The sequence below is a fragment of the Gavia stellata genome, chromosome 1, assembly GCF_030936135.1.
Source record: "Gavia stellata isolate bGavSte3 chromosome 1, bGavSte3.hap2, whole genome shotgun sequence".
Taxonomy (NCBI): domain Eukaryota; kingdom Metazoa; phylum Chordata; class Aves; order Gaviiformes; family Gaviidae; genus Gavia; species Gavia stellata.
This window is the reverse complement of record NC_082594.1, coordinates 16,893,921-16,966,009: the sequence shown is the minus strand read 5'-3', so window position 1 is coordinate 16,966,009 and position 72,089 is coordinate 16,893,921.

Below are 72,089 nucleotides of genomic sequence, written 5' to 3'. Positions count from 1 at the left end.
AATCTTGGCGTGTCATCCCACAGCAAGCCTGATATTATTCCCCTCACCCCCTGCCTTCCTCTCCTCTTGTGGTATTCCACAGGTCTATGCAATAGCTCTTCCTATACACACATATATACCCCATTTTTTTTTTTACCATGTCCTACCTACAGATACACTCAAATTATACATCAGCTTTATGATCAGTAGAGTAATAGAATAGGAGAAAAAGAAAGGCACCATTTGACCTATTGACTGAGAGACAAGATGTCACCTTTTCCGAAAGAGCACTTTCTGGTGTGTTTGGGTATGCCAAATTTAAAGGGCTAATGGCCTCTGAATGCAAGCTGGGAAAAAAGAAGAGTGTAGCCCCATGCCAGAAGGAGATAAGGGAGACTGTAAAATGTTAGACAAGAAAGAAACAAATTTTAGCTAAGAGTATGTCACTCTTCTTTCATAAAGAAATGGCTATTATTAATTTTCTGCAGCTTACACTTCTTTCCTTCTCTGCATAGTATTTATCTCTCCAGGTTACTGTTGTATAATAGTAAATTCTTAAGGTTTGCTTTTCTATTAGGTCACACAGTGACAGATAGCTGTTTGTGTATGTGGCCCTCAGGGCTAACACAGGAAAACTTGAGCCTTTATTATTTTTTTCTAAAATGTGTGTTTGCTGAGGTGTGAGTGGTGGAAGGTGTAAATTTTTAAACAGTGGCACTCTTAGCAGTTATGCAGACTTCTGTAAATACAGTTCGTCTCAGAGGACTGCAACATTTGAACAGTATTCTCCATTTGAACAGCGCAAGAGACTCTTCTATTAATTTGTTGTGCTTAGGAGTGTTCAGTACCTGCTCACACCTTCCATAAGAAACCAAGAAGCAAGCCTAGCATCAACCATCTATCACACTGTGGATGATCCCTGGAGATGGAGTTATCTCTGAAGTGAAAAATATCTTATCTAGCCAGTATACCCCTTTGGCTTCTCCTCCCCATTCCTCCCCCCACCCCCGCTCCCAAGTCTATGAAGGAGAGGAAAGAGTTAAGTCTAAGAAGCTGAGCAAGACTGAGTGGATTGAAATCGACTATCTGAATACTATTACTGGATGGAAACCAACAAGCATTTTTAGTACTTCAGTGCTTTAGGGATTCTAAGTCCTGTTGAATGCATTCCTGGGCTGACCCCCCTGCTACGTTAGGTAGGGAGTGGGGAAAAGTTGATCTGAACAATTCATATGTGAAAATCACCTTGAAAATACTGCATGGGTTACACTTTTCAGCAAGTACAGAAGTATATGATACCAGCATTCTCCAGATCTTAGAGAGTGCATGAGTTTAATTTATGGGCAATACCTCTGCTGTAAACTCTGGGTGCTCAATATATCCCTGGCACTCTGAGTCAGCAGCAAGAAGTGGAAAAATCATGTAAATGATAGACAAGTTTCTTTTGGCTGCAAATCCAAGGAAGCACTGTTTATTCCACCATGTGCTGTTGCAGTTGTTCCTGGTCTTTTTATAGCAGAATATACATGCTAGAAGCTGTAATAATGTTCTACAGAAGAAAAAACAAATAAAGAGGAAAAGTATGAAGGTAGAAAAAGTAGGGGTGTGATGTGATAAGGACAGGGAAGGGATACAGTGAATCTAATAAGTCTCAATGCTAATTGAATGGCTGGTTGCAGTTTTTAATTGCAATGGTGATGCTGCCTACATGCTGTGGGAAATGAGGTAAAGCAGTAGAAATGGAAATCATTGTAACTGAGATTGGCACTGCATTCAACAAGATAAATAAAGTTGTCTTGGGGGTGGATAATTCTGAAAAAAATGACACTTTAAGTCATGGATCTGGTGGTAAGGATTTGGGAGATCAGTACAACTAGAAAGATAAAGGCAGAGGTAGAGTTGGAGGGGGCAGGAGAAAAATATTGTGCTGGCAGTAAGTGAATATCTATTAGGACTGCAGATAGGTGACTTAGACTGATTTGGACAACTGGAAGCTTTGTAGCAAAAAATGAGAAAAACATGAAATGGGATAATAAGTAACAGGTTTACAAAAAGTAGATTAGGCTAGACTGAAATGACATCTTTCTTTCATAAGATAATTGGGTTTTGGAACAGAGAGATCTTAGAAGATTTAATCGATCTGGATCATTACATAACTCACCTTTTAATAAAGCACACAATAATTCCACATGGAGATTTGCTAGGAGAAACTGAGATAAACATAAAAAGCTTAAAGTGAGTACAGCTAACAGGAAGAAAAGAAATGGATAGTGCTGAACTGAGAAGTCTTAAGCTAAGTGTTAGGAGTGAAAGCATTAAAGAGTCATTTTCAAGATGCAAGTCATTTGATGTTTTGATTAATAAACTTCACTCAAAAAGTAGAAATGTTCTAATGAAATATGTTGATTATTTGAAAATGACAGGTACTGTTAATATGGAGTAGTAAAAGGATGTTACTCAGAGAGTTAGTTGGCATTAGCATTAATACAATGTAAATAGAATAACGTATAAAATTATAAAGTACAAAGGTCTTTAATTATTAGGGACTAATAAATGAAATCAAACAAGGCCCTTCTAATAAACTTAGAGCTTATCAATGGGGTGCTGATGGGAAGGAAGTGTATCTGAACGCATTCATCAATCACAGGATAATTTGTGTGCTATCATTGTAATGTGACAGTGAAAAACACTAGTAAAAGACTGGGATGTGTCAGGGGAAACATTTCCAGTGGAGGGAGGAAGAATATTAATGACACTGTAGCAGGCTTGGATGAGACCTCATCTGGGATATTGTGTTCAATTCCTCATTCATAGTCAGGAGAGATGAATTTGAAAAAGTGCAAGAGATGCGCTTTTATGATTCTCAGGGGAAGGAAGAGTCTATTTCATGAAAGGACGCTGAAAGAGCTTAGAATTTTAGCAGAACAAAAGCAGAGAGGAATAAGATTGCTGTCTTTAAATACATTAGGATGGTAAAGCCAGAGACAGGAAGGAACTGTTTAAGCTAAAGAATAGTGTTGGCTCAGGAACAAGGGGGAACAAACTGTCCAGGAATAAATTTAGGCTGGAAAGGAAATGAGGGTAAAATACTCTGGTTTTCAGGAAAACAATTTTAGGAAATAGATTATATTATATTATCTTACATTATAGCATATTATACGATATGGTTACCTACTATAAGGATGTCATAGGAATTCTGTTCCAGTTCTCTGTTCATCTGTTATTTGCTGTGAATGTGCAAATGCCTGCATGTATAAATATTTAATTTGCAGTAAAACTGTAGCTCACTTGGGATTTGTTAAACACAGATGCAGAAGGCAGGCCAACTCTATGTATTTACACAATAGTTAGAGTCCAGGATTTTGATGAGTAAATATGCCTATCTTCCTGAAATGAGGTAAATTGTGCTTTAGGAAAAATATGTCTATGCATCGTATTTATAATATTTAGATAAAGTTGCGGGTGGAGCTGTTCACTTTCTGTTCCCATGCTCAAGCCAATTTTGTTGGCTTAGCCAAAGCACATAAAAAGAGATTAAAACTGACAAAAAGTGAGGCTGGAAATGCACCTCTGTAGTTCCATAATTTGGTTTTTGTTCTATGAAGGAAAGAAAAAAACTCTTTGTCTCTGACTTGTTGGTTTTTTTTTTCTTTTTCTCCATAGGAGAAACTTTTTCTGAGAAAATGAATGTGAGTGCCAAGATGGTAGAGGAGTCTGTTATTCCAGTCTAGAAATTATACAACCTACATAGAAGATAGTGTGGGAGAGCACATGGTCAGTTTTTGGGAGAAATGGATGAAAGAACAGTGTGATGGTATTGAGCGCTCTCAAAAGAATATCCAGATTATGGCATAGGAATAGGAAGAGTGTGAGTTATAGGGACCTTGATGACAAAGGGGAAAACTTAGTAGATAGAACAGAAAACTAACTGATGGAAGAAAAACATGTGCAGAGCATTCAGGGTCTCAGAAGCTGGTCTTGTACATGCAGTTTGGAAAGGACTTGGGAGGGCATGAAATGTTGAGGGAAGTTCTTCATGTTTCCACTGAAAAAGCAGTGAAGTTCACAGGAATATGTGTTCAGAGATGGGTCAGTTCTTTGTATTCTGTGACATCACAGGGGTTGGATTTTTGAGAAAATGTTCCAGAAAGGTTGGCTAAGTTTGTGATCCCCTTTAAGATAAAAACTTTCTGTGATGCCATAACTACTTATATACTCTACTGTTCCTTGGACATGTGTGTTACATGGAAAGAGCATCCTCAGGAGGATGCAAACAGTTGTGCCGTCTACCACCTGGTGAGCTGACCTGCTTTTTCTGAGTGCTGTTGCTCAGAAACACAGCAGAAGTGCAGATCAGTGCTTGTGTTCTTCCTCTGCCCTTGAATTACTTTCTGGTCTCCTGCTGTTTATTCATGTCTCCTTTCCTCACTGTTTTGCTATAGTCAAACATTATATTAGTTTGTCCTTTCAAAATGGTCATACCTCGATTTACAATACATTTTTAACCAGAACAGTTTATTCTGCAACTAGTTTTTAATAGCATTAGCTTTTACCACTTATAGTGTAATACTTAAGTCCTTTTTTCTGTAAAATGCAGCTGAGATTTACCATTTTTTGAGATAGTGTCATTTTTCTGGGTATTTTGTTACTACATTGTTTATGATTGCTCTCAGGCTGCCAGAATTACTATCAGTAATGGATGGAGAAGCTACAATTATGGTTCTTAGGAAAAAAGTGTTAGGACAGATGATGTTGTTTTACTCTTTCCAAGAGAAATTCACCATTTGCTGAAAAACTTCTTGCACAGATATGAATAGAGACCCTTTCTATACATGTTCTTTGACAACCAGACGTGAACATCTCAGACATCCCTCCCCAAGCCTTAGTTTTACCTTTTCTGTTCATTGGGTTTGAAAATGGATGTCAGTAAGAAGAAGGGATGGGAAGTGGCTGGCCCCTTCAGTACAGAGTCACACAGAATTTTCACCATGTTCCAGCCTGCTCATGGTTCATGCTATCATCATCATTTTGTCCCAGTGATTTTATTGAGGGTCCAGAATGGAATTCTATCAGTATGACACAAATTTTATTTTGCAAGTTTGATTAAGAATTGCATCCTAAAAAAAATACTTTGGGTTTAGGTATATGATTTTGTCTTGTTTGCTTTTAACATGTCTTACAGGGTGTGAGTTCAAGGGTCTTGTATTCCTTGTATTCCTTTCTTCCTAACAAAACTCATGAGTGCAAAACAAAAATAATCCTCAAACTACAACTTGAATTTGAACCAATGTGGTAGTTTTTTTATATGAGTCTGCCAATAGTTTATATTAACAGTAGGAAAGCTGTGACCTTCAATGAGATGGCAATTGAGACATTTCTAAGAAGTGCCCTTTCAGTACTGAATTGACTAAATATTTCGCTGCTGCTGAGCTACAAAGCTGATCTACTATTATGGGGTGTACTGTAGGGACCAAGTGCAGAGTAGCAGGTACCACTTGTCAAATGACTTTGAAATTAAAATAAGCTAGTTTATTTTTGGAATTGCAAGTCTCTCTCTGCTTTCTTTTCCTCTTGAGCAAAGAAATCTTTCAGGCATGGATGCCAGAGAGATCATGATTGTTCTCTGACATTGGTTTAATTTGAATCTCTGAATGGAGAGGTAAGGACCTGTCGTGGTTTAAGCCCAGCCGGACTAATCACCACACAGCTGCTCACTCACTCCCCTTCCTCAGCTGGACAGGAGAGAGAAAATATGAAGAAAAGGCTCGTAGGTCGAGATAAGGACATAGGGAGATCACTCACCAATTACCATCATGGGCAAAACAGACTTGACTTGGGGAAATTAGTTTAATTTATTACCAATCAAAATCAGAGTAGGATAATGAGAAGTAAAACCAAATCTTAAAAAACCAACACCTTCCCCCCACCCCTCCCTTCTTCCTGGGCTCAACTTCACTCCCGAACCTCTTCCCCCCCCGAGCGGCACAGGGGGACGGGGAATGGGGGTTGCGGTCAGTTCATCACACGTTGTTTCTGCCGCTCCTTCCTCCTCACACTCTTCCCCTGCTCCAGCGTGGGGTCCCTCCCACAGGAGACAGTTCTCCACGAACTTCTCCAACGGGGGTTCTTCCCACGGCCTGCAGTTCTTCACGAACTGCTCCAGCATGGGTCCGTTCCACGGGGTGCAGTCCTTCAGGAACAGACTGCTCCAATGTGGGTCCCCCTCGGGATCGCAAGTCCTGCCAGCAAACCTGCTCCAGCGTGGGCTCCTCTCTCCACGGCTCCACAGGTCCTGCCAGGAGCCTGCTCCAGCATGGGCTTCCCACGGGGTCACAGCCTCCTTCGGGCATCCACCTGCTCTGGCGTGGGGTCCTCCACGGGCTGCAGGTGGATATCTGCTCCACCGTGGACCTCCATGGGCTGCAGGGGCACAGCCTGCTTCACCATGGTCTTCACCAGGGGCTGCAGGGGAATCTCTGCTCCGGCGCCTGGAGCCTCTCCTCCCCCTCCTTCTTCACTGACCTTGGTGTCTGCAGAGTTGTTTCTCTCACATATTCGCACTCCTCTCTTCTCCGGCTGCCGCTTCCCGGTTTTTCCCCCCTTCTTAAATATGTTATCACAGAGGCGCTACCACTGTTGCTGATTAGCTCAGCCTTAGCCAGTGGCAGATCCGTCTTGGAGTCAGCTGGCATTGGCTCTATAAGACATAGGAGAAGCTTCTAGCAGCTTCTCGCAGAAGCCACCCCTGTAGCCCCCCCTACTACCAAAGCGCTGCCACGCAAACCCAATACAGGACCTGTCATACAGGAAATCTGTCTAGGTGGTCGACTCCTCTCTGTGGCAACTAATGTGCATGGAGGTAGGAAACTCTCCCCATGTCTCATTGCCTACTCAGATTCTTCAGAGCAAGATGTCCAATTCTTTCTCATCCAGTATTCTCGCATCCTGGATTTTTCTTAGCATTATTTTGGTTTTAAATACAAAGGCGTGAGCAGAGCAGGGGAAATCGTCATGGCAGTAGCTGAATGCAACATGAAAATAACTCAAGAGATTGTACTGAAGCAGTGTATTTATTTATAGACCAGATATTTGTCTCTTTTCATATAAGTTTTTATTTATTCTCTGCAATGTCCTAAGCAATATAATACAGAAAAAGGTACAGTAATTTTGAATCTGGATAGGTTCTTACTTAACTAATTTAATCACAGATATTCGCCTTGATTTTATGTTCTTTTCTTAATTAATTCTTACAAAGAGTAGTTAATAAGCATTTGTACAATACGTTAGGGGCCCATTACCTTGACAAAATTCATCAGTTTTAAATTAACCTGAATGTAGAATTCCACATGGGAAAATTAATATACTGTTAATGTCTCTGAAAGTTGTAAAGCACTTGGAAAAACAAAAAATCATATGAAATATCATGTTGGTTCAAGAGGTTTTATTTTCTCTTCTGGTTTATGAGCCAGAGCTCCCATTGCTGTATTTGTTTTAAGGCCTGTTCCTGGGCTTTGTCACAAAGCTGCTCAAATAAGTTATAGGACAACGCTGAAAGACTCTTTTTGGCACTGATTTATTAGTAAACCTGTTTTGTGTAGAGAAGTGGGAGACTGTATTCTCCTTTGAACAGCAAACCTGACCAGTTCTTTGGTTGTGTGAGTAGAGGAAACCAGATAAACTTCCACATGTTCAATTTTTACCATAGTGCTTTCATCAAACTAACTACTGCCCAAGGCGGGATTCATTTCTGCTACTTCTAGATTTCTACATATTAGATGTTCAGAATGCATCTAAACTAGGTAACCTTTGCTCCCTTAGAGTACTGGAGAGAAACAGGTACTTAAAGGACAGTTCATGTGAACTAATTTAGTTGTTTACTTTTGGATGAGGTGAATCAGAGTATACATTTCATCAGTCATACTAACACCTAAAGAGAATGCGTCTCCTTTAGGTAATTGTACATGCCTATGTGTTTCCTCTGCAAATGACATTTTAGAATAATAATTTTAAGAGATGGAAAGGACTGAGTGTTTACTTGGAAAGAATCAGGTACCTCTTGTCAGCAATCTCTGAGGCTTCAAAACCACACTGTGATACCTCAGTACTTGCTTCTACTCTTTACCAGTTAAGACTACTGAAATGATGTTCAGCCAGCAGAACATCTGGGCACCAGTGGAAGTCATCTGGAGAGAGTAATGGGAGCTGCACACAGAAGCACACAAAGGAGAAGGGTTCCCCTGTATTGGTGGTACAATTACAGACACAGACACCAGTCACCCACCCACCATCAGCTACAGCGCACTTCCCGGTGCCCAGTGCCCACAAGAAGTAGGCCAAAAGCCACAGGAATTATTAGAAATCATGTGGCATTGAAGAAAGCAAGGGAATCAAAGGGTACCACCACTGTTCTGCCTATAACAAGTAATTTAGTAGGTAAAGATTCCCGGATGATTTTAGAGATGGAGCCATGCCTCATGTTAAAAAGAGAGGTTAGAAAAAGAGTACCTGCTGCATCCTTGCCCCCTGTATCCCTCCCTATGTGACCCAGGGGAACTCAAATATCAATCCCAAATCTGATGATCAGTTTAATCCTCAGCATGCAAGCAAAAACAAGGCACACCACAGAAGCAGGCTAGAGGTGTTTCAGTACCACTGGTGGTTTAAACATTAGAAGCAGGGGAAGGTGCATGAAATAAGCCAGAGAGCAAAACCACTCTACCTGCAGTGTATCTTTCATTCATTTTTACCTTGAATTAGTTCACTGTTCTTTAGAAATGGTGCTCTTGAACTTAACTTTCAGAGTCTCTGGCCCAAACTTCATCAGAACATACTAAATTTCTGTCTCTGAATCTTTTATTCTGCTTTTGTTCTGTGGATTAGGACAGTATTGGCTGAATTCAGGAAATCATGAGAAGCAGTCACTGAATGTCTTAGTCACCGCTGTCTTGAATATACTGTACTTGGTCTGCTAACAGTTCTGTATGACTCCCTGGTGTCCAGAAACGTTTCCCTGGGATACTGCTGGTGACCACATGTTGTCTTTTCAGTGCTGGGGGGGGGCAGGCTGCATGTCCCAGAGACAGTTGGACCCATCAGGTACTATTCAAGGTAGGGAAAAGCATGTTACAGTCCTCACAACAACTTACCGGGGAACATGTCTCTGTTCTTGATAGTCCTGAGCCTATATCTTTTGTATAAAAAGCAGTAAAACTTGCCAAGGAGGTAAAAAATACCATTGATGCTGAGATGAAACTTATCATAGATAAAGAAAATACTTTTTTTTTTAGTTTTTGCACTAGCTTATACATTGTGTTATTTTAACTGGGGTCATATCTTCTGTGATTTTCAAAAAGTTGATTTAGGGGTTGACATAATTACTATGTCTCTAATTTTTGCTATCGTTATATTCCATCCACGGTTCCTGGGTGTTTCATATATATTGTAAGCACAGAAATTACAAATGTGGTGTGTCAACATCCTTTGAAAGGGCACCCAGGTGAGACTGGTGAACTGACATAACAGTTCTCAGATAACAGAAAGGAAAGGTTTCTTCCCACCCTCCCCATCCATCCATCCCTGCCCCGTCTATGTACTCGCTCCCTGGGAGTATCTGGGTAGTCTTGCTCATGTTTTCCTCAGTGAGAAAATGCAACTCACCAATCCAGCACAAATCTCTCTCTTTGTTTCCTTTTTCTGCTAGATTAGGGGATGGAATTTGCTCACTGAGGGGCAGGATGAGCATGAGAACTGGCTCAGAGGAGTGGCCTTTCAGAGGCAGCAAGCTATTAGACTGGTTCAATCTGTCTTGTCTGGCTGCACCCTGCATCAGACCAAGCACCTCATGGTAAACTTCTGCACTGTGAAAAAGCTAAGTTAAACCTTTTCTGTGGGATTTCTTTACCTCAATCCCTCTTTATTCCTGTGATGCTGGCAAAGAGCTCTGCATTATCTATGGCTGAGCCCCTGAACTTCTTTTTTCACAGTCCAATTGTGATGCTGCAAAGCAAGAAATAACTCTTGCAGATTTTCAACTCTGGCAATACTTACAATGTGGATTGGTTATTCTGCTGCTTTTAGCTCTTTATGCCTGTTATATTTGCCTGTTAAATTTTGAAATACAGCATAAATTTTAGGGTCCCAAATTGGCATAAATCTGGCACTCAGAGAGGTAGAATGCCCATTTGTTGAAGATACACATATCTTCTTTAGCCAGACTGGGGTGGGGGAAGAAGGTCAGAAAGGAATAAGAAGGGTGAGGGAAGCATGACTGCATTTAATTTGTGTGCAGGTGAGCTTGAAATCAAAGAAACCTGCAGGAGGTCACCATTGCTGAAAATTTTATCTTGGGCTTATCAAACTGGTTTACCAAAAATAAGATAACAAAAGTGAAAGTATTTTTCTAAAGTATTCTCATGCTCAATAAGATCTACAGCAGTAATTTAAGTGTGGAAATAAACACTGAATCATAAAAACATAGAATAATCTAGGTTGGAAAAGATCATTGAGTCCAACAGTTAACGTAGCACTGCCAAGTCCACAACTAAACCATGTCCCTAAGTGCCACATCTACATGTCTTTTAAATACCTCGAGCGATTATGTCTCAACCGCCTCCCCAGGCAGTTTGTTCCAATGCTTGACAACCCTTTTGGTGAAGAAATTTTCCTAATATCCAGTCCAAACCTCCCCTGGCACAACTTGAGGCCATTTCCTCTTGTCCTATCACTTGTCACTTGAGAGAATAGACCAACACCCACCCCTCTGCAACCTCCTTTCAGGTAGTTGTAGAGAGCAATATGGCCTCCCATGAGCCTCCTTTTCTTCAGGCTCAACAAACCCAGTTCCCTCAGCCGCTCCTCCTCAGACTTGTGCTCCAGACCCCCTCACCAGCTTCGTTGCCCTTCTTTGGACACAGTCCAGCACCTCAGTGTCCTTCTTGTAGTGAGGGGCCCAAAACTGAACACAGTATTCGAGGTGCGGCCTCACCAGTGCCAAATACCGGGGCACTATCCCTTCCCTACTCCTGCTGGCCACACTGTTTCTGATACAGGCCAGGATACCGTTGGCCTTCTTGGCCACCTGGGCACACTGCTGGCTCATATTCAGCTGGCTGTCAATCAACACCCTCAGGTCCTTGTCTGCGGGGCAGCTTTCCAGCCACTGTTCCCCAAGCCTGTAGCGTTGCATGGTGTTGTTGTGACCCAAGTGCAGGACCCGGCACTTGGCCTTATTGAACCTCATACAGTTGGCCTCGGCCCATCGATCCAGCATGTCCAGATCCCTCTGCAGAGCCTTCCTACCCTCGAGCAGATCAACACAGCCGCCCAACTTGGTGTTGTCTGCCAACTTACTAAGGGTGCACTCGATCCCCTCATCCAGATCATTGATAAAGATATTAAACAGAACTGGCCCCAAAACTGACCTCTGGGGAACACCACTTGTGACCAGCCAACTGGATTTGACTCCATTCACCACAACTCTCTGGGCTCAGCCATCCAGCCAGTTTTTAACCCAGCAAAGTATATGCCCATTCAAGCCATGAGCAGTCAGCTTCTCCAGGAGAATGCTGTGGGGAACAGTGTCAAAGGCTTTACTAAAGTCCAGGTAGAAAACATCTACAACCTTTCCCTCATCCACTCAGTGGGTCACCTTGTTATAGAAGGAGTTCAGGTTAGTCAAGCAGGACCTGCCTTTCATAAACCCATGCTGACTGGGCCTGATCACCTGGTTGTCCTGTACGTGCCATGTGATGGCACTCAAGATGATCTGCTCCATAATCCTCCCCGGCACGGAGGTCAGGCTGACAGGCCTGTAGTTCCCTGGATCCTCCTTCCGGCCCTTCTTGTAGATGGGCATCATATTTGCTAAACTCCAGTCCACTGGGACCTCCCCGGTTAGCCAGGACTGCTGGTAGATGATGGAAAGTGGCTTGGTGAGCACTTCTGCCAGCTCCCTCAGTACCCTTGGGTGGATCCCATCCGGTCCCATAGACCTGTGGATGTCTAAGTGGTATAGCAGGTCGCCAACCATTTCCCCTTGGATTGTGGGGGCTTCATTCTGTTCCCCATCCCTGTCTTCCAGCTCAGGGGGCTGGATACCCAGAGAACAAATGGTCTTACTATTAAAGACTGAGGCAAGGAAGGCATTAAGTACCTCAGCCTTTCCCTCATCCTTTGTCACTGTGTTTCCCCCCCCACGTCCAGTAAAGGATGGAGATTCTCCTTAGCTCTCCTTTTGTTGTTAATGTATTTATAGAAACATTTTTTGTTGTCTTTTATGGCAGTTGCCATGTTAAGTTCTAGTTGGGCTTTGGCCTTTCTAATTTTCTCCCTGCATAACCTCATGACATCCTTGTAGTCTTCCCGAGTTGCCTGCCCCTGCATCCAAAGGTCATAAACTCTCCTTTTTTTCCCAAGTTCCAGACAAAGCTCTCTCTCTTCAGCCAGGCTGGTCTTCTTCCCCATCGGCTCGTTTTTGGCTCATGGGGACAGCCTGCTCCTGCGCCTTTAAGATCTCCTTCTTGAAGAATGTCCAGCCTTCCTGGACTCCTTTGCCCTTCAGGACTGTCTCCCAAGGGACTCTCTCAACCAGAGTCCTGAACAGGCCAAAGTCAGCCCTCCAGAAGTCCAAGGTAGCAGTTCTGCTGACCCACCTCCTTACTTCTCTGACATTCGAAAACTCTTATCTTTTCGTGATTGCTATGCCCAAGACAGCCTCTAACCATCACATCCCACAGAAGTCCTTCTCTGTTCACAAACAACAGGTCCAGTGGGGTGCCCTCCCTAGTTGGCTCACTCACCAGCTGTGTCAGGAAGTTACCTTCCACACACTCCAGGAACCTCTGAGACTGTTTCCTCTCTGCTGTATTGTATTTCCAGCAGATGTCTGGTAAGTTGAAATCCCCCATGAGAACAAGGGCTAGTGATTGTGAAACTTCTCCCAGCTGCTAACAGAATATTTCGTCTGCTTCTTCATCCTGGTTGGGTGGCGTATAACAGGCTCCCACGATGGTATCTTCCTTGCTGGCCTTCCCACTGCTTCTTACCCCAAACCACTCAACCCTGTTGTCACCATCATCAAACTCTATACAGTCAAAACCCTCCCTAACATACAGAGCTACCCCACCTCCTCTCCTTCCTTGCCTATCACTTCTGATGAGTTTATAGCCATCTATTGCAGCACTCTGGTTGTGTCAGTCATCATGCCACATTTCCATGGTGGCAACTATATCATAGTTTTCCTGCTGCACAATGGCTTCCAGCTCCTCCCGTTTGTTGCCCATGCTGCGGGCATTGCTGTAGAGGCACTTCAGTTGGGCTATTGATCCTGCCACCTTTTTTGGGGGAGAAGCCCTAATTCCTACATGACCATTCTCAGGCACTTCCATGGTTTCTAACACATCAATAACCCTCACGTCTTTGTTGTCGCATGGCTCTCTATATCCCCTACCTCCATTGAGACGGCAGACTGAAAAACCTCGCTAGCACCCCATCCCTCAAACATCGGGGTGCCGCACCCAGGCTTATCTCTAGCAAGCCTGGTTTTATCCCTTTCCCCCTTCATATCTCGTTTAAAGCTCTTTCAGTGAGTCCTGCTAACTCCTATGCAAAGATCCTTTTCCTCCTTTGAGACAGGTTTACCCCCATCTGTCACCAGCAGACCTGGCATCATAAAAGAATAAGGGCTATTTTGTGCTTGGAAAGGGGCTTGCTGCAACCAGCTGTAGTAAGAGATAGCAGATATGGGAACATATTATACATGCAGAAAACAATTTCTGAGAGAGAGAGAGGGTTACAAAGACTAGGGAAGGATTAGAATCTGACAAGTTAATTTACAGTCTGGAAACCTTACCAAACACAAATTTGAAACAGTGATTACCCCTATGAAACTAGTTTGCAGGCTGCCAAAGATAGTGACTGTTAATGACTGGCTCTAATCTGATGGATGTATTTACTCAGAAGAATATTACTGAGATTTACCAGTTTGAGAACTGTGTCAACTCAGAAAAACTCTGACAGAGCTGTGAGATGGCCAAAAAAGCAATTCAGAGAATGAAAACTCTGCTAAATGAACAATCATGGTCAGTATACAATATTGTGGCCATGTAGAAATGTGTAATTATATTGATAGACTTTCCCAGAATAGATAATTTATTTTTGCAAGTAATTTGAACATATAGTTGATGTTTGACCTTACTGAGAAGAATAAGAGAATACTTACAGCTGGTATTTCAACGATAGTTTGAAAGGAAGGCTTCTACACCTGAAAGCAGATGACATAGCAGCGATAGCTGGCTTGAGTTTCAGAGCCCTGTTGGATTCAAATGACTTGACATGTTCTTTTCCTGTTTCATTGCTTGCTTTCTATGCTCTCCAGGAAGTAACTCTAAACAAGCATTTAAAAAGTAGAACAGTTGGATTGCATTTTTAAACTATGTAATTTACAGAAATTACAAAAAGGTTACAAAAACCACGTTTTTGCTTTGGAAAGTTTCTTAAAAAATAAACCAAATATAGTTGATAACAGTCTGCTTTGCTGGAGAAAATTAGAAGTTTTTCTTTCCCTGTCTTTCATTTCATGAAGAACCTTAATGAAGACCCTTTGCTACTTTCTAGCAAATACAATGGTAGTGTCACAAGGTGTGCAACACTAACTAATGTTACAAAGTACATAGCCAGCAACTTCAAAGGCCAAGGCTGTAGGAAACACATCAACTTAAAACTCTTCTTACAGAGTCATATGAGTTTCTTTCTATAGTTTTTGGAAAATCAAATCATTCTAACCTTAGAGAGTATGGAAGATGCTGAGTTCACAGCTTTGATTTTCTAATATATATAAGTTGGATATATTCAGTTTTAAAATTTTAAGCCTAAAATTTCCTTCTCTCATGTAAATGACACCAGATCTTACTTAAGTGATGGGCTCTCACCCCGACAGCCTTTCCAGTTTCTTGCATCTGAGGAAGATATCCAATGCAGCATATATCTGCCTGTGGAATACAGACTGAATTACTGTAGTCCTCAGGGTTATAACCCATAACTGTGTCAGGAGTATTGAAGTTCCAAAAATAACTCTAGGAAGCTGAAAAGTAGGATTATTTATACTGGTTGCTTTCAAATTGGTCACGGACTACATTTGGCGTTCAAGATACTGGAAGGTGGTAGACCAGTTTTAAGGGCAAGGTGAGATGGACTCCTGCTCCACTGAGAGCACTGAGAGGAGACAGGTGTTACTGCTCATTGCACCTCTGCTGACCAACCAGCTAACAACTCAGATCCTTCCCGTGTCTTCAGAGACTTTGACCCCAGTTGCTAACTCGAACTTTCATGCTGAAGAAGCTTCTTCCATTAACTTCAGAGATGCACTTTTCCCTGCACTTTGAAACTTCCTCCACATTTGGAAGTATTCGAAACTTCCCCAGCCTTGGGGGCTGGAGATCCACCAGCAGCACTGACACAATTTCATATTCCTAGCTGTAGTCCCTAAACCCCTAGCCCCTCTGCCCCTCCCCGGTGTGCTTACTAACAGTGAGCAGTCTGGAAGGAGAAACATTTAGAGGTCTATAACAGGTCAGATCAACCTGTCCTTAAAATGTGTCTATTTTTTACCTTTTCCCCCTTTTTCTTCTTTATTCATCTTGGAGTGACTCACTCCAACATCTACATTGTGGGTATGTAAAAATAGGAGAGACAAATCTCATTTCTTCTTTAAAAATGATTCTTGGATTGTAGATGACTTCAGTAGAAGATAATGACAGAGAAGTAGTGGGGTGGTTCACGTGGTTTGGTTTGGTTCAGGACAACCTAGCAATCAGCACCAAGTAGGCAAATGTACCTTTAATACCTTTGTCATTTTTCAGAGGCAATTTTCCTTTTTTTAAAGGGAAAAATAGAGTCCCTATAATGCCTAAATTTCACTTAGACCTTCAAATGGAATTAATTAAATTAAAAAAAACCAAAAAACCTTTTATATTTAAAATGTGGTGATGATTAAAATGTTAGTTTCAGCCATAAATTTGATTTGTAAATGTATATAAGATCCTACTTAGCTTAACATGGTTTGGATACAGACATTAAAGGTATCTTTTCTTTTAGATATTCTTTGCAGAATTTACGTTTTTTTTAAATCTTAATCACATGATGTTATACAGGCAAAAATCATTAAAGGGCTCTGGATCTGTGTAAAATAAACTACTTCTCTTGGACGGACTGAGTCAGCCATGGCTTATATAGGAGATCTATGGTGCATCCACTTAAAAGATGTCAATATGGCAGAAATTCATTTCAACAATGCTTTCCTGGTGTAAGAAAAAAAAGGTAGGACTTCCCTGGGAAGAGAAAATGTAGGATCAGCCATAGTAACTTGAACAATAACTTAGCAAACCAGCACATGTCAAAAGACTAATTAGAATCAAAGAAATGTTAAGAATTTCTTTATAATTCAGCATTTCCATTTCTTTAGTAGCTAAAACAATTGAGCATTGATTTAAAGTTGTGAATAACATCTCTTTTCCTTCTTCGATATGTTTTTACAGGTGTTTTGTCCACTTCTCTCTGCCAATTGATTTTTTAAAAACATGATTTTTCAGTATTTTTATGTTTCTTTACTCTTTGTTTTCAGAGCTTATATTTGATAATTGCAGTGTGGACTTGTTTTGAAACTGAAGTCGGTGATAGAATTTTCTGCAATTTCAGCAAGACTAATATATGGATCACACTGTGTAAGTTTGGAACCTAATATTGCCGTTATTTATATAATTGATGAATATGTTTCTTCGGTGGAGTATGTATGACAGAAAATCTAGGAAGATTTTTTTAGGACCTGATTCTGCAAACATTTACAAATTACATAAATTATCTTTTTTTCTTTTTTATATATATATAAAAAAGAAGTTGAAACAGTTATAAGAAACAAACAAGAGGCCAACCTGCTTACTGAAACCAGCATTCTCAGGCTTAAAATGAATATTTTACATAAAGTGCTCAGCAACCACTTTTGATACCGAATGCATGTGCAACAATCAACACCTGCTCCTGCATCACTTCTAAGAGGCTGTATTTATCTCTGTTTCCAAAACAACAGTTAATCTTCATGATTCCTGAAACCTTTTTCTACTTTCCTTCTCCACATCTGAACTGCTTGAAAGATGGCAAAACATCTTCATTGGTCATGAGTGGAAGGAAGGCTCCATTTTAAAGATATTGGACTACATAAAACAAGCAAATGACCATTGCTTATCCTATATGTGTATGCCTGCCTTGGAAGATCCAGCTTCTGTCTGGTCACACAAAGCTGCACAACTGAAATACACACCAGCCAGACAAAGTACTTTCTTGCAGTATTGTAAATATCCAGCCTATCATGCTATGATAATGTCTAAAGTTATCTTAACCTCAGCTTCTTCCTGCCTTTTACTCTATTTCAAGCTGCATGCAGCCTTCCTTATTTATACAGTCTACTCACTAGCCAAGCATATTTTAAAAAAAAAAAGCTACATTACTTTTTTTGAGAAAAGCTTTGCTACCACTCTCGTGGATGAATGAATTTGTATAGGGAGTGAGAAGACAGGCAGTGGATGTGAGGGGAATCCACAATACCTGGTTCTCAGCCTTCCTTTCCCACTGCGTGTTTTCCTGCCTGGAGCAGGATCAATATCATCATATATTTCAAGAACAGTGCATCAAGGTCCCTGGAAAAAGAGTGTATGGATGATTAAATAACTACAAAGTGAAATTCTCTTAGAAATATTTTCCACTGAGCTGGGATTAAAACAGTCATACTAACAGGAATTGTTCTGATCAAATTGTTTAAAAGTTTGCGATTGTATTAAGACAGCATGAAATGCACACTGATAACTTCCTTATTCCCTCCCTCCAGCGTGTATAGCTGACTGATAAAAAACAGGACATGTCTATCCTAGAGCAGATGATTATGGAGATCTTGGAACTACACGTAGTTATTTACTTATGTGTTCCAAAGAGTAAAACCCACACTATTCACTAGGTATTGCCTATAAAACCAATCCGTACTCCGACTGGCAAAGCTCTGTCTGCTGTCTTTGTCAAGCACCATGGATCTAAAGGTAGTTAGACCCTAGAATTAGAGGAAAAAAATCTTCTGGGAAGTGAATTGCTTACCTATGTTGAAAAGGTGAGAATTATTTGATGCCATGAAGTGATTTGTTTGTTTATTCTCTGGATTTATTACACAAGAAGAACTTCTGTAGGTTCTATGAAGAGACTGCAGGGGAAAGTGGGGGGAGCTGAGGGATGACTATTCTGTATAGAGCTGAACTGAGGTGGTGCTGGAAGATGAGGGCAGGCCTGACTGATTTACTGAGCTGACTGATGGGTGTAGAAGCTGGGCTAGGGTTGAAGTCCAGCACTTTAAGTGTTTTTCTCAACCAACTCTGGCACAATGAGAGCTAAATGAGGGAACGGTGAGCTACAGAATGATTTAATGAGAGAGTAGGTAACAAGGGGTAAGAAAGAGTGAATTTATTTTCCAGCACATAAATATATTTTTCTAGAATAGATTTTGTTGATATAGAGAAAAACATCTACTCAGCCACAAAGGACAGTGCTGTAGCTAAATCTCCATACTATCTCTTCTGGGTAAAACTGTGTATTTAACAGGAATAGTTTGAAAAAATTGCTTTGATGTCAGACTTCATTGCTTTGGTGGAAAGAACTAAAAAAACCCCATGAACAAAATCACTCTACTATGGCTTCACATACTGGTGATTTTACATGGATATTACTATTACCTTTGAATGAGTAAATGCATCCTGTAGGTCAAAGGGTGATACTTGCATCAGTGGTGAACTCTGTGGATGACGAGTCAAAACATGTAAAGTTAGTTGCAGGAATGGAAAGCTTTTCAAAGTGCTAACTGCATGCAAGTATTTCTTCTCTTCAGGGTTGCTTTTCATTTCATTCAGTATAACCTGTGGTGGTGTAGGAACCCATTACTGACCTCATTCTTGGTGTTCATATTGCATTGCCAGCGTTTCCACTGAGTACTGGAACAACTTGCACAGGGTCAAAACTAAGGTTTTTAGAATGCCTATGTTTTGCACTCCTTCTGTGATGAAATATGCATAGATACACCGTCATTAAACTTCAAACAAACTGCTGTTTAAAACATTAAACACAGAAACTAAGATGAAGTTTATACCACTTTGTAATTTGCATTAACATTTAACCTGATTTACAATGACTGCTGCTTAGTCCAGGTGGATGCTGAACTGCAGCTGTTCTTTAAACATTATTCTGTGTACCCTCCAGAGTCAGTTCTAAATTGTTTGACTACCTTTCAAAGCACTAGCTCCTCTGTTTAAAAAAAAAATAATTAAAAAAATAATTTGCTACGGTTAACCAGGCAGTTATCTAAGAAGTTACATGGAATTATTCAGCTTTGATTTTCATTTACTATGAAATGTTGCTGCAATAGAATATGTTGTTGTTATATTTAATTTTCAGAATTATGTGTTTCACATATTTCTTGTAGTTTTGTGACACAAAAAGTTATGATATTTGTCTCTTTAATTACAAATCTACTTTTTCACTCACAGACAAAATCTTTGAGGGTATATCAGGACTTTTTCTGTCAAACATATCTTGGCTGTTTCCTAAGATAAATCTTTATCTTCATTCTTTCTTTCATTTTTCTTCCAGACTGCTCAGGTCCCTCCTGTAATCAAAATACTGTAGAAAGGCACAGTAAGGCTTCAGTGCAAAACTTGGTGAGCTTGTGGAAGAACTGCTTTTGATTTCAGTGGACTTTGGATCACTCTAGGAGAAAGATAGTTAGATCTTAGAAAGATATTAATTATTTCAGTTTGGTTGTCAAAAAAATTTCATATCAAACTTCTTCATTTTTCCTTTTAGTAGAATACTCTCTTGTTTTGACACTTTTAATTTCTTTCCAACCATGTATTCCAAGAATGTCAACTAACTACATGGCTTAACATAAGGAATTAATATTTGATACTGTACGGTCTAGTCTTTCATCATCCAACAAGACTACTTAAATTACACTTAAGATATGTATGTGAGATATGATATGATGAACATATGGTAAAGTTTTAACTCTGGTATTATGTTACCCTGAAGAATTCCTTCTGATAAATATTTTAATGCACTGAAAATGGGAAAGAAGCGATGTCCTATCCAAGTAGATGCTTGTCAGCAACTAACCCATGTAAGATTTCAACCCTTCACTTAGAAAGTACTCTATAAAAATGACCAGATCCTCAAATGGCTTATGAATTTTCTCCTTCAGTAAAAAAATCCAATAGTATAAAGAACTGTATGCAATTTCTCCCCTCCCCATTACATGCAGACATATGTGGTGTGTACATGTCTGTATAGATGTAAATTTACACATAATATATTAGGATTATAGTAGTCAAGTTTACTCATATACCGTCAAGTTCAAGTGATATATGCACACAGACTAATGAATGTGTACCATTTATATTGCTCAAGAAAAAGATGGGTAGAACAAACAAGATGCTAGTGGCAAATGCTGAGATCATCTTCCTCACCTGCATTCTTTGAAGCCAGCAGGAGTTATGCTCCCTGTGGGAGTGAACATACAGGGAAACTCCTAAGTCCTCCAAACCTTTCAACTTTTACTTACACCAAAGAAAACCCAAATTCATCCCTGTAAAAGCATATCAATTGTACATGAAAACAACTCATGGAGCAATATTTTCTTTCATTATCTTTTTCTTATATAAGCACATGGCCACAGTTTTAGATATGGCTTTCAAATTTGACTGCTAATGTTCAGTTCCCCAGTTTGAGACATCCAAATCCGCTTTCTAAGATGATGTCTTACCTTTGAAGAAACTTCTCAGTTGGTCCGATGACTGCAGCTGTTCCTGTGTTAGTTCTTTTTAATGATGCATTGCTAGTAACAGTGGTCACAAAAATTCCTGAGGAAGGAGATTTATATGAAACCAGTGATATACTTTGGACAATATCTTATCCTTGTGTGGTGACAGCCTCTGGTTTTTGGGTTTTTTTTTCATGTACAAAGGTGCTTCAGTAGCATAGTCCTTAAAATATCCAAAAGAAGAATTAACTGAATATGGGGTAGCCACTGAAGATAAGTAGGAAGAGGAAAACAAATTATTCAGAAGAAATATTGTTTAGATAAAGACAGTTTTGTGTCCCAGTGTTTTTTCAAAGATTGACTATTAAAGGCCATTATTTTAAATGACTGACAGATAAAGAATTCATGTATTTGAATCTGAGACTGAATAGAAGCACAGTAAGACCGTTATCTTCTTTTAGATCAGTAGAAAAAGGGTTAATAATATATCCTTGATACCTTTAAAAAAAGGAAGAAAACAAGATCTTGAGTTTATAAAAAAGAAACAGGTAGAAGTTGACCTGTTTGGGTAGCTTATTTCAGAGTCAGTGTTTCTAATAATTGTTGTAAAGATAGAAGTCATGATGCATAGACAGGAGAGGTATAGAAATAAAATTAAATGGATGGTTCTACAGTTGTGCTGAATAAGATGCTATTACTAACCATTTTAAAGTCAATCCTTCAGTATAGTAGTGCCCAATGGCATTATAATCTGTTGACTTTTTTGTTCAAAAATCAATTTGTACTGAGGAACAAACCAGGTCTTTCAGTCATCTTGTATTAGGAATACAAGCAATCAACAGTAGGAACAATTACATCCTATCATAAATTGAGAAATAAGTTGATAAGAGATGAGGTTATGCAAAGCAGGCTCACATATGACACAATCATAGAATGGCTGAGGTAAGAAGGCATCTCTGGAGATTGTCTAGTCTCGTCCCTGCTCAAAGCAGGGTCATCTAGAACAGGTTTCTCAGGGCCATGTCCAGTTGTGTTTTGAATATCACCTAGGACAGAAATGCCACAAGCTCTTGGGGCAGCCTGACCTGAGTATTCAACTACCCTCATGGTAAAAAAGGGGTTTTTTTACATTTAAATTAAATTTGCTATACAGTAATCTGTGAATGTAATTTTGATTTTGTGTCCTCATAACAAGAGGGAAAAAAACTTACTGCTTGCAAAAGAACAAGTCCCCCTTTTTGAGGGGAACAGGGTCTCCAGAGCACAGGGTCTGAGTAAGCAATGAAGTGTCATGCCTGGTTTGCCCCTGTTTTACTATGGGATGTAAAAATCTAAAGAAAAGGATTGAACTCTCCACTGTTACTTGACAGCATAACCAGCTCTTGTGAAATAGAAAGGTCTTTCTTAAAGAAGAGTGCAAAGACGACCCCTAAAGGAGTCAGTTCACTCCATGGGTGAAGAAGCTTGAAGGACCCATGAGCATGGCAGTTTTTAACAGTAACTTGAGCTGCAGTGAGCAAATGAAATATGGAATTCATAATGATATGGCATAATGCCATAAATCAAACTGTCTTCAGAGAGTCAATTTTCAGGCTGTGGCTTGGTTTCTTGAGCAATGAATTCACTTTCTGAGACTCAGGTAGCTCACCTCATCCAAAACACGGTGTAAAAACCCACTTCATTGACTTAATCCTGCAAATAATAAGAATAATTGATATAGCAGTATGAGTGAACTCATCACTTCATGGATAAGTATCTGAGAAAAGTATAATCTCAACACCACTTACTGTCTGAACAGATAATTAAGAGAGAAGGGACTGGAAAGGAAACTAAAAATTCAAGTGGGTAAAGCATTTAAAATCAACACATGTTCTACTTTTTATTTATGTGAAAGTTTTCTGTTGTCCATTATTTCTCTAACTATGTAGGAAGACGTTTGGGATGTATAGACTGTTTTGAAAGAATACTGTTAAGAGGATTTTAGGAGAAGAGCTGGGGGCATTACATAAATAAGCAAGCATATCATGAAGGAGAAATGGGTAAACAATTTCCACCAAATGTTTCTTTCCAGAGAGAAAGGATTTTTTCCCACTTCTATACAAGTGCAACTGAAATATGCCTGGATTTATATTCAAAGATTACTGAGTTTTTGTCTACAAAGAAAAAGCCCGAGTTTGGTACTTGGTTTTCAATGAAAAGTTGAATTGTTACAGTGTAAACATCATTGAAGAAGTACTTTTTCTTCCAGTATCCTTTAAAATTAACTGTAATAATGTCCTTCTTCTCTGCCCAACTCTACTTACAGATGTAATGGGCAATACTAGAGAAGAAACTGAAAGCAGGAGAAAGGTCCATAGTCATAATGCTAATGGGCTGAGGTTGTGGTGACGGCTGTAAGGAGAGGGGTCTGGCTTTGTAGTCTGGATCTAAGTTGTGTAAGCCTATTATGTAAGAAGTAGAAGTATGTGGGATGAGAAAAGTGTCTTAAAAGGTAATCACCATTGATAAACTGGTATAAATTGCGGGGAAAAAATCAAATGTATTTAAGAGGAGCTGGATAAGAGCCTAGAGAGAGAATGCTAAATGGAATAAAATGGAAAATGGTCCACTTCTGGAGGTAGCTAAATGCTGTAAATGCAGGTTAGATTTTAGATGACAGGCTAGTAAATGTATGGAACACCATATACCTGAGATATTTTCACACTGTTGAACAATAGATCAACAGTTAGAAGTGCTTTTAGACAGTTGAACAACAAAGTGGATGCATAGAACATTTTATACACATATTGCAAAGGATTGTGAGTTATCTGAAATCTGTTAAACTAAAACTGCTTGGGATGTCTGGTAGAATCATGTCATTCATCCCCATGGCCCTTCACGTAACCAGCAGGGATGACAGTAGCCATGAAGGTGGGTCAATTTGCATTGAGGCACAGCTTAGTAACCTTAGTCCAGGTTTCCTGCCAGACGTGTACAGCCTGACTGGAAGTTCATTACTACAGTAACCCCTTCATCACACAGAATCACAGAATCACAGAATCACTAAGGTTGGAAAAGACCTGTAAGATCATCAAGTCCAACCATCAACCCAACCCCACCATGCCCACTAAACCATGTCCCACAGTGCCACATCCACACGTTCCTTGAACACCTCCAGTGATGGTGACTCCACCACCTCCCTGGGCAGCCGGTTCCAGTGCTTCACCACTCTCTCAGGAAAGACATTTTTCCTAATATCCACCTAAACCTCTCCAAAAGTGAATCCAGGTTCTCTTTGTCCTGAGCGATTCCTCTCCCACTATCCATGCGCTGAAAATGAAATGGTCAAAGGGAGGGTAACGTTATTAAAAATAAAGGAGTTGTTCTGCTGGAAAGGGCTGTTTTGGGTCACTTGTGGGGAGGTGACCCCCTCGAGCTTGGCCAGGGCCTCACTGTGCCGGGCTGTGGCGTGCCAGGAGGACATGGGTGGCGTGTCTGGACACATGGTTGGCATCTGCACACGGTTGACGTTGGCACGTAAGAGGTGTCTGCACATGGGTGGGATCATCTCTGAACACAGGTGGCAGCTGACACAGGTCATGCCTGGACACGGGTGGCCCCTATACAGGAGTTGGCGTGCTGAGGCACTCGGGTGGCATCGGGGTCACGGGTGGCTTGTCTGCACCATGGTGACACGTCTGCAGCCGAGTGCTGTTGTACACGGGGTGTCAGCGCAGAGGTGGTGCTCGGACACCGGTCGTGCCTGGAGAGGGAGGGTGTGTCTGCGCATGGGTGGTGTCTGGACACGGACTGTGTCCGCACGCAGGTGGTGGTGGCCCGTGGTGGCGTGTCCAGGCACACAGGCAGCAGTGGCACGCCTGGGCCCATGGTGGCATCTTCACACCTACTTCATTACACCCACTGTTTCTGTCCTGTCTAATCTAATACTACATAGAGTATTCCAACATGCTGTTATCTCACCTCTTATTACAATGTAGACATTACCTAATAGGTAAAGATAAATAATTCAGCAAACAGGTAATTAACCAAAAAATTAGGCAGTATTATAAATAGCTATGGAAACAAATTAAGGTGGACATACAGTAAAAACCTCATGTCAAAAGGAGCTGTCAGGCCCCGAGGCAAAGACGGATAACAGCAGAAAAGTAACAGGACAGGTCACTGAACAATATTTTCTCCTAGGAGAGGAATCCTTATGGAAATAGTATCTGTGAATATGCCAGAATTTTCTATCATGTTCAAAATCATAGGCTAACTCATGTGATATAGCTCCAAATCATCCTTAGATTTCTTTTTCTTTTCTTTTTTTTTTTCCTAAAAAAGGGATTTTTAAAGCCCCACGTTAATTGGTAGAATTGCTTTAGTAAAAGTTGACACAAGATCTTCTTAAGAATTCACATGTAAACCTACAACAGTCTCCATTTATCTGCAGGGAACGATGAGAAAAACCTGTACAGCCTTTTCTGCAAAGACGTTTGCACAGTTCATCTGGGCAATATTGCACAAGAACCCTATCCAGGCAAAATTTTTAATTGTGCCTATAGTATGTTGTGGCAGCTTGAGAGCAACAACTTGTTTCATAGCACAAGAAGCAATCAGTTTTGTTGTTTTCAGAATACTTTTAATCTAGGAAGAGAGCTAGGATGAAGCAGAGGTCTTTGTATACATTAAAAATGGCAGCCTGAATGAAAGAAGGACTTTCACACTGAAGCTCTTAAGTCCTGTTGGTACTTTAGAAGTTGAAAGTATGGTAAAAAGATTCATATATTCAGTTGCAGTTTCACTTGGAGATGATTATGAATAACAGAAAATGCTCCTTTTTATTTTTATGTTACATGCATTTGCATTAGGGGTGTGAGGAAAAAGCTTACTTTCAGTTTCTCCAGAGAATTTGTCTTCTGCTACATGCAGACTACATGTGTAGACTGCCACAGCTAGTTGTTTATAATTGGCAATTAATATTATTTTTAAAAGTATGTAGAATTTTGAGATTTAGCTTTTTCTGTGGCAGAACTCCCCCTTTTTTTTTTTTTTCCCTTGTCTTGTTTTAATTTCCAAAAATAGAGCTGGAAAATAAAGTTTTAAAAGTTAAATGGAATGAAACAAAAAAATGGGTTGCTTTGACTTTTTCATGGGAAGAAGTTGGAAAGCAGGAAAATAAAATAAAAAAGATTGGAAGTATAGAGAAAAAAAGAGAAACACCTCACTCTTTTAATTTCTTTCTATTAGAAGGATATGTAAACCTTTTTTAAGCATAAGTTGTAAATAAATAGTTTTCACCCTCATATTCTCCACTTCTTTACTTCTCCTTATAAAAAAAAAAGGAAAAAAAAAATCCAAATTATATTCCTAGTTATATTTTCCTTTAAAAGATGAAAAAAAAAAATACATCTCAAACTCCATTAAATAGTTTTATAAGGAAGCAAACCCACAAAACCTAATATTTGGATAATGTCCTCTCCAAATAACCAGGAATAACAATACATACTCTGGAGAAAAACAGTTATTGAAAAACAGCATTTGTAACAACTGATTTTTTTTTTTTCATTTAAAACATAATTCAGGTTTTATTTTAATGTCCTTTTTAAGAATAGCTAGTATTTTCTGGAAAAATCCCAGATCTTATTTCTGAAGTTTACTTTTGCCAACAAAGCCTTCCTATTTCTTTTGTTCTTAAAATGCCACTACATGCATTCGGCTATTCTCACAGATGAAGTTCTCACTGAGTTTCCTTTTCATTACTTTATCATCCTTGGGTTTAATGGAACGTAAATGTTTGACGTGTGCTTTTGGGACTACCTGCTTTGGTATTTTGCTGAACTAAGACATAAATAAATAGTATTGACATCAGTAGATTTAAAGAGACGAATTAAAAAACCCCATGTTTAGCCACATAATAAGGAAAGGGAAGGTTTCTGGGACTAAAGGTAAAGTATTTATAAATTCTAACTGGAAGGAAAAGCTGAAGTTTCTTATAAGAATAACAACATACTGATGTTGTATTTTGACCAAAAAGTCCTAGTGGTCTTTGTATAAATACACTGAAAATTTGGTGAGCTTGTAACATTTTCGACACTGTCTCCCACAGCATTCTCCTGGAGAAGCTGGTGACTCGTGGCTTAGACAGGTGCACTCTTCTTTGGGTAAAAAACTGGCTGGATGGCCGAGCCCAGAGAGTCGTGGTGAATGAAGTCAAATCCAGTTGTCAGACGGTCACAAGTGGAGTCCCCCAGGGCTCAGTTTTGGGGCCAGTTTTGATTATCATCTTTATCAATGATCTGGATGAGGGGATAGAGTGCACCCTCAGCAAGTTTGCAGATGACACCAAGTTGGGCGGGAGTGTTGATCTGCTCGAGGGTAGGAAGGCTCTGCAGAGGGATCTGGACAGGCTGGATCGATGGGCCGAGGCCAATTTTATGAGGTTCAATAAGGCCAAGTGCCGGGTCCTGCACTTTGGCCACGACAACCCCAGGCAACGCTACAGGCTTGGGGACGAGTGGCTGGAAAGTTCCCCCACAGAAAAGGACCTGGGGGTGTTGATTGACAGCCAGCTGAATGTGAGCCAGCAGCATGCCCAGGTGGCCAAGAAGGCCAATGGCATCCTGGCCTGTATCAGAAACAGTGTGGCCAGCGGGAGTAGGGAGGTGATTGTGCCCCTGTACTCGGCTGTGGTGAGGCCGCACCTCGAATCCTGTGTTCAGTTTTGGGCCCCTCACTACAAGAAGGACATTGAGGTGCTGGAGCATGTCCAGAGAAGGGCAATGAAGCTTTTGAGGGGCCTGGAGCACAAGTCTGATGAGGAGCGGCTGAGGGAACTGGGGTTGTTTAGTGTGGAGAAGAGGAGGCTGAGGGGAGACCTCATCACTCTCTGCAATTACCTGAAAGGGGGTTGCAGAGAGGTGGGTGTTGGTCTCTTCTCCCAAGTGACTAGTGACAGGACAAGAGGAAATGGTCTCAGGTTGTGCCAGGGGAGTTTTAGGCTGGATATTAGGAAAAATTTCTTTACTGAGAAAGTGGTGAAACACTGGAACAGGCTGCCCGGGGAAGTGGTGGAGTCACCATCACTGGAGGTGTTGAAGGAACGTGTGGACGTGGCATTGTGGGACATGGTTTAGTGGGCATGGTGGTGTTGGTTGATGGTTGGACTTGATGATCTTACAGGTCTTTTCCAACCTTAGTGATTCTGTCATTCTGTGATTTCGGAAGTTCTAAGAATTGAAATACCTTTTCTAATGTTAAACTTGGAGAATTTGCCATTGTTACACAATTCGTGGAAGTGAACAGCCACTGAAGAATTTATAATGCTGCTTGCCTCACTCCATTTTAGACTGTTATGAATGAGTTTCAAAGGTAATGAGTTGATTTAACTCCCTTTGACTTCAAAAACAGGCAGCAGGTTTTTGTGCTTAGGAACAGCAGATTTAGTACAGCCTCATTTAAGTCTGAATTGGGGAGATCCGTTATAGTCAACCAGGTTTGAGATAGTTTGGTCTTCATTTCTAGCAGAGCAGCAAATGATATTGACAATGTAGTACATCATGATGAGTAAATGGAAGGTGAAGTAAAGCCAGGAAAAGCTCAGTCTGAATGCAGACTTGAAGTTCACCTTAAGGTCACACAGAGATAAGGTGAAAAAACACATAGCACAGACATATAATGCTGCCTTTACCCTTTCTGTTAATATTCTGATGGTTTGGGGATAAAGCTTGGCAGATATGTCAGGATGAATGATTTTTGGATTTTGATTTCAAGAAAGTGCCCTTGTGGGAATCTGCACAAGAGTAAATTAATGGAAGAAGAAGCTTGAAGATGTTAAAGCATTCTGTGTATGCTTTTGTAGTTACAATTTAAAGGGTCAGTTACAACTTTCCTCAGTGAAAGCCTCAGTACATGTATAGAGTTTACATTTTAATGCCATTGGGAGAATTTGTAGTTTACTGCAAAGCCATTTATCATCTCATCAGAATCTTTCAAGATTAATTTAAAAGTATTTAAAGTCTTGGACTTGCTTTTTCTCAAATGAACCAGTCATTTACTGTACTATGTCTAGGTCTGGAAGCTATAAAGACATTTGGTGTTCACATGTATGGATACAATGTACTGAAACACTATGATAACATTTCAAAGAGAATGTATGCATCTTCTAGAGACGGGAAAAGATCTTTATATCCAAATACTTTACATACAGACATAGGGCATCCCTTTAAATTACATATAATGTCTTTTAGCTTATTTTCCATTAAGATGCAAACAACCTCCCTCCTGCCCCCAGTTCCAGAAATACTAGTCTTATTATTCTCATATGTGCTTGTAAATCTGGTTGTGAAAATATCGTTTCCAGAGATATCCTGGATTGTGTCCCTCTCACCCAGCTTCATATGTCTGCAGTTTATATGTGTACATACTAGCTAGTAACCCAATGCTCTCTTCAAGGTCAATAGAGAGCAATATCCAATGATTCATCTGACCCATTTTAATCATCTATTTTAGGATGAGATGACTCATGCTTTGAAAGTGCCAATTTTACTCCACTCACTGTGAAAAAGTTTTGACAACTAGCTGACATGAAAATATCTGTACTGCTGATGTCTATATTTGTGATCTTATGAATGCCATTCTATGTGTCTATCATCAGAGCTCTTTGATTTCTCCATCCTTTATTGATGAAAATTCTAGTCATCCAATCTGTGAGCCAAAACAAAATTGTATAGCACTGCTGAATATGCATATACCACAAGTATCAACTAGTTACTAGCACATTTTAAACAATGTCTGTGAAAGAAATTCACGTGGTGGGCTGGATTCTGCAAGTCATATTGTTTCAGAGTGAAGGAGCTTGAGAAACAATTATTTTATCACTTGGTTAACAGAAATTTAATTCAGGATAAAGTATTTCATAACGGATATGACTGATACTAATATATCTAAAAAGGCACACCCGCCCCTTTCATATGAATGGATGCAGTTATCTTGTTGTAAAAGTATTTTCTACATGGAAAAAATTGTATGCATACAACTTCCACTATTTTGATAAGACTGAGTGGGTTTGTACCTTCTTAATCACACCTTAGCAGTGAAAACAGTGTTTTGTATGAAGGCCGTCCTGAACGCAGTTCATATTTAATGTATAATAGGAACCACAGTTGTTCGACAATTTGTAAAAAATGCAATTGTTAAACATTATGACAATTGGTTACATACAGTAAAAGGTGGAACACTGCAGATGAATTGGCCTTCTTCAGTATCCTCCTTCCTGCATTTAACGAGTGTGACCTTTAGTATAATGATATCATTTATCTTTTTGGAGATTACTAGAGAGGTGAATTTTCATCAGGCACATAGGAAACTAGTGCAAAGATTTCTAAACATAACTTCTTATTCCGTGCATAAAAATCATACGTCAATGCTTCAACTATTATTTAAACAAAACTTCCTCTAATGAGGTATCCCAGCTGTTGCTGTATTTTGGGTTTGATCATATTAATTTATTCTTATTCATTAAAAAAATCCCACGTTTTGATGAGTACAGATAACTGTTGCTCCCTAAATATCAAAACTCAGTAACATCTGAAACTGACCTTTGTATTTTTTGAAGCATAATCCCAATGTTTAACAGGTTAATCTCTACTAAAACATGTATGAGCATAGAGTACAGAGTTTGTGAAAGCAGTGATTGTCTCAGGCTTCACTGCAAGTGTAACCAACCAACTAACTATAAATTGATGATAGCTGCCAATTTTGCAGGGATTTAGAAGTATGATATAGCTTTATAACATATAGCAATTAATTTTAGAAACAAGCAAGTTTCCTTCTGTACCTTACTGTTCATTTTAGAGGTCTAGTAGGTTAATTACATGGCTGATTAAGAAAAGACGTATTTATTAATATCTTAGTATAAATAAGCAATTTGTGGTTTTACAGGAACTATCAATGCCCCAAACCAAGCCAGGCAGTGAGCAATATGGTTAGTAGTATGGATGAAAGGGGTCTGGCCCTTCAGCCTGTGTCTTGGCTGGTGTAGATGCTCCCAAGGTTTCTGTCTTCAAAACTGGATCTTTCTACATAGGTTAGCTGAATTTCACCATATGTGTCTGTATCAGCTGCCTTGCAATTCCTACCTTTGATTGTCTTAATTTAAGAAGTTAAATTTCCTGTCTTTTTGGCAGAAGGCTGAAGAAAAGATTATCAAGAGTAGCTTTATCTTGCTATAGGATGGAGTTGGATACAGTCTTTCATGTGCTAGTCTGTTATTTGATTTGTAATCTAATTCTTTGTTTTCATTGCATGCAAAGGGCTTTTGAGCACTGTAGTCTTTTTTTATTGTTTTTAGAAGTTGGGTCTGTGAAACTGCCTGTAATTCTTTACTTGTCTTCTATGAGTTTTTCACTCCTGGCTCAATCCTGCAAGGAGCTGGGAAACTCTCAACAATTGTTGAGGGTGTTCAAGGTCTATAAAAATCAGTGGAACTGGAGGTCACTCACTGGATTATCATATTGATGTCATACAAAATCAGATCCTCAGTGAGCCATGGGCTTTCAGTTTAAATCAGATACATTCGTGAAACTTAATATCCTTTGCCTTATTTTAATAGCTTTGGATGTACACAGATAATGCACAACAATATCCTATAAAATATGTAGTCTGCATTATTTATCTTGATTTGCGGCATGTAAATATTAAATCCCATGTTCTGTTATTCTTATTATTACTGAATAGCAGTTTAATTGAACTCAGCAGGCATAAGATACAAGAAATTTAAGGATGGCAAAGCTACATCTTTAAGTGCTTTGTAATGATAAGTTAAAGAATTATACAACTCAAAAGCACTGTTGCTTAGGAAGAATTGCAAATATGTCTAAGAACTTATTTAATATCTCATTTCTGCTGCTTTTCCCAGCTTTAATTGCATTATAATTTTCTAATTAGTTTTAGGAGGAATCTCATGGGGATACCTATTTGTTACTGAATTTGAAGATGTATAACTTTTCCTTGAGTGAACAGCATAGAATCTTTGAAAAAGACCTGAGCACAGAGTTATAAATAACAGCATGTCAGAATGAAAATAAAATGTGATTTATAGTCGTATAAAGATGTGCTTTTTTTTTTTAGAGAATATGTTCTCTAAAACATTAGCAAAGATAGGTGTCTGTAAAAAAGTCACAGACATTTTATCTGTGAACTTAAAAGATTTCAAGCTGAGGAACATGTTGCGTATTTGTTCCCTGTAATTTGGTAGGATGCACTGGGAAAGGCAGAGGTTTGATATCAAAAGAAGTCAACTGTTGTAGCAGAAGCAGTGCTAAGTTTGAAAGGATAACTTAGTTGTGCAAAGGAAGCAGTAGAGTATAGCTGCTGCCTTTCAAGAAGAAAAAGAGTTGCAGAATGAGAGTCTCTGTTAATTCAAGTAGTGCACGCTGAAAAGTATATAGACACATAAATAAACATAAATACACATATATGCATGACTATGCTTATTTCAGATACTGTTAACTTTGTTGATGATCATGTGATTATTTATTGAGGGGGAATTTCAATCATATCTCCAAGCAGAAAATGAAAACTATAAAGTTATGTTCAAAAAAATGGATGGAAAATTTGTGACTGCTGATAGTTAAGGTTACATGTAATGCCCTACTCTACACTGACATAATTTGACATATCCACGTCCCTCTTTAATGTCTCAAACCCTGTAATAGTATTAATTCTTAAAAGAACTTTAATTTTTCCCTTACTAATTCATCTTTTATTTAAGTCCCAAATTCATCTGGTCATATGATGATATCTATACCTGGACTAGTCATCTCTATCTGAAAAGAAAAAGGCAATTACCCTATGTCATCCCTTAACATTCACAACTAGAAATGTGATATCTCTTTATGGTCAGAAACATGTTTCTGCATTTACATTTTGTGACAAAAACTTCACATTTCCTGAACAGCTTTACTCATGTATGGATTTACTTCTCGCGTGCTTATGAAAACTTTACCCTACTGATGCTATGCATTTATTTCCATTTGAAAGAATTTCTTCCACTTGGTTTTCTTTAAATAATTTTTAATTGCGAAAGCAAGAAAATATTTCCATATTTTTTAGAGTTATGTTTTAAAAAAAAATTAACTGTTCTGGAAAACAAATACATATTTTCCCTAGAAATAATAATCCCTGAAAAGCACCCTGAGGAACTGTACTCAAATGGCATTTAAAGAAGGCCTACATGCAGATGACTGTATTGACTTAAACTGAAGCTACAGGACTAAGAACCCAAAACTATACAAAACTGTAATAATTTTGGTTTAATAACACTATTTGAGACTATTGTCTAAAGGAGGAGATTAATAACATCTTAAATGACTTTTACATACTTACATTACTGTTTTATTAGCACTGCTATAGCAAAGTAAAAGGGTCTGCATGTAAATGGGACTAATGCTCTTTGCTCATGTTTTCATTTAATTTGATAAAGGCTACTCAGCCTGTCTCCTGTCTCTTTAACACAGTTCTTAAAAAAGTGCCTTCTTTTCTCCTGTTGTTATTTATTTCCTTCTCATGCAGCCATGATCATTTCCACATTCTTATCAACTTCAGGATTTTAAAAACATGTGTTTGAAAGGGTTAGGTTTTTATAGGTGCTGAGAGCAGGCATTGTCAACTGGATTGTTGGTGCTCTGAAATGCTGACAAATCTATACCTTACACTTTAGTAACAGACTGGAATCAAACACAGAAACAGCAGCAGAATAACTAGGCATCTGTAAATGTAACAGATTTGCATTCACCCATGTAAATTCCTGGAAACCCAGTTGGCTTTTACACATATGAAGCAGCCAATTACAGAACTGGCTCCCTTGAGAAATGCTCATCGCAAATTCTCTAGTACAATAATATGCAACATCAATGGTGTCTGAAAAATATAAATTAGTTAAGACTCACTAGAGTTAACTATTTGACTAAATAATTATAAAATATAACATCCTTTTTCCATAATGCTGTAGCTACAATATATCAAGTTGAGATACTGATATCTGTCTTTTTGATCACTCATATTTCAATTAATTAAAAAAGTCAAAGTTTAATAAAAACCTCCACCAATATTTTAGAGCCACTGACTGTATTTGGTTGCTTTTCCATATTTCTTGCAAATGGCTATTCAAAAATGCAAGAGAATTTTTATTCTCTAACACTGTCTATCAGTATTTCAGTACTACATATGTACTGTACCACATATATGAGAATTATTCCGGCCTCTTGATCAAGTTTGTTTGTTTGTTTCTTTTCTATTAAAAAAGTAAAAAAAATTTACTAGCTTCAATCTTCTCTCAAACAATAATTTTAATCTTTAGATGCTTCTCTAAGGAAAAAAAAATCACATAATTATCTTGGTAATTTACTGCATTGATTTTCTATTAATAAAGTAACAAAATCAGCAAAATACTGTACAGCAAATGGGTAGACTAGAATTATTACTGCATTAACTGAATACAGCAAATTATTAAGCAATTAAGTCACTCTTAGACTTATTTGTTAGAGGAGATTCCATTAGTAAGTGTAGCACAGAAGAACAAAGAAATCATATTGTTCAACCTAACTATAAAATTAAATGGGCGTTGTGTTCCTCAGCTTATAAGATAGTATCCCCAAATATACTCTGATCTCTTTAATAGACTTACTGTTTTTTACATTTTGGCAACTATCGTAAAACATCCGGAGCAACAACGTGTATGTTGCTAGAATTTGCGTTTTTATCTACTTTAAATAGCTTGTCTGTTTAGAGTCCAGCTCTGCTTCTGTGGCTTCTTCATAGCATTTTAATGGACGAAGAGCAGAGAGATAAGACCAAGCACAATAAAGCAGCTATTTCTCATTTCTGTTGCCTAAAAGCAGGAAGTCTTTGCTAAGACACTTTTGGAAAGAAGTCAGTCCTCTTACTTCTTACTCCATACAACTGGTGGTTTGACCTCAACTCCATGCCCTAGACCTCAATGCCAAAGCATCAGAGCATGTAGAGCACTCACAATGTTTTTTCCTTCCTCATGAACAATAGCCAACATCTGTTAGGACTTCAATCTGAATTTTGGATAGATACTGTACTAGGCTTGCAGGATGATGCTCATCCTTCAACATGAAAGTTAAGTGCTCATAAAACCAGTGATCCCATCCTTGAAAACAGTAAAGCGTCCCTTGGATATCATCCCTGCCCAATGCTGTTGATCACTCCACATTGCTGACATATCTACTGACTCTTCAAGAGGACATGGAGCAGTTTGATGACCTCTGCCTTCCTCTATGTGTGATACTTGATTTCTCTCTTGATCTTTCTTCAGCTGATTAAAAATGTGGACCCATGAGTGGAATCTTTTATAAATAGGGTACATTATGTCAACGTTAAATGTGAACAGTTGCTTTACGTTGGCAAAAAAACCCAGAGGGAAATGTCCTGCTCCATGGAAGTGGGTCCTGTATAGGACCTATATAAGGGATATAGAATGTACAAGGACAGGCTGCTCTTACAGAGAGTGAAGTGGGCTTGAATAGTCCACAATATTTTTATTATTTTTTCACAACTACAGATGACAGTCACTGAAGGCAACCAGAAATAATATCTGAGAGGACATATGGGTGGAGAGCGCATGACCACCTTAGGCCCTGCAGAAAGATAATTGAAGCACTGCATATGCAATTTTTTTTTAATTCTGAAAACTCTACTGAATAAAGAGTGTGCTGTATTGAGAACAGTGAAATCACTCCCTGGGACTCTTTTTGTCTCTAACATGCATATCAGTCAAGAAAAAATCAGCAGAAGAAAAGGAAAACAAAAATAAATTTTCAGCGTTATCATACATCTTTTGAAAGAGCAGACAATAGAAAATATAAAAGTTCAAGTGAACACCTAATGTTGATTTTGGGAGCTGTGCAGTCTCTTCTTTCTCCCTTTGTTTTTGCATATGTCAAATTAGTGTAAAAGCTTCCTGGACCACAGATTTTATCTTGTATTTATATTTCATGCACTTACTTTAAAATAAAAATCTGGATTCATGGATACTGGAAACTGCTTGAGTAGTTTGAAGAAAACTTGATTTTATTTCCTTGAAGAAGCAAGAAAGTTTATTTCTCTGTCATTCATGGGATCACATTCTTAGAGGTGACCTGAAGTAATGGGGAGGTACATGAGCATCTGCTAAAAATCATTGTGAGTTAAATTTGGAAAAAGCCATACAAATCTGAAAAGCAGCAGAACAAGCAAAATTGCAAATGCAGAATTTCAGAAATGAGAAAAATCAAGACAGAATGAAGGATGTTATTGCACAGCAGAACATGCTGAGATCAGTAGAGAAAAGCACCTGAGCGGTGCACCACAGAGGCCAGCCTAAGCAACTACATAAAAAGAAATCAACAAGGAGACAGAATCCACCCAGCAGAGCTTCACATAAATAAAAAAGAAAATCGTATTTATGTGAAGTCCTGCAGCTTCAGTTTAAGGCAATACAGTCATCTGCATGTAGGCCTTCTTTAAATGCCATTTGACTAGGGTTCTTCAGCATGATGATTCCTTGTATGCTGAGCTTAGGAGAGGAACTGGATGCTGCTGTACTAACCATTTATCTTAACAGAGGGTACTGAGGCAAAAGAGGCAGTAAAAGGCAGTAAGCCCTATACCATCTCTTTTTCCTGTGCTGATCATCTGTGTGGCAAAGCACTCAGAGTGCCCTGAAAGAACAGAGCCAACAAAGAAGTAGAAAGGCACAAGAACACACCAAACAATTTTCCAGGTGCAGGCGATAAAGGGTCAAGTGATCATTCTAGCACACATTTGTAACTGATCAGCTCTTCTGTTCTGCTGGAAAGAAAGTGACTCTGGATGAAAATGAGGAAAAAATCTTTTTTACGCATCATTTAGTTTGTCGAGTATTTTCATTAGTCTTCCTTCTCAGAGCAAATGGGAGCCAATGCAGACAGTCTCTTCCTTGTGTTAGCTGCTGTACAAACAAGCCCAAAACATTCTCACTGGCCCACATTCCTTGCAAACATGTCACGACAGCAAAACAACTCCTTTAAGTAAAGGTGTCATCTGTTCCTTACAGCAATGTGTTACCTGTTGGCTCCTGTATTGGAATAGGGGTCTCTCAGACTGTGACATGTCTACAAGGAGTAAAGGCAAAATGTAAAATCTAGCTCTTACAGCTAGCCCTTTCGGCTTACTTAGACCCAAATAAGTGATGCTAAATTTGCATCCAGGTTTCTAAGAATCTGAGGAACATTGCAGACAGTTTCTGCTCCTCACCTCTTAAGATAATATATTGCAGCCTTATTCTGTAATGGTGGCGTCCTTTTTCTTGCGCTTTTCCTCCAACATAAAAAGAAAGCATGGGGAAAAAAGGACGAGGGGGTGGGCTGACCAGGAGCAAAGCTGCAAATCTGTGTCTCTTACTTTCCAGACTCTGACAGTCTTGATGTGAAATTTCTGAAAGTCATGACCATTTCAGTTCTGCACATCAACCAAAGATATAAATACCAAAACTGCTTTTGCCAGTGTGATATGGTAGAGGTAAAAAAGTCAAAAAAGAAGTAGAGTGATGAAGAGCATGGGTATATGACTATCTAAACACAAAAATAGCATAGCCAGGCTGGATTAGAGGGCAAATACAAATTAGAATGAAATTATGAACCTTTCCCATCTGGATGGAGGAAGTCCAGCACTTAGATACTCTTAGCATTTATTTTCATTTCCAAAGCTTTGCCAAATGGATTAAGTGTATCAAGTTTGCTCTTCAGCATCTTGACCAAAGGCAGCCTTGACTGCAGCAGTGTCATGGCTTATTTAGCACAGTTTATCATCTGTTTCTGCAGATTTCTCTGTTCACACTCTGAGTGCTGCAGCAACTAGTATTACACCATTAGTGCAAAGTCTTGCTACAGAACTGATGCAGGTATAATCACTTACAGAAGCGAACAGTCAATCCATATGTCCCTGCTTTATGTGACTGACTTAGATTTAAGGACCACCAGAGCTAACAGGACCTAGTTGTGCTGTTGAAAAGGAAAGCCTGTTGTTTAAACTTCTATTTTATGAGAATGCTATGCAGATGACATTCAGCTATTTTATAAAAGTTTTGCAGTGTGGTACAGCAGTCAGGAATGCAGCATTTGTTATAGATGCCAGCACTAACCATTGCTTTTCTCTAGGAGGAACTCCACTAGGTTGACAAAATCTCTTTATGCAGTTTAATTAAAGGTTTACTCTGACAATCCTAGATACTTAAAATGCTTTGCTAGTTGCTACATGAGCAAAATAAAATATTTACAAATTATCATTCTTGAAGGAGGTAAGGAAATTTTAACTATCTGCTCAAATATTATTCCTGACAAGTGCCTCGTTGAGATCTTGCAAAACATTTAAGCATGTGTTTATATGTAAATGTAGTATCAGTACTAGACTTCAAAGACTTAATCTCAAGAAGATTCAATGTAAGAAAATACTATTAAGGTAGAATTAGAATCACCGAACTTTAGTTATGTGAAAGTTATGTATCTAGTAAAGTTAGTCTTGTATTCTTTCTAGAATCAATGGTAATGGACAGGCAAACCCAAAGGCTATTAGTCTTTCTGTCTTAGACATCTTAAGTTGGAAATGCTTATCTGCCAGTTGACTCCAAAGGGAGTCTGGATAATGAACTTACTTAGACTTGATGCCCAACTCTTATAAAGCTAAGTGAGATGAATCTCATCCTTCATCTCCAGATAATAATAGATGCAATCATTACAGTAGCTCCATTTTCACAAACACCCACACTTCATTACAAGACGAAGGCGTAAGCATGATATTATTAACATAATTATTCTGGAAAAAACATAGCTATGCACTTCATATAAATGGGAGCAGTTTATTTTCCCATCATTATTTTAATTGCAGCCCTTAATGTGCTTAACTATTCCTCATTCTGACATAAGAATATTATGTATTACATATTCTCTGCCTGAAACACTATTTGTTCCTGGTTTTCATTATGTCCTTCACCTCTATTTGTTCTCTTATGTTTGTTTTCCTTCCTCCTTTAGGAGCAAGGATACATCTTTCCATGCCCCACTGTATGTCCTGAAGTTGTACTCTGTCTTCTTGGTGAGTATCCATAGTGCTGCTTTGTAAGTTATCATTGTCAGTAAAACATCATTGAAAAAACTTTGGGTGAAATCCTGGTTTGCAATGGAAGCCACTTGAAAAATTTCCAAGTCTTCCATGGGACAAGACGTAACTGTTTGTGAAGAGATCCTTCTGAAACGTTTAGCCCTCTACAACTCACTCACCCAGTGTAAATTTCTCTCTTTAGAACAGCTAAGGCATGAAGAAAATAAATAGGTCATGTAGGGACTATTGCAAGGTATATGGTACAAATCTTTTCCTTTCTTCTATTTCCCATTGGCAAAGAAGTCAACAGTTTGCCATGTGCGACAAAAACCAGTGAGTTTAGGTTACTTCAGCAGAGCTTCTTTCAAAATGATGTGCTAGATATTACTTTCCCAGAGTGGGAATTTCAGATAATCGCTTCCCTTAAATTAATCAAGGCCTGGCAGGTCTCAGTACTCACTTCATGATGTAGTTAATGGCCTGTAATGGTGCATTTATAGAATATCCAGATCAGACTTGGGGCAGCATGATGATACCCAGAGCACTCAAAACTTCATCCATTTGTTGGGGCTTAATTCAAAAAGGAAAAGAACATAGGCGTGCACTTGGTTACTCTGGTAATGAGCATCTTGGTGGTATAAATAGGAAAATATAAATTATTACCTGGGTAGTATTTTCTTTGTTTCTAAACCAACCTAACTCCATAATATCAAAGCTTTCTTATTCACATATTTCATGTTTCACTCTGAACATCTTTTGTTATATATTGCATAACTGATTACTTTTAAAACAAAGTTATTCTAGTTATTACTTTTAAAACAAAGTTATTCTATATGGGAATTGAATGCTGTACAAAAAAAATAATAAATACTTCTTCAAGTCTTATGATGAAGGCTGTCTCTCTTCTTGGTTCCTTCATCATTGCTCTGACTGTAAAATTTGCTGAGCTTTGATTGTTCTTGATGTCAAATGCACAGATGCTCAGCTTTTCAATAAAAAGATTATGGTTAACCTGTTTGCACCTCAGTTTCCACCTCTGAAAAATGAAGGCCGTGAAGGATTCTCCACTTTGCAAAAATTCACTTTTGCAAAGCTAAATTACTTAATAACTGTAAAACATGGTGAGATCCTGCTGTAGAAGTTGCTATGACATGGAAGCTGCAAAGTGGTGTTACAATGTTTACAAATGCAGTGAACAGGGAATGGGAAGAGAATCAGCAGTTTGGGTGATAGGTCATTTGCAAACAGAATGTGAAGGAGAAGGAAGTCTCTGGGGAGTAATTTAATTCTTTGTCTGAAGATTTATACCTGCTGGTGATGCCATCTGAATAGGTTTGTTCCATACGAAAATATGAGTTGTTCAAGTTGAAGATCTATAACATGCCTTTTTAAAATCCTTTCAAGTTGTTATTTCAGATAGAGATGTGATCTTGTTAATGTACATGCTGCTGTAGTAGGGTGGGGATGTGCATTTGGAATATGCCAGTTTAAAGCAATTGCATCGTTATTGTAACAAGTTAGTGGGACAGACACATTATTGTTAATAAAGTTTGTCACAATAACGTGCTTTATTCTTGTGTGAACTGTAGGATCTGGAACTGGATGTCGTGCTAGGGCTGCTACAGAAGACAATAATCCCAACCATAGGAAGTCCTGAAGAGGTTGCTTCTTCGTGATTTAATCTGTCTTGGAAGGCTTACATTTTTACATGCATTGGCAGATTTTCACAATCATTCTAATGGTTCTGAAACAATTTTCCAAACTATCTTAATGGTCTGGTGATAAAGATCCATTTGAAAATTTGAAATAAAGATACTATTTGAATAGGATTTTTTTCTCTTGTCATGCAGTATTTTTTCTCCAGCTGTTGGTAACAATATAAGACTGAAGATACAAACCTTGTGTGTATTTTTGTACATTTCAGTATTTAACATTGCATGAAACATGCTCACTGATAGAATTGTGCAGGAAATGTGTCTTCTTATTAATAAGAACTCTGTAAAAATGCCTGCCTTATTCTTGCACAGCTCAGTTTTCTATTGAGAAACCTGAGAAACTTTCTCATAAAGGGGATTTGTGGAACTGAACTCCTTATTAACTCTCACTATGCTGCTACTCTCAGGAGAGACGCAGCTGCCACTCCCAAGTATAAATGCTGCATGACATCCCCCGGAAAGAGCATTTAAAATCTTATGTAAAATTAAAAGAAATACTTTTTCCGTTACTTGGCAGATTTTCTTCTGTCTGTCCTGTCAGTGGCAAGTATCTCTTTCCCTTCCTCTCAAATTTTTTCCAGTTTGGTTGAAAAGTAATTCCTTCGGTTGAAAAGGGATAAAGTGAATAATAAAGAATAAGAAAGTGGAAAGGCACACCAGCTTATCCTTATCCAATAAAATAAACAGACATGAAGATTGGATCAGATTAGAATTCATAGATTAAGTGATTGCATAGAAGAAAGTGAATTGTAATCTTAATTTTGAATTCTGGGCCAGGAAAGCGGAACATTTTATGATAATATATTGTTGAAATACTAAAGGGCAACACCAGAAGCTTGGGAGACTATTGGGAAGAACACTTAGGAATCATAAAAGGTAGCTGGTGTCTTTTTTTGTCTTTTTTTTCTTTCTTTTTTTTTTCCTTCTAGCCCGTACAAAAGTGCCCGCAATCTATTAGAAAACAGAAGTCCAGGAATCCTCTAGGGATGTGGAAAATTGCAATAAAAATGTTTATACTGATATGAATGGAGAGGAAATGTGAACACAAGGGTGCAAAATACCAGGAGGAGGAAGGCTGTAAAAATGGCTGACACCTACAGCAGCAGGTCATCAAGATCCTAGCACACATTTACCTGCAGTTCCTCAGGACAACCAGATCTGAAACAGAGATGATGAGTAAATCCTGATGACTTACAAAGGTGGGACAGGATTGAGATATTAATCACTGTTGGCTCCTGATGCATCAATGACACACATCCAAAACTGACACCCTCCTAAAAAGAACCCAGTAAGTGTGGGTATAGATTTGAAAACTGGTGCTGCTTGTCCTCCATGTCATTGCAAGCACTCCCAGACAGTCTCCCTGGACATAGATGTCAGTGCCTGACTACTTGCCAGACTACTCACATGCATCTTGGTGCTTGTGTGTATGAAAGTGTGTTTGGGGCTGAAAATAAATTAGTAAATAAATACATAAATTAGTATTTTCTTATTATAAGATACTGCATCAAGCTGCATTTTTGCTACAGTGCTACGGCATTATTTCCTGCAGGCCAATTTGGCAGTCATTGTGTTTTCAGAATTTACTAAAAGATAGGAATTCTGCAATTAGCGATTCAATATCCATTCATATAATTATGACTTGTGAGAGCAAATGCTCGATTTAGAGAATAAAGGGTCATCGCTAATGCTAAAGTACAAAACAAACCCAGCGCTTCGAGGAGTGCGTTCACCCCATTCTGACACAGTTCTGAAACAGTTCAGGTGATTGCAACCACCAGAGCACAGAATCGAGTCTCTCATGGTATCTGTCAGCAACATACTGTTTACAACCAAATTTAGAAGTCTAAGTGTAGGAAAGCATTTAAAAAGTCTAAACATTTATATAGAACCATATTGCCGACTCCCCAAAACATCCACACAGAGCTGCCACGTATGACACGGGATCTATGGGAGGTCTCTGAAGTGGCCTCTTGGGATCAGGACAGATACCTTAGGATATCTGAAGTGCACTGCAGACCTCACTTTAAGCACGTGAATTAATACGTACAGAGAGTGTTCAGTTCCTAACCGATAAGTACCCAGTGCCATTTGGGAGGTCTCCATAGTGCCTGAGACCCCCAGGCAGAGCAGACCAGCACGGTGCCGTGCTCACACCAGCCCTGCCCTGTCCCGGTGTAGCAGCTACAGGCCAGGTGGGGCTTCTCGCAGCACCTGAAGTGACACTGCGGAGCCTGTTTCCAGACACCTGAACCCTGCTCTGTGCAGCCAGGTGTGAGCTAACTGTCCATGGATGGAGCCAGTGGACTTCAAGGCATTAAAACCAGGATTAAAATAAGCATTTAGTGCAATGTGAGATGCCCTCGTGTATCCCTCCTGGCTGATCTAAAGAGGCAGGCATTTTTCCAGGGTCCTGTCTGCCAGTTTCATGTATATCCGTAGGATATTAGGCTGTAAGACAGCCCAAGTGGCACTAGGTCAGTATGTTAAACGCCTGAATTGCTCCCTGGTGTTTAGACACCACGTTTATGTGTGTGCACCCTCATGCTGAGCTCCACCTGCCTCTGCCCTGGCCCTGACAGCAAGGAGGAGGCCCAGGGGAGGTGGGACAGGACAGGATGGTGAGAGGCTGTGAGGTGACCGCAGCCCCAAGTGAGAGGCTGCCCCCACACAGACAGGAGTGACAGCGGGCTCTCCATGTTGGCTGTTTTCCCCATGGGCCTGAGTTGTGGGGTTTGTCCATCCCACTGCATTTGAACAAGGCTGAAGAGCGATGGCCCTTTTTCCCCAGGCAGCTGAGGTCTGGGCCTTCCATGAGCCCTGGCTCTCCCCGGTGATGTGGTGGCCATGTCACAGAGGGCAGAACGTTGGTGGTGGCTGTGTCACAGGGGGTTGGTGACACAGCTGCCAGGACGGGTATAGAAAGGGCTGCGCGGTGAGCTGGCCCAGACAGGAGGCGAGCAGGCGGGTGAGTGAGGGCTGAGGCGAGAGGGCAGGGAGGAGGGCAGGGAGGGGAGGGCAGGGCTGCTGGGCCAGGGCAGGGAGGCAGGGGCTGCCCGGGGCGCGACAGATGGTGGCTGCTCCTTCTCTGTCTTCCAGAGCTGGAGGTCCACACAAGGACAGGACCAGACCATGATGCACTCCTGTCCTCAGCCACACAGCCAGAGAGATTTGCTACCTTCTACAGGGACACTGACACAAGGTTAAGACATCAAGAGTTTGGCAGAGCCTTGGGGTGGGGGTTGCCCATGGCGAGCCAGGTGGCTGCCCCTTTGCTGGTTATCCTGCCTTCTATAGCCACAGGCCCAGACAGGGACAGGACCAGACCATGGCACACTCCTGTCCTCGGCCGCAAACCCAGAGAGATTTGCCACCTTCAACAAGGACATTGACATGAAGTTAAGGCATCAAGAGTCTGGCAGAGCCTTGGGCAGGGCTTGCCCATGGTGAGCCAGGGTGGCTGCTCCCTTTGTAATCCTTCATTTTATAGCCACAGGCCCAGAAGGGACAGGACCAGACCATGGCGCACTCCTGTCCTCGGCCGCAAACCCAGAGAGTTTTGCCACCTTCAACAAGGACGCTGACATGAAGTTAAGGCATTAAGAGTCTGGCAGAGCCTTGGGCAGGGCTTGCCCATGGTGAGCCAGGTGGCTGCCCCTTTGTTATCCTGCCTTTTATAGCCACAGGCCCAGACAGGGACAGGACCAGACCATGGCGCACTCCTGTCCTCGGCCGCAAACCCAGAGAGATTTGCTGTTTTCTAAAAATACGCTGACACTAAGTTAAGGCATCAAGAGTCTGGTGGAGCCTTGGGCAGGGGTTGCCCATGGTGAGCCAGGGTGGCTGCTCCCTTTGTTATCTTTCGTTTTATAGCCACAGGCCCAGACAGAGACAGGACCAGACAGACCATTGCACACTCCTGTCATCGTCCGCAAACCCAAAGAGATTTGCCACCTTCAACAAGGACGCTGACATGAAGTTAAGGCATCAAGAGTCTGGCAGAGCCTTGGGCAGGGCTTGCCCATGGTGAGCCAGGTGGCTGCCCCTTTGCTTGTTATCCTGCCTTTTATAGCCACAGGCCCAGACAGACCATAGTGCACTCCTGTCCTCGGCCGCAAACCCAGAGAGATTTGCCACCTTCAACAAGGATGCTGACATGAAGTTAAGGCATCAAGAGTCTGGCAGAGCCTTGGGCAGGGGTTGCCCATGGTGAGCCAGGGAAGCTGCTCAATTTGTTATCCTGCCTTTTATAGCCACAAGCCCAGACAGGAACAGGACCAGACAGACCATGGCACACTCCTGTCCTCGACCGCAAACCCGGAGAGATTTGCCACCTTCAACAAGGACGCTGACCCTAAGTTAAGGCATCAAGAGTCAGGCGGAGCCTTGGGCAGGGCTTGTCCATGGTGAGCCAGGGTGGCTGCTCCCTTTGTTATCCTTCCTTTTATAGCTACAGGCCCAGACAGGGACAGGACCAGACAGACCATGGCGCACTCCTGTCCTCGGCCGCAATCCCAGAGAGATTTGCAGTTTTCTAAAAGGAGGCTGATACTAAGTTAAGGCATCAAGAGTCTGGCAGAGCCTTGGGCAGGGGTTGCCCATGGTGAGCCAGGGTAGGTGCTCCCTTTGTTATCCTTCATTTTATAGCCACAGGACCAGACAGGGACAGGACCAGACCATGGCGCACTCCTGTCCTCGGCCGCACAGCCAGAGATATTTGCTGTTCTCTAAAAGGAAGCTGACACTAAGTTAAGGCATCAAGAGTCTGGCAGAGCCTTGGGCAGGGCTTGCCCATAGTGAGCCAGGTGGCTGCCCCTTTGCTTGTTATCCTGCCTTTTATAGCCACAGGCCCAGACAGGAAGAGGACCAGACCATGGTGCACTCCTGTCCTTGCCTGCAAACCCAGAGAGATTTGCCACCTTCAAGAAGGACACTGACACTAAGTTAAGGCATCAAGAGTCTGGCAGAGCCTTGGGCAGGGGTTGTCCATGGTGAGCCAGGGTGGCTGCTCCCTTTGTTTTTTGTTATCCTGCCCTTTACAGCTGCTGGCCCAGACAGGGACAGTACCAGACCATGGCGTACTCCCGTCCCCACCCTCTGCAGCCACTCAGCCAGAGATTTCTGCAGCTTTTGACAAAGCTGTTGACCTAAGGACAAGGAAGCACACACAGCCCCAGTCTGCACCACACCGTGGTCCCACAGGCAGCTGGAGCCTCCCCACAGCCAAGGACAAGGGGAGCTCCGTGCCACTTGACCTCTCTCTCTGAAAGTGATCTTGAAATTAAATTTTCTGATTCATAAGCCATTGTTTGTTTTTTCTGGTTTGTGTGGTCTTTTGGGGAAACCTTCTGGGCCTTTTCCTCATTGTTCTTAATACTTTGAATGTCTAGATCTTTATATATGTGTAAAGATATATATAGATATCTTTATATATAGCCATATAGAAAGTGTACCTGTATCTTCCTTATAGGAAGGAAGCAGGGAGCCAATCAGAGGCTGCTCCGTGATCCTGTGGGTATGATGCTTTCAAAACATGGAAACCAGCCAATCACAGAGCATTTCAAAAACATGTGGGGTGTGAGCAAAGAGCCACGTCCTTGGGTCAGTGGGATGAGGCAGGAAGCAGAGGTCAGCCTGTGGCACACAGGCTCCATGCAGACCTCACCACAGGTCCTTTGTTGACAAGCACACAGCTGGGACGTTCTGCGCTCTGTCTCTGGGAGTTTTCACCTGAGGCCATCAAAGGAAAACATTTCACTGTCTTACCTGTTTTCTCCTAGAAAACATCCATTAGCCATGGGATTCCCTATAGATTTGCATAAAGATGCATATTTTTCCTGTTTGGAATTTATTGATCAAAATATTATCATATATTCCATCAAACCCAGGGCAGAATTTACTAAAGATTTTTTCCAATAATTCATTATAAAGATTTTTTTTCAAATCCCTCAAATTTTCACGATGAGAACAATCAGCTATTGGAATAATCTCCCCAGGGAAGTGGCGGATTCCCCAACATCGGACGCTTTCAAGACTTGTCTCGACAGGGTGCTGGGCCATCTTGTCTAGACCATGCTTTTGACAAGAAAGGTTGGACCTGATGATTCTTGAGGTTCCTTCTAACTTGGTATTCTATGATCCTATGAAATTTTCAGCAAATCCTAAATCTAAGTCAATGACAATGAGACTGGTAGCTTAATAATATCTTGGTAACTTCCCCAAGTCATGGTAGAATCTAAGTTGGGCCAAAGTAGATAAGCCATTTTTTTATGATTCAGATGTCTCTGGGGTAGTCTATGCCATGGAAGCTGGAGCAAGCGCTCTTTTAATTCCTGCATAGTGGAATCTCATTTGCTGTCTTTCTATGATTCTTTTTATTATTATTTGAATCAGTGAGATTGCTAATCAGATAACATGATGCAATTAATGTACAGAATTAGAATACTGTTTAGGTGAGTCTCAGAGCTTTACATTCATTGGCAGTTTAACATCTATGGTGTTGTTGCCAAGCCTCCTGCTTTGATTTTTTGAGGCAGACCTCTCCCAGAAATGTCAATGCGTATAAAGGAAGTGCATAAAAGTCACATTTTGCAAAGCCAAGTGTGACATCCTCATGTTACTCTAAAAGCGTTGAGAAAAGATACTGGTTTAACATAGGAAGGGTATTATAAAGAGATTGCCGTGATAAATATTAGTCTTGTTGCACCACGTATCACTTGGAGGTGTTGAAGTAATACTAGGGCAGGTGCAGTGTAGGGCTCAGTGGATTAGACTGGACTACGCTAAACAGAAAGCTGCCTTGCCCCAGTCTGTCACCCAAGTACGAAAAGAGTGCAAAGAAGAGAGTTTTGCATTCACTTTGAAACAAAGTCCTTCCTCAGAGTTGAAACCTGGTTCAAATCCCATACAGTTCAGGGTTCAGGTACCTCTCATGAGTGATGATTTACTAACCTGTGATGCATAAGGTATCAAAACAACTCAAATCGTATTTTGACTGAGCTCAATTACTTTTTAAAAACCATGAAGTCAGATCACTTAATCACATTAAGAATGCCTGATCACTCAGTTTCAATTTCAGTACGGTCTGCAAAGCTGATGTCTTGTATTTCTGTTATAGACACTGCTATAGACATTAGAGAGATATCAATCAGCAGCAGTTTCTTGGTTCAGTTTGCCCAGATACCTAACTGTACATTATGTAAAATTCTGTGTTTTACAAACAAACAGTTTTTTCCTACTCCTGCACAAACTCCCAGGAACTTCTGGAATGTGTAATTTCTTATAGCATGGGGCCTAGGTTATAATATATTTGTATGTTATTTTGCAATCACAGTTTAGCTTGCTCTGAACTAGCAGAAAGCCATGTAATAAAGCTCCAGCACGGGAATGTTCAAGTGCTGCTTACAGTCAGAATGATTTAGCCCAGTCTCAGCTCATATAAAACCTTGTCAGCTACAGCTATGTCTCTACTAGAAATGCAATATTGCCAGGGCAAGCCCAGAGCAGAGGAGCCGATGTGTAATCATCCATATTGTATGACCATCAGCACACTCACTGGTACAGTTTTGGCCTGTGACGACTAGTGGTGTCCCAGACAATTCCCTGGCTCAGCCCAAAGGTTAGCATGGGCAGCTTAGGTGCAGCCTCCTTCTTCTGCTGGGTGAGATGTTCTGTGTTTAGAAACATAAGATGTGACATCCCACGGGACTCAAGGCTGGAGAGTGATACCTGGTGGGGACTAATACAACCAGATTCATTCAGGACATAGAAGCTGTGTTTGCTTCCAAAGTGCTGTGTCAACACATTATTGCCTCAAGCTCTTGGTAAATGAACACACCTGCACAATTCAGGCAGCTCAGGTCTGAAGGAAGCATGGCCATGCCAGTAGGGTGCTGTGTCTAGAACAATTACCTGGCTTATAAGTGATTATTGTGCTATGTTGCTGTGATGACCCTGCTTCCATCCTGGGGCTAGCGTGGTTGACATTTAGCTCAAGAGCAATGTGAGTTGCGTTCCATGCTGTCATGTAGGATGCCCTCAGTCCTGCATTGGTCTCAGAAACTGCAGGAGTAGAAACACTATCTGAGCTAAATAATTCTTCCTTGATCCCAGAAATTCAAGCAGAAATGTTTAGTCAGCTTTGGTTGGGCAAAACAGACTCCATCTCCACAAGCCACACTACAGGTATGTGCATCCAGCACCATTTAAGTCCCGGTTTTGTGATTATCATTTTGGAATTAACAGATCATTTAAAATTCCCAAGTAAAGTTTTGGTAAATGCAATAGGACTGCTATTATATTAGTGTGTTGTGGGGTTTTTTTTTAATCTTAGGAAGGCCACAGTATTAAACCTAGGAGAATTCTCGTCTACTTCAGGAATTGAGCTGTGAGCTATTTGAGGATGTATTGTCATGAAAAATGTATCGGTCGCAATATTTAATTATCCTCAGTTGTCCTTTTGGACCTGATATACTTGGTAAGTCTTCTTCAGAATGTGCTGGATTCAGTTAGATACAAATAGTTACCTTTCTCTTTATATGTATGAAAAATGTGACTTTGTACAGTAGTCTCTCTGGTAATGACCCTATGAATCACTGTAATTTTACAAAACATACAGAAATTCTGTTTCCTCAGATAAAGGTGGAAAGTAGTCACAGAAATTCTATCCCCTGGGACAGATATTTGTCTTCTTGATTCTCTTTAGAGTCTTCTATGTGCATTACTGCTTCAAAAGTGGACATGGGAAAAAATCCTTTGAGAATAGCCTCTTAGAAATCCCCTGCTGTTGTTCCCTGGGAGGAAATGCAGTCTGCTGTGTGCAAATAAAATGCTATCTGTCCTGAACTCCAACTCAAATGTCCCTCAGGTTTCTCAGAAGGCTCAAACCAAACATCTAGAAATCTGTACCTTATTGCTGGCTGTGTTGTCATGCTTACTCCCTTTTTCTGTTACTATGATGACAATGACTCTAGAGACAGACAGTGCCTCATAGTATCTTTCAAAAAGGTCAGCAATGCTCTTGGTAGAATACTGTCTGGAAAACATGTCTGTCAGGAGTCCTTACTTCAGTGAAGTGTGGTGGTGCAAAGCAGAGTTTGCTTGGGAAACTGACTGTAAGAGCAGTTTCCATTTTCCATCTTGCAAGGCACACTCCTTGAAAAACCCAATGTTTTCCCTCACTTATGTGTGTCGCTTGGAAAGAAGAACTTCTGTGGGTTGAAAACAAAGTAACAGAAGTTCAGCTGTCCTTCTGCCCTTGTTACATACTTAGCAAAGTCATACTGGTCAGGTTTTTCTGTTTTTCTTCTCTTTGGTGTCAAAATGTGAGGGAAATGGCCTAAAGCTGAGATAATTTCTTCAGCTCTGGTGAATGTACTAAAAGAAAATAAACATAATTAGCCATCTTTTACATAATGAGATATTCAGATGTGCCTCCCTCAGCAGCATTTGAATAGAGATAGAGTATATTTGTGATTAGCATTCTATGAATGCATATCAACTATATTAAAATGAGAGATGATGGTTTTCTCTCAAATATGCATGTTTAATTTTCAGTGTTGACATTCTAATCTAATAGATAAGCCCTGATCCAAAGCCCAACAAAGGGATTTTTAAAAATGTTATTCAATATGTTCCTAATCAGCCTTATAAGACACTTTACTGGCAGATGTAAGTGAATACAGCAAGTAGAGCTAGCACATAAGCAACAAACTTCTAAGCATTAGATACAAAGATATTCAAGGAAAGAAATAGTAGTTACACCCTGTAAATATGCAGCCTGTCTCAAAGGCTGTAAATATGCAATCTGCTCAGTATCTGGGGGGTAAAGATTTCAGTGTCTTATGTGTATGTATGGTTAGAAACCAAAACATCATATCATTTTTAGTGATTTGAAGCAATATGAAGTGAGCAAAGCAGTTGTAGCTAGTTTACTGAGAGCCTAGAAAGGGCTGAAAGCAAGCCAAGGATTCCTACGAATTGGTAGGGATTATAGAGAACAATACTAAATCTTAAGAGTGTGAGTAGCAAGATATCTAAGGTAAGAATCAAAGAAGCCATAACTGACAGTGTAATCGTCTTTACCCTTCGTCCTTTCTCATGCATGTCACATCTATTCATGCAACCTCTTTCAGACTAAGGTTGAGATATTTTCTGTGGAAAAGGCCATGCTGCCCACTGCTTTTGTTCTTCCGTGGAGACTCATGATTCTGATTTGAACTTCTACATACAGCTGTAATATGAATAACCCTGATTCATCATCTAATTTGCTGACAGTTGTATCAGTACTAAAAGTGTATAAACAATGCAAAGTAACCAATACTTAAATTATTATTATAATTTGCAGATAATTATTGTCTAGGATGCTGATAATGGTGAAATCCATAGGGCTTTTTTGCACCCATTATATTAAATGTTTTTTTAATGACAACTCATTTTTCGTTATGTATATACCAGTCACTATCCGTTATGACTGATGCCAATAGTCAGTTAGCCTTCCTATGCTAGTAAGCAAGGAAATATAGATCCAGAGAAGTCTTCACTGCAGCAGAAAGACAGAGGGTAGTATCAGGACCCACAATTTCTAAAGCAATTTACTATGTGTGTTTTATTTATATAATCTTGTGGCAACATTGACTGAAATTTTGTCATGGTTTAACGCCAGCCAGGAATTAAGCACCACGCAGCCGCTCACTCACTCCCCCTTCTCAGTGGGATGGGGGAGAGAATCAGAGAAAAAGTAAAACTTTTGGGTTGAGATAAAAACAGTTTAATAGGACAGAAAAGGAAGAATATAATAATAATAATAATAATAATAATAATAATAATAATAAAGATAAAGGAATATACAGAACAAGTGATACACAATGCAATTGCTCACCACCTGCTGACCGATGCCAAGCCCATTCCTGAGCAGCAGCTGTGACCCCTGTTTTTGTTCAGCATGACATCATATGGTATGGAATATCCCTTCGGCCAGTTTGGGTCAGCTGTCCCGGCTGTGTCCCCTCCCAGCTTCTTGTGCACTTGGCAGGGCAGTGTGAGAAGCTGAAAAGTCCTTGACTTAGCGTAAGCCCTCCTCAGCAACAACTAAACCATTAGTGTGTTATCAACATTATTCTCATTCTGAATCCAAAACACAGTACTATACCAGGTACTAGGAAGAAAATTAAGTCCATCCCAGCTGAAACCAGGACAAATGTTTATTTACCTCAGGAGAGTTTTCATAACAGTGAGTTAATGTGATTTGGATGATGGAAAGCACTAAATTATTTATGGAATTATTACTCCTACCAAATCACTTAGAGGTTTCTTGACAGAAGGGATGGTTGCCTTTATTTTAAACTGTTCTTTATATCCTTTCAGAACATATGACTGAGCACACAGACTGACATAGTACATGTTAGTGATTAAACCCACTTGCATAGATTATGAATAGGTTATTTTCTTTTCAGCTGCCCAATATTTTAGGTGAGTTTCTAGGAAGCTAAATGATGATCTAAGAAGACTGTAGTAGGGGAACCTAAAAACCCTGAGGTAGAAATGAAATGGCAGAAATCTGCTGTGGTGAATTTCCTTCATTGCCCTATATGGCACTGAACTCAATTTCTTCTATAATGCAATTCAGCTTAAAATTTGCAAGATTCAGAAAAGAACTGATAGTCCAAATTCACATCTTCCATTCAAAAGGAGGGAAACATATACCTGAAAAATGAAAAAGGAAAAATTAAACAACTGGAATACAAATTTTCAGCATATGTTAGTGTTATTTTTACCCACTGCAAAAAGGATATCACCCTGCAAAACAATGAAGTTGAAAACTTGTCTTGAGATGAGGGCATCTGCACTTTCTGTGGAGTTCTAAATTTTCTATAACAACAATAATTTGACTTTTTACGCCAGGCTGATAGTAGATACTAATTGGCAAAACTCCACCAACATCAAGCAAGAGCAAGTTTAACAGTGGTAAGATTTTGTGTTTATTCACCAAGGGCTAGCAGAGAGTCCAAGCTAATATTTTTGTGTTACAGATAAAATGTGTCATTAAATAATTGAGTGCATTCAAGGGTCTTTACTTCTGTTCATGCTCAGTACTTGTCAGCTGTGGTTTATCTTTCCAGGGGGCTGAACATCTTTTATTTTAAATAACCTGTTGCACCTTGTTCTGCCACTTGCCCTACAGTCAAACAATAGACCCTAAAATACAACCTTATCCACTGGTTTGTAGAGCCACAGCTGGTAAGCAGATGAGTAGAGTCTTTGTTGGTGCTCTCTTCTTTTTCAGTGCTGGGTTATGGGATATTCTCCTCTAGATGCTGCTCAATTATTTCCTGCATTTATTTCTATATATCCCTATTCCATTTTTGCTGTTACAGTGATTCCCTTTAATAACAACTTATGTGAAAAGAGGTCACAAACACCCTGGGGCAGATGACAGATCTTTTTATTGTTACTACAAAATATTTGCCTTTTCTTGAAAGCTGTATGTTTATAAATACTTCAAAATGACAGAGTTCATTCAGAATATTGCAGAATCAGACTATATACACATGGATTTTAAACAGATGCTGCGTAGTTAATATACATTCAATCTCTCCTTTCTCTTGCTCTCTGTCTTTGTAGATCCACGGTGTGGAAAGAAAGAGAGATCTAAATTAAATAAATAAATAAATAAATAAATAAATGAATAAAACAATTCTAAGTTATGTTTGTGAGAACTTATTCTCACAAACTTATTCTCACAGAGGGAGAAGATCTACTTTATAATACACCCATTTTTTCTCAGATACCAATGTAGGAATGGACTTTATCCGAGATACAAACTATTTACAAAAATCAAGTCAATAACAAGGTAGAAACAGATTGGCCATTCGTGTATGCTGATATTAAATGCCACAATTTGTACAAACATGAAACTTCACCTTGTCAGATGGAAGCATGGGATTTATAATCAGTTCTTCACATAGCGGGAAACTGTTCAACTCCAAGGCTGAAGGAGAACTACCATAAAATACTAATAAGTTAGAAAGGATTTGAATTTGCTCGAGTGAAAGCTGCTATCCCTTTTTTTTTTTTTTTTTTCCGGGGGGGGGGGGGGGGGGGGGGGGGGATGATAGTCCTGACTGTAATTTGAAGTCAAATAGTGCTTTTTTTCACATGAAAGTACAGCTTAATAAACTGTTTACATTTGAACATTTGCTTGACTAGTAAAAATCAAGAATTTTTCTTAATTTGTTCTCAGCAGATATTGACCTTGGAAACAACCCATCAAGAGTCTACCCTGAAGGGTAGACTCAAGTATCGCAAATCCTCATGTTCCTCTTGTTTTTCCTTCTTATGAGTGGCCAAGTCCAGGTTGGCCCTTTCCAACACTGTGCCTGGAGTTTCTTAATGGCCCAACAATTAGTCACTGAGGACTTTTGATCTTTGCCATCATGTCTGTTATCCTGTGTCTACCATGTTTGTGTCTCTCTGTGTTCTTGTTTAACATTTCCTCCTTTACTTACTATCCCCTTTATATTGAAAATGTGCTTTATCAGATGGCCTTAATGAAACAGATGCTCTCACCTTCCACATACATACCCTTACACTTTGTAGAGAAACAGAACCTACAGATAAGTGAAAAGCAGACTATTACATGTCATCACATATAGGGAAATGAAGCATATTTTATTTATGATGTCTCAGGTCTGTCTGCTTGAGATTAATACAGATAAATTAATCTGGATACACTGTCAATATCTGAGACACATAAATGTACTGCATACCTTTGGAAGAAACTCAGAAAAAAGGTTTTCCCAATCTGACTTGACTCATAGGATGTACTCTTCTTCAAGCAATGGCCAAGGTGTTTCTCAGGACATGTTATACTATTGCACAATTTATCCAAATATAGGCCAGACATTCCATATTTGATTTTTTCCCCTATATTTTTCACTCACCAGAAAAATAATCCAAATTTAAAGGAAACACACTTAAGAGTTTCAAGGTTTTCCTCTATCAGCAGTTGGTGAGTGGTTAAGCTATATAAGCATAGGTGTCTTGTGCCACTGTAGATGTGCTAGGGTATATTCCAGCCTCAAGATGCCGATGAAGAGCTAATGGGACTCTTGTAGTCTTGGGACATACTTGCCAACACCATGTGGATGTCCCACGTACAAAGTCACCAGACACCTATTTTTAAGTATTTGAATGTCTCAGTTTTCAATATAGAAGAAGGCAAGAATGACGAATAACGGCTAAGGGCATTGCGTAAAGCCTAACATTTTTCTCATTCCATAATCTTTTTTGAGGTTTCATTCTTTTTCTTCTCACAGTCTGGTTGGAAACAATATTGCACCACAGATTTCCATGAAGGGACCTATTTGAAAAAGAAGAAAAAGAAAAAAGGTAAAATGTTCTGTTTACTCTATACCTTGATCTTGATTTTTTAAAGTCTTTATATTTTTACTATGATTTAGTGCTCACACAGAATGAGAATATGTTTCTAAGGAAAAAAAGTAATTTGAAAGTACTGAAAAGGGATGTAGCAACAATATTACAGTCTGTTTGTGAACAACTTTTCACCTGGAATAATTCTCTGAAACCACAACGCTCCTATGGATAGCTTCAGTTTAGATAAACCGGCCTTACTTTTTAGGAGCAGCCATAAAACATTTGCATGGACTATTTTCATTCTGTTCCTGAGCGGTGTTCTGATGGATATCTGCTGATAGTAGTTTCTTCCTGTTGCAGGGCATTCATGGTCCACTGATGTTGAATGACCACACGGCTGAGCAGTCCTAAATGTTTTCCAGTGCAGAGCAATACAACAAGGTTAGAATGGGATCCCTCTCACAGGAGAGAGTTCTCCATGAACTTCTCCAATGTGGGTCCTTCCCATGGGCTACAGTTCTTCATGAACTGCTCCAGCATGGGTCCCTTCCACGCGGTGCAGTCCTTCAGGAACAGACTGCTCCACCATGGTTCCCCACAGGTCACAAGTCCTGCCAGCAAACCTGCTCCAGCGTGGGCTCCTCTCTCCATGGGTCCATAGGTGTTGCCAGGAGCCTGCTCCAGCACAGGCTTCCCACAGGGTCACAGCCTCCTTCAGGAATCCACCCACTGTGGTGTGGGGTCCTCCGTGGGCTGCAGGTGGATATCTGCTCCACCGTGGACCTCCATGGGCTGCAGGGGCACAGCCTGCCTCACCATGGTCTTCACCACGGGCTGCAGGGGAATCTCTGCTCCGGCGCCTGGAACACCTCCTCCCCTCCTTCTTCACTGACCTTGGTGTCTGCAGAGTTGTTTCTCTCACATATTCTCACTCCTTTCTTCTCCAGCTGCCATTACACAGTTGTTTTTCCCCCTTCTTAAATACGTTATCACAGAGGTGCTACCACCATCTCTGATGGGCTCGGCCTTGGCCAGTGGCAGGTCTGTCTTGGAGCCGGCTGGTGTTGGCTCTATCGGACATGGGGGAAGCTTCTACGAGCTTCTCACAGAACCGACCGCTGGAGCCTCCCACTACCAAAACCTTGCCATGCAAACCCAATACAGTTATTTAAGACATATTGCTACAGAATGAAGAGAGGTTATGCTGCTGCAGAAAGCAGGAATAGGACTCTTCAGTGGGGTTTCTTCTTGCTTTTACACTTGGTAATTTTTAGATCAATATAAATTCACTGATCCAAATGTCTTATTTATAGTGATCAAAATGAGAGAAGGTTTAGGTCGCTTCTTATATGGAATGTCTCAATATTATGAGTGTTTTCTTTCACTGCTTTTTAATTTAATAGCTGCATAGATGCTTGAATACCTCATTGTCCTGTTTAATTTCATCTTTTTGTCTGATGCAGTTTTAGGATTTAAAGGGAAGGATCATCATCTGATTTTGAAAAGGATTTAAAAATCATCCCTTTCTGTCTTTACCAGAGACAGAGAAGCTCCTTAGAAACGTGGGTGTCTGTCATGTAGGCACAGAAAGAAAAAAGTGAGTACAAAGTGGTGATTTTTTTTTTTTTAATGCTTTGAAGCTCTCACTGCTAGCAACATACGGGCTTCCTCTTGTTGTTAGCATGTCTGCCTTTTTTATTTGAACAGTTTGTTTTACAGAAATAGATCTAGGCTCATAGCACATTTCTTAATCATCTCTCATTTTTGATACATATTAACACCTAGTCAGATATAGTATTCTGTCACTTTTAATACTGTAAATTATTTATGCAGAAATTATGAATCAGAAAAAATGAGGCTGTAGAATTTGATGTTTGTATCGGTGAAACTAATGCTGTATCAGGCAATACTTCCTACACAGGTATTTTTCACATCTCTCTCATTTTTGTGCATTGCTCCTCTTTATTTTACAATTGAAATGCTATGGTTTTCTATATAATGAACAACTAGAATGAAAGTCAAGTGTGGTGGGAATTGGTGGGAGTGAGCACTATGGATAGGTGAGGCTATACAGACAAACAAGGAGCCGATCACCTAACCCAAGGAAATTTGTACATGTAATCTGGTATCTTTTCATTGATAGCTGAGTTGGTATCTGAACATGATGTACGGTTTTATTATGAGATCAAATTATACTCAGGAACATTTAGGCTAAAATAACAGAGAAAACTGAACAGTGGCATATGCTGAAGCATTTGTGGAAAACAGTAAGAATTTCAGACCTCCATTTGTTTAAAAGAATGGACAAGGAGCTGAAAAGGGCAGTAACACCTCAACATTCAGGGAAGGTATGAACAAGCCAACATTCATAAAGTTTTCCAGGTCCAACTGCATTGTTATCTGCTCCATACTGCAAATATATACTCCCCTGTACTTTCCATTTGAGAAATGAAACAGTGGAGGGAAAAGGCAGTGCATTCATTGAACTGCAAGTCATACGCTCCAGCATTCTCTCGTACTGATTTACCTCTACAATTCTGTGCAAATCATTACCATTTCATATTTCAATGAGCCCATCTGTCCATAAAGACTGCAGTATTTACCCATATCACAAAGATGTTGCATGTATTAATTTGTATGTATAAAATATTTTTACAGATAGTGCAGCTATTATCTTTGCTTAAAAATGAACCTGGTCTTTAGCTTTGAGAAAAAAACCACCTTTCTCATCAAATCCCCAGGGAAATTTTAAGTTCCTGGTTTTGTTTTACCACTTTGATTCCTTCAGTGCCTTTTTCAAAGAATTAAAAAATCTTTAACAATAAAAAATATCTTCATCACTCTGGAATGCTGACAGCAGTCGTGATTTGTGTGTTGTGATCTCATGGACTACTTTTTCGTATTTTAAATGAATGTAAAGTTGACATGTTCTCTTTGAACAAAAACAGAATAACTTTCATTATGGTTGCAAAAAACCTGATCTGCATTTGTTTATGCAAAACCAAATCACCCTCAGAACATGTTACTTCCTCTACTACCCTGCAGGTGCCCTATCTTTTCCAACGCAGAGCAAGATGTGTCTTATATTGTGCTTTGTATTGTAACATGGACATTCCTGATAATTAATGGCATACAAATAATAATTATTAGAGTGTAATAAATTAAAGTTTAATATTATAGAATTTATAAAGCTTTAAAAACATACATAAATAAGCAGACATAATGGCTCCTAATTAATTTCCAGGTGCATTAAAACTTAATCACAACAACATATCTGTAGTATATGCTGTTACTTCTTCTCTGCAAACAAAAGCCAGTGGGGACAGAAAGTCATTTCAACTCAGTAGTGTGCATCCATGATAAACCATGTATCCACATTATCACATATACCACTGCCACAGGATTTTGATACCTTTCTATGATGCATCTGGTATTGAACACTGTCAGAAATGAGGTCCTGGCCTCGATGAACTTCGGGTCACATAAAACTTCATGTGGAAAATAAAAAAGTTCTCTGGGCTAGGTCTATTTCTTACATTAGATAATTCTGGAGTCAGTTTAGGACAACAATGGACTCACTCACCCTGGTGTAAACCTGCAGAGATCCAAATGAAATTATAGTCAAACTGTTGATACTTCTTCTGTTGATACTTCTTCACTATTCATTGGAGATAAGGCTGGCATGAGAATCAGGACCCCTCTGATTTGAATCTTTTCACACATTCCCAAGACAAGATCATCTAATGAGTTCTCATTTTTATACTACACATAAAGTTTTGATACTGAGCCAAGTGTTCACTAAGAAAATCTTGATCAAGAGTAAAATGACTGTATCATATAACAAGAATTATTGAGGAAAGAAGCAGAAGAGAAAGTACTAATAGTTTATGATTATTTTATAATATTTTTTTCTGAAATTACAGATGAAGCATTCTCATATCTCACCATGGATATAATTAAAGTCTTCAAGCCACAGTAGTTAAAATTATGATGCTTCTACAACTGCTATGAACTAAATTTTGAAAAGGTTTAATTCCTCATCTATATGCACAAGTACAGATGACATGGGTGACAATTATTTTGATAAAGAGATATACACAAGAGCTGAAATATCTTTTGTTTTATTCTATTACTGTTGGATCAGTGGAACTGATTACTAAAATAATTTGCTAGGTGTTTGATATCCAAATGTTTGCCCAGGTAAAGGTTACATATGTCATTTAGAAACTAGAACAACACCAGAAAGATTTTTTTTTTTTTTTTTTAAATACAAAATAGCGGTTTTGAAGATATGCTAATATTTTGGTCATTAGAAATGGGAAGATACAGACTTGTGAAGGCAAAGTCAAAAAGATTTGTATATACAATAGAAATTCATTATCCAGGATGACCTTATTTAGACTTCCTTTTTACACCTGCAGTAATATAAGAACAAGTAATTATGGAGACAATTTATGTAGTGTTATGGATTCACTGATTCATCAGTGAATTATTCTAGCATTACGTCGGTGTAACGTGGTGTTGAGGAAGACTTATAATATTTACCTCTTAGGTGTAATAAGGCAGTTACATATCCAAATGAGATAAATTTCATAAGCAATTATTGTGGATGTAAAAATGTGTTCACATTTTGCATCTGTAAAATGTGGTAACAGAAAGGGTAGCCCATACTTAAATATGTGTTTCTATCATCTTCTGTATTTATACCCAAACCCAGGCCTAGATGATAATTTGTAAATGCAAGACTGTAAATCAGTTTAAAACACTATGACTTTGGCAAAGTGGTTGCCACTCTACTGTAATCTTTTAATAGAGTGTTACCTGCCAAGTTGAATTTCTGCTGTGATACCAGAAACAGTTCCCTAAGATTGTGATGCTTAGAAACAAAGTATAAATTAAAAAAAAAGGGACACTGGTGGTTTTCCAGAAGTGGAATGAAAATAGAATATGAATTAGCTATAGTTGTATACCTGGCTATAGTCATACTCTGGCTAAAGTTTACCATATGCTGGATGATACCATGGAGAGGAGAGGAGAGGATAATTTCAATAAAAGGGTTTTGACTCTGTGTAAGTCTTTTCCCTAACAGAACTTTCCCTTTGTCCCTTTCAGTGGGGACAATTCAAACCTTCAGACAATTTCATGAGAAACAACTTCTGCCCACAAATATAGGCAGAAGCTGAAACAACAGTGACAAATCAGAAACATGTAGTGCTTCCTTACCAGCTCATTAGCAATGAATTTTGATAAGAATATGACTATATTTGCATTAAATGAAATAGTTTATTGAAGAAACATTTCTGATGGCTTATACTTTCATCAGTATGTTAAGAGAAGAATGTCAGCCAGGTGTACTGTTACTCTTTCTATTGCCTTGAAAGTTATGCTTTAGAAAACTTTACTCAAATCAACATCTCCATTTGATACTTGAAAAGCATATAATATTAGAAGAGAAGGAGGAGACAGAAAACCTGTTGTATCCAGTTTACAAGAACATTTTGCCATTGATTTATGCCTCTGCCTTTTGGAAGTGCAGTTTAAAATCTGTCCTTGAAAACACAGATCATATCATGCTGCCAAGTATTTCCAGATAGCTTAAGAATTATGTCTTTTGCCTGTGTTATGAAATCAGTTTGCATTTCCTGAATCAACATACGGAAATATTCAGTATTAGGGCAGTTTAAGATGTGTAATCAGACTTGATATCTTCCACGATTTTTACAAATGGTCTAACACAGTCACAAATTAGCTACCAAATTCCAAAAGAGAACAACTATTTCATCTTGCATCTCACTTCATAATAGACTTGCTTCTGGTATCATTTCCTGTGCCAATGTTTAGATGTATAAACATTTGTGTGTATATAGAGAGATACACATATATACACAATATAAAAGTCATAATGCCTATGTTTTAAAATGTTTTCCAATTTAGTAATTGTATCTATGAAAATGAAAAATATCTAACCTCTTCCTAATCTCCAGCTCTAGTAACGAACTTCCTAGATGTCCTGAGCTAAATAGTAATTGCAAAGACACCTAAAAAAATTGTGAGAGTTTAAATTTTACAGGCAGTGTTATAAGTAGTTTTTTGTATCTGAGTGGTTAAATATTGAAATATCTGTCCTGTGGAAATTGCTATTCCTTTCACATTTGTTTTCTTTCTGATTGGGATAGCAAGTTTGAATACATTCTTTTTACAAATTTTTTTTACATTTTTTACAGTATCTTAAAACACTAAATTCAGTAAAAGGATTAAATGTTGACCTTTGTGATTACAGTAAAATATTTGGATATTTCCAAAACTAGAGCAGCTTGGGCTAAGATTAATAGGCCCTTCCCAGGTGCTATGATATAATTCTGATGACACATGCTTCTTACTGGCTGAGATATAATCATATGATTTTCATCATGTGTCACAATTACAAACATAAAAAGGCAGTGATATGTCATGGGAAATGCAATTCATTCACAAAGCTGTTTCTGTTTGAGAGAGTGAGGAAGGGATATGCTTGAGTTATAACCCCTGTGAGGTCCTGCGGCAGCAAAACACAGACAGAAGTTAATGCAGACTATAAAATAAAATATTTCCATTAGTTTCAAAAAACCCAAGACTTTTCTCATTCTGGTCGACCTGACCTAAAACATTAAGATTTTGATTTTCCTCACAGGAAAAGCAGTTTTCTTGCAAAAATATTTGCAGAAACTACTTTTTCCCCTTTAAAAAAAAGTTCTTTACAAGATTTGTCTGTGAATCAATAATAAACCAAACCCTTAACATAGTATTTTGAAGCACTTTGCTGCTGGATGTTCCATTTTTGCTTTAAATTTCATCAAGGTCCTGATGGTTTATGACAACACGAGTTGCAGGCATGAGCAAGTAATAGAAGCCGAATGGACCTGCCTAGGACGTGTGAAGCTGTGCATAATGAGGTCCAAAGTGAACAGCAGCAGGCTCAGACAAGCAAACAGTGCTTCTAAGTCACTGAATTTTAGTTACAATTAGGTACTGAACAAGATAATTGTGCCTGCCGTGCGTGTGCAGGTGAGATTTGCCACACAGCTGCGCGGTCAGCCCTTGCTGAGCACTGTGAAACTGCTCAGATGAGAGACGTGGTAGCTGAATGCTAATTACCAGATTTCAACCCACTGTTTCAACTTGCTATAACAGCTCCCAGAAGGGGCTAAGAGGTACCCCATATAGGTTTCTCTTTTCTTTGGAGGAGAACCGCTTTTTTCCCAGTAACACAGACTTATGACAAGCCCTGGCTCCTCATTCCTCTGCTCTGCCAGGCCCTGAGCACACCCCTCTCCTGGAAGGACCGGCTCTGGGCTGTGTCCCACAGGGACCACGGGGGAGCTCCCAACTACGCTGAGGGGAAGCCATGGCCAGGCCCACTTGGCCCAGTGAGGCCCTTGCAACCTGAGGTGATGGCTCTGCTGTGAGGCAGCCCTGCCTGGGTCTGGCCACAGCCTTGCTGACCTGTGGGCCGACGTCCCAGCTTGGCCTCAGCCTGTCCCCATCCCCATGGCCATCCTGGGGCTGCTTGACCCCAGTTTCCCTCACCGGGCCTGATCCTGACCCACACCCACGGGAGGCCCTCACAGCACCCTGACGTCTCCCACCAACTGTTTCCTAGTAGGAGCAAGTGCTCTGGTAGCATTAATGAAGCGAATGCCTAGTCTCTCCCCTCTCCCCAACACAAAAACCCAAGTTTTTTTATTGTTTTTCTGCATTCTGAAGTTTGATTTGCATTTAAAACAAACCACAACCTGAAGACGTTCTTTTCTTGGAAATTAGTTATGCAATTTGCATATTTTTTTCATGCCACTGATCATATGCTACTGAATTTTATACTGGTCATGCCCAAGAGTAGTGTGTTGACCATGAAGCACACAAAGCACCATCCTATTCACTAAAATGTATAGATCCCAAGGCCGGGATTTGCTTTTCAGAGTGCTTTATACGACCTGTCATTTTATGACTGAAGCTCTAAGTTACCCTGAAATGAATCTCTTAAAATAGCATGCAGCTGCTTGCTGACTAGTTTACACAAGGTATTATGCCATTTTTAAAGCCAGTTTACAAATTTAAGATATGAAACAACCTATTGATTCATATTTGAGTGCTATAAAATCAATCAGTGTAAACAGCTTCAGTAAATGATTTAGACACATTAAGAAAGCAAAAAGGAGAACGAAAACTCAAGCACTGACAACTAGTAAGAGCTATTATGCTAAACACAACATGTATTTGCACATCCTTCACAGTTTCTGTGCTTATAAACCACCATTTAGTGGTTAATATTATAAATTATTTTTCATGAACTTGAAGGAAGAAAAGCACTATGGATTTGTCAAAATTGATTTTTATGTGAGTTATGATTAGACAGGGAAATACTGCTGCTGTATTACTGGAAGGACTCAAGCAAGAATTTTATATGATTAAAACCCTAGTCATATAGTCAGTATTTAGAAGACTTATTTCTTCATAAATCTTCCACATTTCTAGATGTCTCACACAGACTTTCCAAACCTCCTGGGTTTTGTCATGGTAACAGCTTAATTTATCTCATTTCAACCTGTGTGATGAAAAATTGTCAGAGAACTCTACAGTGCCCCCAAACATTTGGTTGCTTTTGGTATTCTGTGTTTATAACTGACATTTTCAATTTTTTTGAAGTTCTTTGTTTGATTTACTGAACTGAATTAATAGGAAGATTGGTTAAAATGGACATTGTGAGGTAATTTTCTTCCATTTCCTTCCTAGATTTAGTACTATAAGCCCTAGCATGGTACTTACTACAATATTTTGAAATAAGAATTTCCAAATTTTTCTTGCTCAACAGACAAGATATGGACTTTAGCACTCATTAAAAGTAAACTGGAATCAGGAGATACCAGCCAGGCACAACAATTATCCAGATCCAGTCTAAACTAAACTAAACTTAGGAAGGTCTAACCAGCAAAACTTGGGAAAAAGGAATGGTTCTGTATGCCTTCAGTTCAGTGTCCAACATTTAAAACAGACTTTGTTTTTGAAACTTGCATTGAGTTCCACCTAAGTCCGTATTTTAATTTTGCATATTCCTACTGAAAAACTATTTCCTCCTTGAAAAACTGTTTATGAACAGTTTTTTAAACTGTTTTATTTTATTTATTTATTTATTTTATTTATTTTAAACAGTTATATTTGCAGGAAGATCTATTTAGTCCAACTGTTCCAGCAACACTGTTTCCTTGTGAAAAGTTGACTTTTAAAATGGAGCCTGCTCTTTGGCATTAGTAGGACTGGGTTTCTGTGAATACTAATTTGAATTATTTAATTAATAATATTGGAAGAGACACATTTTTGATAAAGATTGCTGAACACTGGTGAAAGCAAACTGAGCATATTCTTACCCTGAAATCTTAGTACAACAATTGCACTCAGAGAATAATTTTTTTCAATGTGACGATGTCCACTGTCAGATATATGCAATGAAACACTGACAGATCTGAAGAATGCAGAAGTTTGTGATTGTTTCCATGGGTATGCATGGGAATGCAGATTACAGGATCTTTCTGTGGTTTTCCTCTATCATTAGCTGTGCTTTGTCTAGCAGCTTCTTTAGAGGAGAAAGTCAGGCAAATTATTCTGGCAGAAGTATGCAGTAGTGGTAGGGCTGATGCAAACATACATTAGACTTGATAAGAACCCCCACTCCTAGTCCTTCCTCATTTCTTGGGAGAGAGCCATTAGCTTCTGCCCCAGTGGGAGCTGGGTCAAAGCTGATCCAAAGCCCGAGGACAACTTCCAACTTGAAGGGAGAGAAGAACCCTTAAAAATAAAATCTGTTCATAATTTGCAAACAAAAAAGAGCAAAATGTGTCATATTACTTGATATAAAATGTTGGCCCACTCAGTACTTAGCACAGATGCTCCCTGAGTGAGTCATTTGTGCAACATGCTATAAACAAAATCAGTTCAGTTCTTGGAAGAGAAAAACATAGAAAGAAACTTGAGCTTGTTCTTATTCACGGAGCTATCCCATTTCTATTTTGAAAGTTTGGCCTGTATGAGGTTAGCAGAATTAGGACCAAATTATGAAAGAGTTGTTTTTTATTAAAGTTTGCCTTCTGTTAGCTGCTCAGATTTGGAAGACATGCCTAAATGATTTTTAAAATGTTGAATATATCCTTCAATTAAAATTTGTTCTAAATCTTTAATTGTCTGCTCATTTTTCTAGGCTTTGGTTCAGCAAAGCACTTAAACATGTGCCTGGTTTCAACCCTATCGAGTTGTCTTATGGTATCCAAGTGGACTAAGCATATAGTAATGAGTGTGCCTAAGAGGACATGTGTGCAATTGTTTTGCCCATAAGCACATTGTATAGAGGTAACTATGTATCTCTTTCTTTTTAATATATAAAGTTCTTATATTTTCTAGCTTCTTTATCTTCTCTAATCATCCATTTAAAAATAGCACATGAAAGTGTGTTAAAGAAATGTACGATCAAACTGCTGCCAAATAGGTTCTGATTAAAAAAAATGTATTTTTTCCATCCACCTGGAAAAGAGACACTTGAATTTGTTGATAGTTTAATATTGTTTGCAAACAGTTTATTCTGAAATTTGCACATGTGCTTAACAAGTTATGCATTATAAAAGTTGGAATGGTTTGGGGTTCTTTTAAATATTAATAAGATCTGCTAAATGGATGGAAAAGAATAAGCAGACTTCCTTCTCCTCTGCTTACAACTTTGTGCTAACAAACTAACTGTGGCTAATTTTTAACAGATTAATCTAGAGTGGCTAACTAGAACTTGGTTTTGGAGTATCAAAACATTATCTTTTATGATATGGATAGAGCTTTTGGGTACTTACTCCACAGAAAATTAGTTACCATTTTGTCCCATTTTGAGGAACTGCCATCCATAAAAGATCTTCATAGTAAATGTTGACCCATGGATGAAGTCTTCTTCCTTCTGAGTACTTCCTGTGATCTGCATCCTGTGCTTACAGAATTTCTCAGTCAGCAAATATAGAGGCAGCAATCTTGCAGCCCCCTTACCTTCCAATAAAAATAGCTAAAAAGTCAAGATTTTACAAGGTTTCAAAGTTACTAAATTCTGTACATGTAGAAAATTCATAGGTGTTTTTTTTTTTTTGTAAGGTTCCTATACAAGCTGGGAGGTTATTGCACTGAGTTCTGTGTGGAATTTATGTCAAATTCAGTGTGAAATGCATGCACATTGCAGGATTTGTGCCACAGAGCACCGGAATCTGTCCATGTTACAGCCCAGGGACTGATCTTTTGAGCTTTGTGCTTTCTCCGTGATGAAGACATACCTCATTTTCACTCTGAGGCATTACCTTGCTTTAGATCAATGGGGAAATCACCAACTTCAGCCAAAGTTGCCCTATTGAAAAAAGAAGTACTGAGTGAGTCTCCTCAAAGAAGGCTCTCTGGCTTTGGAACTTGGTATATCAACACTTGACTGAAACATCTGAGTATCTTCAGGGTGTGCAGCCAAACATATGTGTTTCCTGTAGGCATTTGCAAATAGTTGATATGTACATACTTGTGTGTGTGTGCGCACACACACAGTTGCTGGAGAATGAAGGGGTGGTTTAATTTCTTTGAGTTTGGGAATGCGTAACTTTGAATCGTACTATTGTTTCTTAGGTCTGAATAAAGTTTTTATTGAATTATTAAGTCATATTGAGGTGACTGGGGGCCTTTCTAGCATTTTAAACTAATAAAAAGACAGAAGACAAATAAATGCTAAAGCTTTCTCTAATTTCAGTTCACCACATATTCTCATTCCTACCTGATACATCTGCCATCCCTTTCTGCAAAGTTAACATAATATAGCTCACAGAATCCATGTGTCTCAGAAGTAACCTTATAAATGGTGTATGCTATAGTTACTGTAAGAATTGAAGTTGCAGAAGTTTCTGAATTTCCCAAAAACTCACATGATATATTTTCTTTCTGCTAAGTTGAAATACAGTAGGCCATTTTCTAACATTCTATGGATGAGAAATACTCATGAAAAAATAAGGCTATTATACTTGCCTTCAGACTTCTAGAATAGATTGCTGCTAAACATAGGGAAGGTCAGAACTGAAATGGAAGTATTTTGTTTCATATAGGTTGATACCAAACTCCCAGAAGTGTCACTTAATTGACCGCTGTTGAAGATATCGATAATGAATCAATGGCATTGTTTTAATAGTGGGGAGCAGCACGTAAGAGTGGGGGTAGGAAATATATATTATTTTAGTATCTTGAAGGTTGGTTGCTAAGCACTAACATGAAATGTGGAATGTATTTTATACCATTCAGAGCAGAAAAAGAAAGAAATAAGAAATTGTGTATTAAAGAAAATGCAGCTGTTGTTTATACAATCACAATTATTGGTGATGATTTGAAGATATTACTCTTACCAAAGCTTGGCCATAGAATTGGATTGCAAGATAAGAAAACAACTCCTTTACATTTTCTTTTAGCCCTCAGCAGTTCTATGAGTCTATGGCTGCAGTAATGGGTGGTGGTAGAAATAATGGGAATAGCTAATTGCTGTTTAAATGACAGTTGCGATGAAAATATATCCACTTATTCATGATTTGCACATGCTTCAGTTTCAGAAAAAACAACTAGTACTTGTCCTGTCCTTGGACAGACCCTTCAGATACTTCCTCATAGCTTTGGAAAACCCAGAGAAGAGGAATCACGACTGACACTGGAAAGGAGAATAGGAAACAGCTATTCACTTTTTCTCACAGCACAGGAACTAACAGACATGAAATTAAATTATGGGGTAACAGGCTTCAAGGAAACAAAATAAGTTATATTTGTGTGGTACTCATAATTAAGTTGTCCAACTTACTGCCACGTGGTGCTAGCGATGCCAGAGGCATTGATGAGTTCAAAAAGCAATAAAAGAAACTCAGAAAAGAAAATCCCATCAAGACAAAACCTCTGAGTCTGGAAGTCCCTAAGTCACAGACTGGGAGATTATTTGGGGAAGTATCCCTTATGGTTGCCCCATGCTTACTCTCTTTCTCTAGGCTTTCATTATTAGCTAATAAGACTCAGGTTCCTGAGCATGGCCAGCACGGCCATTCATATGTTCTTATGTATTATAAGATTCATTATGGTAACTTACCATGTGATGGGACAAGATTTCAGTTTAGGTTTATTCTTGACTAGACATTGCTGCATTAGAGCAATATTTTTTTTACAGACCTCACTGTTAATCCTGCACACTTTGATGTAAGAAACTCCCAAGAATATGAACCAGAACACTCTACAAATTGTATCTTCTTTATAGGTCCATTATATAGATTATGCAGTGAAAGCTGCACAGGTCTTTCTGTATAAAGAAAGCAAATTACATGCAGACTTCTGCTGTTAAACCACATTAGTACCCTTACATTATTAATTGAATAGGTAACAGATAACTTCTTGACAGTCACAGACTACTTCCATCGGAAGGTAGCACCTGATGCAAGCTAAGGCTCCAGTTCAGAATCAGATCCCTCTAGATAGCAAGAACTTATTCCAAATCTAAAGGTGGGCTGCAAAATTCAGTGAATTCTAGTCCCCCCTACCACGAAGTAAGAATTACAGGAATTACGGTACAGTGTAAATACTATTTCATTAGCCCATAACTGGCCTGAGTTGTCCCACAGATGTTGCAGTCCCATGTAACAGGCTGAAGTGGGATCATCAGTAAAAGTTTTCTCCCAATCTCTGATGTCCCAAAATCTAGAAAAAATGAGAGTAATATTTGACTACATAGTATCAAATCTTTTAGTGAATGCTACCAAATTCAAAGATCTTTTTTGATCATGGCAATTTCACACTGTGTTAAAAAAAAAAAGGAAGAAAAATAGCCCTCCAAACTTCCATATTAGAGTTTCAAACTTGCTGGTTTTGCATTAGGTAACTGCCCCTTATGTCTTGTAGTTAGAACAGGAAAGAACAGGCATTCTCATGATGCATTTGCATTTTTTTTTTTGGGGGGGGGGGGGGCTCATGCTTTTATAACTACTTTGCTTGGTGCCTCTTTAAGGTAAACATTTCTACTCTTTTCAGTGTCTTTTTCAGGGAGAATTATTTCGACCCTACTTTCTTTTCTGGTTTTTTGGGTTTGTTTTTTTTTTTTTTTTTTGAGCTCCTAAGGAGTCACGGAAACTACTTAGTGAAGTATTTGTCAAAAATATGAATTCTTGTCTGCGGCTGTGCTATTTACATCTATGTCTTCTAGCCTCACTAAGCAGACTTACAAGAAATGTTCCACAGAATCACATTATTATATTTTTATGATTTTTTTTGTTACTTTGCATGGTGACTTAGCTCTGTGAGCTAGAGTACTGTCGGTGAGAAGTGATAAAGACCCTACCTATTCTCTGTTTTGCCTTTTCCTGGATGGATGCATGCAGGGGAAGTGTAGAGCTGGCAGATACACAGGCAGGGAAAGTGTAGAGCTGGCTTTCCCACATAGCAAGTCTAAAACCCAACAAAAGTGCACAGGAATGGCACAAGATAGGATTTTTGGTTTTAATCCATCTCACTGTATTAGTATTTATAGCTGGATTGTAATTTTGTCCAAAAAATGTAATACAAATTGTTACAAAACAGGGCAAAGAAGTAATAAACTGAGTATTGTTAGTACCCTAAAGCACACTTGCTAGTTTTTCCTTATGGGCTAGTCCTTTTGACTTTTTACAGCATATATTCACTAAGTACACATATTACCTCTGAATTTCTCTTTGATGGTATTGGGGTTCTTCATATTAGATTAGTTAATGTTTCAAAACTGTAGTTACCTGTGGAGGCTGGTACAATTGATTTCACACATTTACTGCCCATTAACATGTGCATGAAACAGTTTCTTGCTGCTTGTATATCTGTAACGAATATGAAACCATCTCATCTACTCATAATAATATAATGGGTCCTGTGATGACAGACTCTGTTTGCATGGGAAGCAGATGTTGGTGTTTACCTAGATGTGATTTACAACGATGAGTGGTGGTGAGTAGGGTTTTTTCCCTGCCAGCACAATTCAGTCTATGTTAAGCTTCTGCAAAATACTTTGCATGCCACTGTGGTCTCTCAGGTCAATATAGATACACATATTATCTTCAATGAATAATTGCTAATCTATATTAGGAAAATAAATTATGCATTTGAGGAAAGTATTTGTTTAAGGATATATTTACCAAGTCTCTGAAATGTGATGTCTATATATCCCCAAACCTGTTTTTGCATTTTTTCACTCACATTTGGAATTGGGGACATATCACTCTTTCATTATGGACACGAATTTCTTTTACTAGTTTCAGACCCCTTCTCTGAATCTGCTTTCTTGTTGTCAGCATCTTACAGATATTTGATCTTCTCTATACTTCTTACTACTTGGAATCTTGACATCGAGTCTCAATGAAGTTCATAGTAAGACATAAAGCTATAGTTGTAGTGATCATGTCAGTGCTGTATACACAGACATTTTCTAAACTCACCACTCATTTCTGAAAATGTTCTGGGTTGAAAATAAAAATGTGAAAGGCATCTCCAGAGGCAACCTTTTCCTTTGTTGTTTCTTAAATCAGACCATTGGCTCCAGAGACAATAAAACCAGGGAAAATACAGATCTTTTGTCTCTCCTTATTTTGATCAAAGTGAAAGTGGTACTTCTCAGCTAAAAGGGGTGTTCTAAATTTAAATCAGTTGCAATTACAATGGGCTTAGTCACATTTTTCCCGATTTTGCGGTTCCCCATGGAATGACAGTTGTTTAAACCTTAAAAAACCCCCAGGCTCCAATGTGAATAGAGATTATCGGTATATGTGGTCTGATCACTTGCATAAAACTGGCCTTAAAATTTCCTTTCGAAGGTCGTTTAGAACAATCTTGGATCCCAGATGTATTTGTAAATATATCTGTATCCATTTTTTTTTCTTTTGGAAAGGCAACACCTTTCCACTCTCGAAGGTCTTCCTTTAGGGACTGTTTTTAAATTCACTTCCTTTTTTCTTTTATTAATCTTGTCCTGCTGCTTCTTGTCTGTATCCTGAAAATGCCTTTCCCTCCTTGGCATTTAAGCTCTTCAAATATTTATAGGTTGTTACCATGTACCCCTTTAGTCATTTCTCAGACAAACTATGCATATTTAGCACTTGCAATCAATCCTCATACATCAATCACTCCAGAAGTCTAATCATTTTTGCAGTTTTCTTCTGATCTTCCTCCAATATGTGAATATCTTTCTTATAATAAGATGCCTAAAATTAAATACAATGGGTCATGTCTGCAGCTCATGTAAATCAGTGTAGCTCTGCTGAAGACTGTGTTGATTCATGCTAGCTAAAGAGCAACATTTCCAGTGCAAAGATTTCAAAACTGTGTATATTTTGTGAAGTAGTGAGCCTGAATCCACACAAAGCTTATTTTTTTTTGCATAGTAAAGCCTCTTTGAATTAATTTCCATCACTTTTAGCTATATTTTTGAATTATGAATTTCCAGTTTGCTTCCTGTAAAACGTCAAAATACTCTGCATTTTCATATTTTTATTATTGTTTTGAAGAGCTCCTTCAGCCTCCCTGATACACCTCCATCCCATCCTCAGCGCAGACATGTGTCCCAGCCCTCTAGCTGGAGGTTTCTGCTTGCAGACCATGGCCACGCAGAGCTGATGCAGGTTTAGAGTGGCTATGGGAAGGATTGCTCTAGCCCAGATGGTCATGAGCAGCAATGGCTGACACCCTCCCAAACCATATCTACTGTGTTGAAAGAAAGTTTATCATCCTCCTTGCAGTAGCTGATCTACCTTTAGAGTCTTCCACCATCTTTGTCACTCTACTGGCCCCATCAAGCAGTTCGTCCCTCAGCATGTTTAATCATAGATCAACTTCTTTTGGATTATAATCCAACGAAGTTCATGCAAACTCATAATAGGGAAAAACAAGCCTATTTTTTAAAAGATTTTTTTTCAAACTAGCTGTGGCTAAAGGGCAAAAGTAGCAGCCCTAATTAGGCTCCTAATAGCTCCAGGCCTTTATATTGTCAA